This window comes from Muntiacus reevesi, chromosome 15 (assembly GCF_963930625.1).
Source record: "Muntiacus reevesi chromosome 15, mMunRee1.1, whole genome shotgun sequence".
Classification (NCBI taxonomy): domain Eukaryota; kingdom Metazoa; phylum Chordata; class Mammalia; order Artiodactyla; family Cervidae; genus Muntiacus; species Muntiacus reevesi.
The window spans coordinates 32382331-32450379 of NC_089263.1; the positions used below are offsets into that span (position 1 = coordinate 32382331).

Below are 68049 nucleotides of genomic sequence, written 5' to 3' on the forward strand. Positions count from 1 at the left end.
TTGCTCTTTTCCTTGCTAAACAACTTTGCCTTGGCAGGTTCTACCCCAGGAGAAATGAGCCAGAGAAGTCAAAAAAATATCTTCAGGGCATAGTCTGCACATCTTTACCCAGGACCTGAGCCTTCACCCCACCCCAGATATTCCAGTCCCCCACCTCCTCTCTTCCCCAGACTCACTCTGTTCCTGGCTTCCAAGCCCATTCCCACAGCCACCATTCTCAAGGCAGCCCCTCTCCAGAAAGCTCTCCTCCCTGCCTACCTAAATCCTTAGGGTTCAGCTCAAGACATGTCATCCAGGAGCCCTTCCTGACCCCCTTCTGTCCTGCTCTATACAGTTCTCTGTTCACGGTAACACCTGCCTGCATAAACCTGAGGTCAAGTCCCCGCCCCCCCGAGTTACTGACAATTGTCAGCCAAGGCAGTTCCCTAAGAGGATTTCTGAGCTCCAAATGCCACTTCCCCTGAGCCCTAACGGCATGTGCAACAGGTGCTCACTTGTTGTCGGAAGACTGGCAGACTCCAGGAGGGCCCCCTCCTCCAATTACAGTGGTGAATCCACAGCCGCTCTGACCTCACATCAGCTGAGGCTCAACCTGGAAGTTTCTAGAGAGATTTGGGGGTGAGTAGCGGAGACTGGCTCTGCCTTGTGCTTCAATTATAATTCCCACTGGGGCACCTGGGGCCCGGTTCACATCCTACCCCTCAAGGTGCTGGGCCGAGTTTGAGCTTCAGTCACTGAAGCCAGAGATCCGCTGGGGGCAACCGGAACCCCTCGGTCTGTGGTTCGCTCCAGCCTGTCCCCATTCCTGTTCTTAGCCCCTCCTACACCAAAGAAGCAGCGCAAGGCCTGGGCCATCGGCTTCTTCTGAGAGTTCCAACTGGAGAGCTGGTGAGCATGGCTGGAGGATGCAGCTGAGTCTCCTCTCCCGTCACCTACAGCGCTGGGTGTCTCCCGTTCTCCCGCGTCTCCACCCTGCCCTGTGCCCAGGAGGCTATCTGTGTCACTACTTCACTGGGTTCTGGTTGGGCTGGGTATATGGGAGGGTCATCAGGGAGCTTGGAAGATCCTCCTGGCTGGTTCTCTAGGTAGGTCGGTCCCCTCCCCAGGGCCACCTGGCCTGACAGGCAGCACTCTCCTATAGCTGCCCCGCCAGTTCATCATTCCCTCTCTTGCCTGTTAAGGCTAAGGGGCAGTAAGGGGTCCTCTGACTTACTAGCCCCCAGGGGACTACACTGTCCCTTTTATTTTTCCTAAACATCAACCTCAACTTTGCAAACCACCCCTCTGATTAATTCCCCTCAAATGACTGAATTTGAATGCCTTGCTTTTCCCACAAGGCCCCTGACGGAGGCACCTGCTGTGTGAGCCCCTCTCTGTGGGCCCGAGCACCCATCTGATACCCTGGTATCACTGCCATCCTCGTCACCTCCGCATCTTCACACCCTTCACTCCCTGCTCATGAGGGAGCTCTTACTATGTGCCAGGTGCGGTGCCCAGCACTTAGTCACTGACTCATTCCATCCTCACACTCACAGTCCCCAGGAGGTATTGCTGCTACTCCACTTTAAGACAAGGAAACAGATGCTCTGCAACACTAAGGGACTTGTCCAAACTTCAAAGCAGCAGAGTTGGGATTCGAATGCAGACCTGCTGGCTCCAAAGCCTGTGGTCATAACCACGAAAGCATATTGACTTTTCCTTTACTCCATCCCTCACTCCTAAAACTGGGACAACATGAAGAAGATCAAATTCACAAGGAAACAGCCTAAATGTCCATCAACAGGTGAATGAATAAAGAAGATGTGATACATGTATACAACAGAATATTACTCAGCCATAAAAAAGAAGGAAATAATGCCATTTGCAGCAACATGGATGCAACTAGAGATTATCATCCTAAGTAAATCAGAATGAGGAAGACAAATTCCATATGATATCACTTATATGTGGAATCTAATATACAACACAGATGAACCTGTAATATCTCTGAAACAGAATCAGAGACATAGAGAACAGACTGGGAGTTGCCAAGGGGGAGAGGGGTGGGAGAGAGTTGAATTGGGAGTGTGGGACTGCAGATGCAAAATGGTATCTATAAAATGGATAAGCAACAAGGTCCTACTGAGTAATTGTTGTTGAGTTGCTGTTGTGTCCGACTCTTTTGCGACCCCATGGACTGTAGCCTGCTAGGCTCCTCTGGATTTCCCAGGCAAGAATATAGTATAGTACAAGGAATTATATTCAATATCCTGTGATAAACCATAACAAAAAAGAATATGGAAAAGAATGTGTGTGTGTATGTGTGTATACATATATATATATATATATATGAGATAACTGATTCACTTTGTTATACAGAAGTAATTAACACAGCATTGTAATTCAATTATACTTCAGTAAAAAATAAATTAGAAAAAGAAACTGGTGAAGTTCAGAGATGGAAACACCTGACTTTTTGAATGGGTCCAGAGAGATGCTCTGTGACACTGTGCCACCGGCAGACACCAGAGTCAAAGGAGAGAGAGGTGGAGCACCCTGGAGGCTTGGCTGGGCAAGGTGGGCCAGGCCCCTGTAAGCCAGGGCAGAAGCCGGATGAGCCCATTCTATCCCACACAAACGGGTGGCAGGGCTGTCTGACAGGGTCCCAGTGCCCAGAGGCCGAGCCTGGGATCACAGATGGAAGCTTGCTCCCAGCTCCAGCCATGCCCCTTCAGTGTAGGCCCGCTGCTGACGGGGTGGTGGATCCTGGAGGCACTGGGGGGCTCTCCTGACATTCCTCTGGTGCTCCACTGTGCAGAGGTGACCTGGATCTGCTCTGTCAATGGCTGCTGGGTATAACGCATGTGCCTCCACATTTTGTCACGGAGTACTTGACAATCTCAATCCTGTCCTACACCCTGTTTCCATCCTTCAGGCCTGACCAGACTGGCCCAGCACCACCACACTGGGCAGCAAAGAGCACCACCAGTGGGCTTGAAATCTGCCAGGTGAGGCTTTAACCCTGCCTCCTCCAGGCAAGCACTTGGGCAAGTCCTCTGACTGCCTTATCAGGCTTCCCTGGTGGCTCAGATGGTAAAGACTCTGCCTGCAATGTAGGAGACCCGGCTTCAATCCCTGGATCAGGAAGATCCCTTGGAGAAGGGAATGGCTACCTGATCCAGTATTCTTGCCTGGGAAATCCCATGGATGGAGGAGCCTGGTGGGGTGCAGTTCATGGGGTTGCGTAGCACTGGACACAACTGAATGACTAACACTTCACTTCACTTCTGACTCCCTTGGGCCTCCATTCCTCATCTGCGAAACAGCAAGGATAATCTACCTTGTAGGGGTGCGGTGAGGATCAGGTGCGAGAATGGACACCTGGCATGTGGCAGACAGCCCAGAAACAAGCTTCCCTCAAGTTTATGCCAATCTGGAGCCCCTGCAGCCGCAAGTCTGCAATGGGAGACTTGCAATGGTTGTTATGGGTGTGCTGCTCTCCTTGTTGTCTGACATCGATACCACATCCCTGAGCTCAGCGGGCACGTTTATTGATTGTCACACTGAAGGAGTCCTCTCAGCACTTGGTAACCAGAGCTCTTGTTTGGGGCAGCCCCGGTCCCATCATCACGCTGTGAATCACTTTGTTAAAGATGCAATGTGGCTTTTGGGCATTTTTCTTGGGAAAAATCAATAACTTGTTAACAAAGGACTGAATAGAGGGGTAAGCAGGAAAGGCCACCTGCCATTCCCTTCTGTCAGGAGGGGGTGGAAGAAGGACCCTGACAAGGGGTTCACTCAGGAGAGAGCAGTGGGCGGAGGTGGCAGTAGGCTCACCCAGTTCCCTCACCCCTACTCTTCCCACCCACAAATCTGACCATGTCCCTCCTCTGCTTCGATAAACACTTCCCCATTGCTCCCAGGAGAGGTGCTGACTCAGGAGTCTCCCGGTCTGCTCGTCCCAGCCCCTCCAGCTTCATTGCAACCGATCCCTGCCTCACACCCACGCTCCTGCCACACTACATGCCTGCGGTCCCCTGAGCAGACTCTGGTCTCTCCAGCCTTCTGGCTTTCACCTAAGCCCTGGCTGGAGTGTCCTCCCTCTACCAGTTTGAATAACTCATGATATTTCTTCAAGACACAAATGCAATGACCTCCAGCAAATCTTCCCCGACACTTTCCCCCACCGTCCCCACCTCCACCCAGAGGCATCAGACCCACAGTCCCTGGGCCTCCCCCTGGCCTGGCTTGTGACCCACTATTGACTTTTCTGTCTCTGAGGGCAGAAACTGTACCTGGTAATGCCCTGTCCCCAAGGCCCAGGCTGTTGCCTGGTACAGTATGCGTGCCAGGTGGGTGCTCATCGAATTAGTGAGGGAAGATGTTAAGGTTAGATGCTTCCTTCCTCCCTGCCAGTTCTCCAGATGTCCCCACTTCAGCTGGGATAGTGATGCCTGCTTCCCAAATGGCCCTGCCTCTTCCAGAGAGCAAGCCCTCAGGGGCCTTTTTCCCCTACTAGAGCATGAATATTTGGAGTGAGCCTCATAAGCAGGCTTTCCATGTGGCACTAGTGGTAAAGAACCCACCTCCAGGAGACATAAGATCAATCCCTGGGTTGGGAAGATCCCCTGGAGGAGGAAATGATAATCCACTCCAATATTCTTGCCTGCAGAATTCCATGGACAGAGGATCCTGGTGGGCTACAGCCCATGGGGTCGCAAAGAGTCAAACACAACTGAAGCGACTCAGCACACACCTCATAAGGTGTGTGTGCCAGGCACTTGTCTATACATTTCATATATGTTCACTTAGTGCTCACAGCTGCGTGTGAGGTCAGTACAACTGTAAACCCCTTTTACAGATTAAAAAAACAGGCAGTAGCAGGTACTGAAGAGCCAAGCTTAGACACAAGTCATATGGCTGTAGAGTCAGCATTTGCCATCATAGCCCTCTACCTTAATAAGGCGCTGTGGAGAGTTTGGGGGAGACAGCCCAGAGCACCCCACTCCCAGGACAGGGCCTCAGGGCCTCCTCTGCAGCTGGAATGAGCCAGTAAGTCTGGGGAGCTCCACTTACAAGAAACTGCTTATTCAGGCCTCAATTGCTGGGATCCCTTGGTTCCCTCCACCTCATTCCATGCTCAACACCAGCCCCTGGCCCACACCGCCCGCCCACCATCTCTACCAGAGAGCAGAGACTCTGGCCCTAATCTCATTTGCGGCCATGAAATCGCATTTGCAGCATATTAAAGTAGCGCAGAGCTGGCCCAGCCCTGCCTGTCTCCTGGAGGAGAGGAGCCTAGAAAGCAATCTTGTGGGGAGGCGCCTCCCTGAACACCCACCGACAGAAAGCAATTATGCTTTAAGAGGAAGATTAAAATAATATCCACCCCCCCCAGCCCCACCCGAGGGTCTCATGTCTACCCAGCCTCCACCACCTCCCAACAGTGACAGGGGCAGGCTTGCTGCTAGGGTGCGGGGTGGGGCCGACTCAGTTCGCTCCCTCCTACGTGTGCTCCCAAGGCCTGGTCCCTTACCTGTCCCCATCCACCACCACTTACCTCCCTGAGATCCTCAAAGAAACCACGCCCTCTCAAGCCTCTGGGCCTTTGCAGAGGCTGTTCCCTCTGCCTAGAATGTAGCCCTCCAACCCCTGCTTACCTGGCAAGCTGCCATTCACTTGACATAATAATCATCACTTAAGTTTTCCAAGCATTTAGTATATTTATTTTTTTGTCCATAATTTTAAAAATTGGAGTATCATTATTTACAATGCTGTGTTAGTTTCTGCTGTACACTGAAGTGAATCAGCTGTACACAAACATAGGTGTATACACATCTCCCCTCCCTCTTGGACCTCGCGTCCCCTATCCCGCCCCTCTAGGTCATCACAGAGCACTGAGCTGAGCTCCCTGTGCTATACGCAGCTTCCCACTAACTAGTTCACACATGGTAGTGTTATCCATGTTCAACCTAATCTCCCAGTTAAATTTACTACTTATTCAATTCAATGATTCTGTCCGGGAACTATCGTCATTATTCCCATTTTATAGATGTAGAAAAGAGGGGGCAGCTTCCCATAGCTGGAAAGGGGCAATGCAGGGATTAAAGAACATTCACCCCACACCCAGGGTAGGCCCAGCAGCTTCCCCTCCCAGCCCCATGATTGCTGTGATCTCTGTGGGCTCTCATCTCCCTGAGAGCTCTGAGAGGCCAGGCCTAGAGCAGAATCAGGGTTTAACAGATCATTCTTGCATGGGAGTTGATGCACCTCCCTGCAGGGACAATAGGGGTGCTGAAGTGTGGCCCACTCCTGCCTCCGAGGCTGTATCCTTCCAGGGGTGTATTCCAGTTTATCTGTATTGGAACTGGAATCTATTTGGAATACCCCTCTCCTCCAGGGAGGACTCCGGGACTGCAGTCAGGCTAACATATTATTTAATCTTCATAGTCACACTGCAAATTAGACATTATTATTCCCGTATTACAGAGGAGAAAACAGAGAGTCAGAGAAGCGAAGTGACTTCATCAGGAACACGTAATACAAGGCAGAGCAGGGATCTGAATTCATACGTGAATCCAAAGTTGATGTTTATCCACAGCATCTTCTTGGCTGTAACTCAATCTCACTCCTCAGACAGGGTGGGTAAGGGCTTAATTCTGCGCTGGGGCTATTTATGCAACACTTTTTTCTAAGTGTCCTCAGCCAACTCCAGCGGTCTAGGGAGTTTGCCTGGGGACTCTGAGTCACTGACCGCCCCAACCTCCTCCCCAGTTCTGCTCCCAAACCATCAGGCACAATGAGCACTTGCTGTTAGGGTCAGAATAACCATGACTAATCTATCTTGGCTGGATGTGGTAGGATATGGGGTGACAGGGAAGAAATCTCTTCCTCCAAATGCTTGCCCATGATCCCGTCACGTTGTCTAGAAAGCCCACTGAAGAATGAGTCTCCCTGGGAAAGAGCACAACAAGTCATTCCCACCTCTGCGCTGATTACTGTATCAGAAAAAAGCAAAATAGATCGTGGAGACTGGGATTCCAGCCTGACTTTGCTATTGAATCAGTAGGAAGCCTTGAGTAAGCGGTTTATTTCCTAAGGACTCAGTTTCTTGCTCCAGAAAATGAACATTATCAAGGTTACCCTGCCCACCTCCCAAGATCCATGCAATGCTCTAATGGACTTTGAGCCCTTTGCATGCGCCAGCCTGGCTCCAAGCAGCCTGGGCAAATGTGACAGCAGAGGGCTCAGAGGCCTGGAGTTGGCACCAACCCTCCCTTGCTTCAGCATTCCCTGCAACTCCCCATTCCCACAAGCATGTTCGCTCCACTCCATCCTTTCTCCCTGCTTGCTGTTCCTTCACACACCTCCATGTTCTGGCTCCCACGCCTTTGCGCACCCTGTCCCTTCCACTTGAAAACCACTTTCCTCAATCCCTACTGGAATCACACCCATTCTTTGAGGCAGGGATTAGATGCCCCACCCCCTGACATTTGTGATGTGGATTATAATGAACCAAGAAATTTCCCACCCTTTTCCTCATCTAAGCCTCACAACCTCCCTGTCAGTGGATACTGCTCTGCCCATTGTACAGATGAAGAACTTGAGGCCCAGAGAAGTAAGTGATTTGCTTGAAGTCATACAGCTCTTATAGATATGGTTTTTCCAGTAGTCATGTAGAGATATGAGAGTTGCACCATAAAGAAGACTGAGTGACGAAGAATTGAGCTTTCAAACTGTGGTGCTGGAGAAGACTCTTGAGAGTCCCTTGGACAGCAAGGAGATCAAACCAGTCAATCCTAAAGGAAATCAACCATGAATATTCATTGGAAGGAGTGATGCTGAAGCTGAAGCTCCAATACTTTGGGCACCTGATGTGAAAAGCCGACTCACTGGAAGAGACCCTGATGCTGGGAAAGATTGAGGGCAGGAAAAGAAGGGGTGACAGAGGATGAGATGGTTGGATGGCATCACTGACTCAATGGACCTGAGTCTGAGCAAGCTCTGAAAGATGGTGAAGGACAGGAAAGCCTGGCATGCCTGCAATCCATGGGGTCGCAAAGAGTCAGACACAACTTAGCGACAGAACAACAATACAGCTCTTAAGCAACCTCAAAATGGAATACTAAACCGAGGTCTTTTGATTCCCAGTCAGAACTGGCTTTCCTACAGCAGACTGAGTCCATGATGACCACCCAACTCAAGCCCATCCCTTCCTCCGCAAGCTCCAGCAGCCCTCAGAGTGTGCTTGTTAGGTCATGATCTTTCAAGTTCTCCTGTCTCTTCTCCCCACCTAGCCTGACAGCTCCCTAAGGGCTGAGAGATCAGTTACCTTGCTTACTGCTGGGGGAGTGGATGGATGACTGACTGGATGGACAGAGGACCACTGTGGGCTAAAGAAGGTTGGACCATTGGATCCAAGGACAAGCTGTCAGATCCAGGTGGGAGAAAGGATGTCCTCAACTCATCCTCCATCCATACTGCTGGCCTCAGCTGCTCCTAGCCCAGGGACTCTGCAGTAACAGCTCAGAATCCAGGTTGGGGTGTCTTGGCTGACTCCTGACGGGCCAAGTCCTCACCAGGGCCAGGGTAGGCCAACTGGGCACTGTCAACTTTCTTTCTCTCCTGCCCTCCTCAACCCGCTGTTTCATTAAAGACCAGTTATTAAAGATTGTTTCACACAGGGTTTTAATTTCACCTCTTACATCACACATGTTGTGTCCCCAAAGCCTCTTTCTCATCTGGTAGAGGCTGCACTTGGAGAATTCCTACAGAGATAGAGCCAGAAGGTCCCCAAGGAGGTGTGGGCCTGTGTTTGTGTGGGAGGGGGTGTACCCCAAGTACGTCCATCATTGAGCTGGTGTGAGTCTATCATTGTGACGTCGGGGTGGATGTGGTAGGTCCGTGTATATTCAACATGTGCATGTCCTTATGTGTCTGCACGTCTGTGAGAGTGGCTGTGTTCCAGAGTGTCTGTTGGGGGAGCCTCCACTTTCCAAGGGCGTGAGTGAAGGAGAAAAGAGGAAGATGACCTTAAAAGGTCAAGACAACTGCGCCCTCCTGCCCCTCCTTCCTCCTTTCCCATGAAGGTAACTTCTGGAGATGAGAAGGCAATCACAGCCCCCCTCACTCCCACCCTGAAACCCATCAGCTGCTGGGCCTGGGCTGGCTGGGAGGACATCAGAGCCAGGTACCCCCTTCCTCTCCATCTCCCCCTCACCCCACATATATCACACATTCACACACACACACACACAGCTTCTAAGAGGTGTGAGTCAGCGACAGCCCCTGGCTGGGGTGAGGGAAGGCAGCAATGGGGGTTGGGCAGCAGGGCCATCTGGTGTGCTCGGATACAGCAGTCTGCTAATGGAGTTTCTTCCCAGACCAGCACCCCAGGCTGATCCAGCCTCCTCCACCCGGAAACCTGGTACCCAGGTCCCAGAGACAGTGGAATTCACAAGATTCCAATGCCCTCCCCTTGGGAGACCAGTTAGGCATGAAGGACCTACCCTCTTTCCTAGATGCAGAAACTGAGGCCATTTCAGACCTATCTGCTTTGCCCAGACATCTCAACTCGTGACTAAGACAGCATTTATTAAACCCTGCCTGCAGGGCAGAGCTAACCATATACTAGGTCATTTAATTTCCCCAGCAATAGAGGGCATAGGAATGGCCCTACCCCATTTTACAGACGTGAAAATGGAGGCTGAGGGAAGTTATACAACCTGCACAGGGTCACCCAGCTACTACATAAATGCCAGAGACTGACCTGAACCCAGATCCAATTGAGCCCACTATGACTGCCTCTCACTGCGAGGTGGTTGGACCCCAAACCTCTCCTATACCCTACTCTTCTGAGCTTCAGGCACCGACTCCAGAGACATATACAGAGACATGGAAACCAGCCGTGGGAGGGAAGAGACCAGCTTGGGCAAGGACCTAAATATGGGACACCCCCCCAAATAACATATTTTTAGGTCTTACTCAGGGACTTTTGAGGCCCTTCAGAGACCCCCACGGGCAGAAAATCTTTCAGTGCCATTCAGGAGCATGAGGGGACAGAAGGCAACTGGCAGGGTCATCGTGGTACAAATAGCCAAGAGCCTTTCTATTCCTGAGGGGGGACTGGCCATATCCCTCACCCCTGCCCGCCCTGGGGCCGGCCTGGGCCAGCCCCTCCTCTCCTACCAGCCTGGCCTCTCCACCTGGGTGACTGGTGACGGGTCTACACCCTTCCCTGCATGGGTGACAGCACATGGGGAACGCCTTGACAGCGTCTTTGTTCCCCAGAAATAAAAGAAAATCGAGCTACAAAGGGAAACCTCGGGTAGCTTTTAACGGAGCTCGGCTGCCTGGGGCAGAGTGTGTTTAAGCTGGAGGCAGTTGTCACAGGAGCAGAAGGGGGAGCTGCCCACATTCCCCTCCCACCCCCCTCGGCCCCCTGACCAACTTTACACAAGGAAAAGATTCTTCCAAATAGCGGCAAAGGAGAAAATCAATACGAATTGAGAGAGAGATGTAAAGCAGCCACGTGTGTCCGTGTATGAGTGTGTGTGTGTACGTCTATGAGTGTGTGCATGTGTGAGTGTGCACACATGTGCACACGTGTGTGTGTGTGTTAGGCACAGCAGAAGTATGTTGCCTGGACCCAGGCTGACCTGCTCAGGGGCCCAGGCCAGGGGAGCGGGGACTGGGAGTCACTCCGTGGCACGTGCCCGTGAAGGGATGCTGGTGGCTGGGGGAGGGGCAGCAGCCGAGTCTCTCACTCCAGTTAAGAGAGAGATTAATATATTCAATCCGCTCAGGGTAATTGAGGGAACAATTGGAGTGTTTTTCTAAAGCCCATAAAACTGCCTCATTTGCAAGGAGGGGCTGACCTGCTCTCAGCCTCTGTCACGTGATGGAGGACAGGAAGGGAGAGGGGAGGTTGACATGGGGCCCCCAATACCGAGGAACTGGGGCATTAGCTGGGGAGGGGGCTGGCAGCCCTGATCTAACCTGGTCTCACCCTTCCCATCTTGTTAGTAGCAGTCGGAGCCTCGGTCTCCCCACCTGTGAAATGGGCTATGGGCCCTCCCCTTCCACCACTAGACTGGGTACGGTTGGGCAGCGGACCCCGACCCTAAAGGTCTGGCAGCGAGGTGTGGGGGTGGGAGCAAAGAGGCACCCCGCTGCCCCGCCGGGCCAGCTCCCCGCCCCCACCCCAGAGGCACCGGGCAGGAATGTTAATGAAATCCACCGAGTGAGCGCTTCCCTACGAGAACCAGTCCTGTCTCCAGGGCAATAGTCTATGCAATAGCGAGCAATAAAAGGCAAAATAAATTGAAAAGCGGAGCAGAAAGGGGAAGAGAGTGAAGGCCTGGAGTGCGCTGGCCCGAAGGCAGAAGGATGCCTGGGGCTGGAAGTGTTGGGGCTGGAGAGCCAGCCGAACGCGATCCGAGAGGAAGGAAAGAATCCGAGAGGGGGTGGGGGAGGGGAGGAAGGAGGGAACAAAGGGAGACAGACGCCCAGACGGACGGCCGGCGGCAGGGATGCGGGTAGAGCCACTGACTGCTCGTTCCCCTCCACTTCTTTTTAATGAAAGCCCCCCAGCCTGTTGGTGCCAAAGCTACAACCAGAATCCGCAGGCTTAGAGCCAGGTGCTCAGTATTTGGTGATTGCTTTATTAGCTTTTACTCTGCTCTTTTTTTTCCCCTCCAGGGCAAAAAAAAAAAAAAAAAAAAAAATGTTTTAAATGGAAAGAATTAAAAAAAAAAAAAGACCCTTGAAAGCATCATTTAAAAGGCTTCTCGGGAACAGAATCATTTCCTTGAAACAAAACTGCGATTGTTTGCAAGAGGTAAATGTGAGGGGAGGGAGCCCACCTCCCCAGCCTCCCGCTCCCATTCTCGCTCCCACCCCTGCGTGGGAGGAAGCTCCAGGGCCTAGCGTGCAGGAGCCCCCAGGATGGCTCACAGAGCCGCAGCAAGGAATTTTCAAGTTCATGTTTCCAGAAATTTCATCACTGGGAATTTCCAGGCCACAGTTTCCCTCTTAAATAGCTCCGCCTGGCTCGCAGGAGGTTGTCCTTACACCTTCAGGATCTCTTAAAGAGGTGAGTGAGGTGGGAGGAGGGGCTGCGGCCGGCGCCTCGGGGCCCAGTAGCTCCCGCCCCAAAGCTGCGGTGGCCTCCTCCCCACCCCCCACCCCGTCCCCACCACCCATTCCTCCCACCCCTTATTTCCCAAGAGGCCTCATATGCCCTTAAAGGAGTTGAGCAGGAGCCCCACACAGGGGCTCAGCAGCCAGATTTGGCCTGCACCTTGCTCCTCCGTCTGTCCTTCCCTGGTGGCTCAGACGGTAAAGAATCTGCCTGCAATGCAGGAGATCCAGGTTCGATCCCTGGGTTGGGAAGATCCCCTGGAGAAGGGAATGGCTGCCCACTCCAGTATTCTTGCCTGGAGAATTCTCTGGACAGGGGAGCCTGGCAGGCTACAGTCCATGGAGTTGCAAAGAGTGAGACACCAACTGAGCGACCCTCATCCTTGGGTACCTTACCCTGTCCTGCACTGGACAGGCCACCCTTATTCTGCCCAGATCAACCCTTGCCCTGGGGAGAAAGGGCCTTGGGAGTGCTGGGGTGGTGCAGCCTCATGGTCTCAAACCAGCCAAGAGGTGAAGGAGGCAGGGGGGACAGTATGAGTCTGGCGGAGCTCTGCCTGGAAAGGAAACCGCCGGAGCACCCCTTGCATCTGGCAGGAAGCCTGGAGCTGGTTCCCTCCTGTGCGCGGTAATCTTCCCTCTGCAGCCAATGCCCCCAATTTGTGGGTCAGGTCCCGAGGGTCTGGGGTCTGTGGCCTGGCCGTACACACTGGAAATACTCAGGGGAGTAAGCCCTCCCTGCCACCAACCCCTACTCCCCCTACCCCCCTCCCAGCTCCCCAGACACAGAGGAGGTAACTTGAGACCTGAAGAGAAGATGTTAGTTTAGGGGAATTGATTTTCCCAGCAGAGCCTCCAGTATTTCTGGAAACCTGTGACTAGCCAGCATGGCCATTTAGGGCTATGTAACCTGTGGACCATGGCTGAGAAGCAGAGTGATTCAAAGTCAGTCACTGCAGCTTAACACTGAGCCCTGCCTCCTGCCCCTTACTCTCTCTTGATCATGGTATTCCTAATCCCCTGCCCTCTGCCCCATCTCTCAAAACATGACCATCATCAGTTCTGGCTTAAAAACCTGACACACAAGTTGGAGAACAACTTGTGAGTTTACAATAAAGTTCACAATTGAATAGATTGAATGACTGAAATAACTGATGCAGACAGGACAGAGGCTAGTTTGGAAGGAACAAAATTAATGCACGGAAGGCTTCCTGTCAGAGGTGGCCTTGGGTCTATCCATGAGCATCTGGAGCCTAGAAATCCATTCCTGGCCTTGAACTGAATATTGCTGACATTGGGCTGAATTTGAGAATGCAATTCCTTCCTCTCCTCTCCTTCCCCGCTGCTCACTGTCTTCTCTTCTCGCCACCCTCAACCCCTCTAGATTGCTTTCTCCTCCTCTTCATCTGAGAATCAAAGAGAACTGGGTTAAGTCCTTCCTTCCTGGGCTTCATTTTCCCTATCTGCAATGAGGGAAAAGAGGGTGGTTTCCCTCCCTGTGGTTATAGGCCAGATCCACCTCCCCGAGGAGCTACCCAGAGATCCAGAGGACCGCCTGCAAGCCCACCCCTCCCTGAGTGCCTGGTCATGCTCTGTCCCACCAGTTGTGTCTCTGAGCCTCCAAAGATGCCAGAAAGGTACCCCCTTTCCTCATGCTGAACTGCTGGGTGAGTTTGCCTGAGCTGAGACAGCCCTTCTATCCTCTGGAAGACGCCTCTCCATGGTCTGTTCCCCCCACTGGCTTCCTGGCCCTGTTGTCAGGGTTGTGATGGCTGACCCCTCCCCTAGGAGGGAAGTGATTTTCCTCTCCCTTGAAAGCCATTTTCTTGTCTTGGTAGAAGCAGACATCTGACACTTTAAGAGGGAGAACGGCAGGGAGATGATGGCATTAAATAACAGAAATTAGAGCTGCAGTGGCTGGCTCAGCCATCTCCCAGCCCCCCTTCCCTGCAGGAGTCCCACCCTCCCTCAGAGGCATTCAGAGGAGCAGCCTGCACAAAAACTGTCCGCGTGGCCCCTGGAACAGGTGGTCAGGGCACACAGGGACCTAGACAGCCCAGGACTGCTTCTCCCTGAGCTAGAACACGTAGGAATCCAGGCCTTATCTGTTTTATTCACAAACTCACCACAGTACCCTCAGCACCCAGCTCAGAGCTAGGCATACAGTAGGTGATCCACAGTATTTGCTGATTGACTGATTAATGACCAAACAAAGGCCAGAGTAGTCCAGGTCGCAAACTGAGACCTGGGCAAGAGAAGTTGGTCCCTGGTCCCTGGTCCATTCTTCCAGTTGTCCCGGCACATTCTGCCAGATTACTCTGTCTAAACCACAGATCAGATTGTCTTTCTTCTGCACAAACCCTTCTGGTGGCTCCCCATTGCCTCCTGACCTAAATATCTATTTAGCTCTTTTGTCCCTGTTCCTTCCACTTTCTCCCATCCATCTATCGGCCATCTCCCAGCCCAGCTGAGCGCACCCCCTGGGCTCCATTTCAGACCAATGCATCATGGGACGGAGGCACTGCAGGAAAGCCACGCACCTTTGGTTGTAAACTTTTGGTTTCACCCTCAGCTCATTTCTTCTGCCAGCCAAACCCTTTCTTTCTCAGTCAGCTTATTCTGTTCACTCCTCCTTGGAATATTCTCCTCAAAGCCCACAATTATCATTCCTAAATCTTACTCACCTAGCATGGAATCTGATGTTTGATGGATGAATGAATGGATCAATGAGGGAATGAATGAATGAATGAATGAAAGTCAAAGTGGCTCAGTTGTGTCCAACTCTTTGCGACCTCCATGTACTGTACAGTCCATGGAATTCTCCAGGCCAGAATACTGGAGTGCGTAGCCTTTCCCTTCACCAGGGTATCTTCCCAACCCAGGGACTGAACCCAGGTCTCCGGCATTGCAGGTGGATACTTTACCAACTGAGCCACAAGGGAAGCCCAAGAATACTGGAGTGGGTAGCCTCCTTCTCCAGTGGATATTCCCAACCCAGGAATCGAACGGGGGTCTCCTGCACTGCAGGTGGATTCTTTACCAACTGAGCTATCAGGGAAGCCTGAATGAATGAAGGATTCACCTCAAATGACATCTCTTTTGAAAAGCCTTTCCTAGGCTTCAAATTCAGACCTGCACACTCCCTCATCAGAGCTCTCCTCCCAGCACATAACTTCTAGGCCCATAGGATCCCCACATTGTGCCAGGCTGTCTTCAAGCCAGGTAGCATCTTGAACCCAGGATTTGACCCATCTTTGGATCCCATGCACTAATGTGCACTAAGGTCCCCAGGAAATGTGGCTGGCATTAGATGGAATCAAGCATCCTTGGGGGTGAGCCTCAGTTTCTCCACCTGTGAAATGGGCTGCTTGCTCTACTAGCTTCTACCTATACTGGCTGCGAGGCCCACCAGATACACTATCTGGTTGCAGAACACTACCTTATTGGGGAATGAATCCTCCTTAGCTTGGACAAGAGCTAGATCCTCTCACCTGGGCCTGAGGCCGCCAGGGTCCCAGTTCAGGGCTGAGTCCCTCCTGGTTGTGGTGGAAGCTAGATGGGGTTGAGGGAGGGAAAAGAAAGACTTCTGTCTCCTGGTCACTCCAGGCCTCCGTTGAAACCCGGTGAGAACATGTGAAAGTGAGTTTGAGGACTGAAGTGTCTCTGGGGCACTCACCCACTGGGCAAAGAAACCCCACCCAGTGATGTCCTTGATCTGTGTGGCCTTTGTTTGCTCCTTTGTCTCCCACTTCAGACTGGAACTCCCCGTTCCACCCTCACACTGCCTGTTCTTCAGAACCCAATGAGGCAACCTTGGGAAGTTCTGCCTTTCTGCTCAGTGAAGGACTGTGGGGCAGCCAGGCTCATCAGAGACACAGGGTTTTGTAACTAGGGGAGCAGTGATGCTAGAACCTGATGGGCACCCGGGGAATACCTCCCTGCAGCCTGGGCAGCTGGGGCTCTGGGTGCGGTGACACTGGTTCCGGCGGGCTGGCACCAGGATGGGAGTTTGTGGTAGGAGGCTGAGGGGCCGGGTGCACATGGAAGGGTCCCCTCAGTGGTGGGCCGTGGGGTCTGCACTGGCTTGGAGCAGAGCCAGATTGCAGCAGTAGTGGTACAAGTCCTCTTGTTCCTGTCCTGCGCGGAGCGATTCATCGGGGTTGGCCTGGGCACGGGTAGATGGGGAAGGTGGCCACGTCCACCCACTGGGCCGCCCTTCCTGAGGCCCTGCCCAGGCTCAGCGCCTCCACATGCAGTTATGTGTCATACTGTCCACCATTCTTGCAGAGACCTCGGTAGGGAACGTGGGTCCCAGAGATGGACTCTGGAATCTCTCTCTCTGCCTCCCCCAGGGAATGAGGATGACAGGCAGGGCCCCCTGGGAAACCCAGGTGGCTTGGCCTTTGAGTTGAAGCCAGGCTTGGCTAGGAGTTTCTTGAGGATGACCCTTTGTCAGGCACCCCCATGACCTCTTCACTTTACTCATGTGGGGAGCTGAGGGCTCCTAGCCTGTGAGATGATCCTGGGTCCTGCCACCCAGGGAGGGGTTCAACCTGACCCTGATCTCCGACCATGTGAAAGCCTGGGACTTAGTTTCCCCATTCCTTCACTGCCTCCTCCTCCAGGAAGCCTCTTTGGATGGCCTCACAAGCCAGGCATGGATTTTCTCCTCTTTCCAGATCACTTAACTATTCTTTATTTGGAATTTTTGCCTTTCTACCTGATTGCTGGAATCTTCCAGAAGGTGGGGCCCAGGTCTTCATCTCTCTGTCTACCCTGCATGCCCACAGTCCACAGTAGCCCAGTGGCTGGGCTGCCCATCACGCTGGGCATCAGCATGATGCCCAGCAGGACTGACCCCAGACCTGCTGTGTGCTCAGCTCTCACAGTTTCACAAAGCCATTCCTCACCTGTCCTTCCGTTCCCTCCTCATCTGACCCTGACCAGCATCAGCGTCCCCATGTCACCCTGAAGGAGGTGGGGGCTCACAGAGGGTCAGCTTTGCCCTCAGTCACACTGGCAGAACTGTGGGTTCAGTCTAGACCTCTGGCCCTTCCCCTCCTGTTTCCCCTGAGGCTCCCTGGAGTCCCTCACAGGGGCTGGGCAGGATTTGCAGGGTCTCTGTCTCTCCCCAGCTACCACCTTTACTTCATACCTTTAGGAAAAGTACAGACTAATTTGTTCCTGGTGAGGGTGAGGCTCTGCCCAGGGTCTTTCTGCTCAGTGACATCAGTGACAGCAGAGTTGGTGGGGAGGGGTCCCCATCAGTCACCTGCAGCTGCACCCCAGCCCCAGAGCAGCCTGCAGGGGGTTCTCAGTTGACAGCTGCAGGGCATACCTGCCCTCCTCATTAAACCCCACTCTCAAGACCTCGAACTCCAGGTCCAGTGTCTTTTCCTCAGTCTTCAGCCTCTGACTCAGCAGGGATGTAGGGACCTGGGGCTCAGGCCCCCTGAAGGCCTTGCCCGTGTTGGGGACTGACCCCTGGGCTCAACACAGCCCCCTTCCACCCACAGTCCCTACCTGGGCCCAGTCTAAAAACCTACATGCTGGGCGCTCAGGGCCACACCCCACCTTTCTCTGTTTGTGGAGAATCCAGGTAACAAGTTAGGAAGCTGGGCCAGCCCTGGGAACAAAGGCAACAGTAGATTCCTCCCATTTAGCTTTTGTTCATTCAACAAATATTTATTGAGCATGTCTTATGTGCCAGGCACTATTTTCAGCATCAAGAGTGTAGCAGTGAGCCAGACAAAGATTCTTGCCCTCCTGAAGCTTATCTTCTAGTGGAGTAGGGAGGTGGGGCAGATACAAGTAAACACTAAATGTAGAAAATAAGTAAACTGTGATGTCTGCTAGATGATGATAAGTTCTGTGGAAAAATTCGAGCAGGGTCAGGGTTAAGGAGTACTTATCCCTGTGTGGGGAGCATGTGGGTATGGGGTAATCAGGACTTCCCATTTCCAGGAAAGCCTGTTTCCACATGCCTATTCATTCCCTGGAGATCTTGAGTTAGGGAACTGTCTGTTCCCTGGGAACATACCCTTAACACCTGTTTCTAGAACCAGTTTGTTAACCTTCTGAATCAAAACATAGAATATGGGGCACAGCTTCTCTTTACAGAGAGCCCAGAGCTTGCCACAATTCTTGACCAAAGAATTGTCAAGCTGGAACCCATCCTTCCTCACCCTGGGTCTTGCTGATACTCAGTGGGAGAAGGGGGATTCTGAACACTCCTCAGTAAGAACCATCTCTACCATCACCACCAATACAACCATCGTCAACACCATTATCATCATTCTCATCCTTAGCCAATATCATCACCATCATTTCTGATACTCTTCATCGAGCAGCTACTGGGTACCAGACACTATATGGCTCTTCATTGAGCAGCTACAGGTACCAGACATTATATGGCTCTGTGAGATAGATATAATTATCCTCATCTTACAGATGAAGAATCTGAGGCTGAGAGAATCTCAGATAATGTGGCTAGTAAGAAGCAGAGTTGAGATCTGAACCTAGAGATTCTAAATCTATCTACATTTCCTCCTGCTAAACATATCCTGGGACTGGCTCATGGGTTTTAATCATACCATTCAGGACTTCTGTACCTTAAAACTCTAGAAGTAAAGTTCTGAGACTAAAGAGTGGTTTTTTGGACAGCATAGATTTCATCCAAAAGCATTCGTTTGCAGTCATCTTGAATAGAAGACATCATTCTCAAAAAATAAGAGAACCAGTCTACGGGTGGGCTTTCCTGGTGGCTGAGACCTTAAAGAATCTGCCTGCAATGCAGGAGACCTGGGTTTGATCCCTGGTTGGGAAAATCCCCTGGAGAAGTGAATGGCAGCCCACTCCAGTATTCTTGCCTGAAGAATTCCATGGACAGAGAAGCCTGGTGGACTGCAGTACATGGGGGTCACAAAGAGTCAGACATGACCAACACACACAGTCTAAAGATGGTTTGGCCAGTCCAGCTAAGGGCCCTGGGATATGTGGTAGGCTTCCTCTGCAATGATTAAAATTCAGTTTCTTCAGCTCCTCCAAGGAGAAACTGAGACAGAGAGGGTTCATAAGACCAGAGTTATAGTTACTTGACTTGTAGGTGATCTTGGGCAGATTCCTTTCCCGCTCTGGGTATCAGTGGACCAATCTGGATAATGGGTAGGAGTCAGATGGATAAGTCTTCCCGGATGAACTCTGGTGATCTAAAACTCTGTAAGTCATATTGGGAAAGGCCGCAGTCTGGCCATTTTGGCTGGCAGATATTATCTAGAAACTTTTGACTCCACAACTGGGCCTGGCCAACCAGCCTGGGTCCAGAAGCCATGGTATGCCTCTTCTAGGTCTGAAGTCTTAGAGGTTCAGTGATCCTCTTCTCTTGCATGTTTGAAGTGACCCTCAGAGCTGTTAAAAGATGTGAACCAGTCCCTTCTGCCCTCGGACCAACCTCTGTACACTGCACCCAGACACTTACCCCTGCAGGCCAGCCCCTTGCCTCTGCACACCACTGTCCTTTGGTTGATCCTGAGTCCCTTCCTCAACGCTTCCCTCTTTCCCCTTCCTTTCTTCTTTCCCTCCCTCCAACTTTCCACAGAGGATCTGGGGTGACTATGTCAGCGATAGTGTGGTTTGAGGGCCCTCTGCATCTGACACCCTACTCCTCCCATTGCTAGCCTCCTCTCCCCTCCTTAGTCTCTGGGTAAAACTCATGTGTTGGTGTGTATGTGTGGCTGGTTTTTGTTTTTAACTTGTGATAAAATATGTGCAATATAAGGACTTTCCTGATGGCTCAGACAGTAAAGAATCTGTCTGCAATGCAGGAGACCTGGGTTGATCCCTGGGTTGGGAATATTCCCTGCAGGAGGGCATGGCAACCCTCTGCAGTATTCTTGCCTGGGGAATCCCATGGACAGAGGAGCCTGGTTGGCTACAGTCCATAGGGTTGCAAAGAGTTGGACTGACCGAAGTGACTTAGCACGCACGCACGCACACACACATAAGATAAAACCAACCATCTTGACCATTTTTAAGTGTGCAAGTTCAGTAGTGTTAAGGATATTTACATTGTTGTGCAACCAAGCTCCAGAGCTTTTTTCATCTTGTAAAACTGAAACTCTACACCATTACACAACATCTTTCCGCTTCCCTTCCCCTAGCCTCTGGCAAGCACCAGGCTACTTTCTGTCTCTATGAATGAAATTACTCTAGGCACCTCAGGTAAGTGGAATCACATGGTACTTGTTCTTTGGTGGCTGACTTATTTCATTCAGCGTAGTGTCCTGGGGAGGGCTCACTCTTGCCCCAGGCTAAGCCTGCCCTGTCTCCGCTTCTTGTCTTTGCTGGGGCTGTTTTCTCTGCCCAAACTGCACAGCCTCCCCTGATGTCACCCTACTCACCCTCCAGTCTGGCTAATAACCTCCTCCTCTGGAATCAGGTTGTTGACTCCACCTGATTGCCACACACTGCATATGCCTCTCCTGTCTCAAATGATGTCTTGCCCATGCTCAACCGAAGGTTTTTCAGGAATCATGTCTGTGTGCCCAGGACAGGGCTGGGCAAAGGATAGGTGACTGGGGGAACTTAAAGCCTTGTAGAAAGAAAGGAAGGAAGATAGGAAGGGAGAGTGGGAGGGGGAGAGGGAGGGAGGGAGGAAAGAAGGAAGAATTGAAGGATAGACCCAACGCAGCTTTTGCTTGTGCATGCAAGCATGTGTGCGTACTCAGTCGCGTGTGACTCTTTACGACTCCATGACTGTAGCCTGCCAGGCTTCTCTGTCCATGGAATTTGCCAGGCAAGAATACTGGATTGGCTTGCCATTTCCCATTCCAGGGGATCTTCCCAACCCAGGGATCGAATCCATGTCTCCTACTCTGGCAAGGGGATTCTTTACCACGGAGCCATCTGGGAAGCCCGCGGGCACATGAAAGAATAGGAAATAGTTCTTTTGGCCATTTCATCTGGAACCCATCTGTGATAATGAAGACCGTTCTGGGCTTTTGACCCGCACTTGGGACTTGGAGATGCATCCTGGTGTCTCAGGGGACAGGCTGGTGCCAGGAGCGAGGGCAGCAAGTGGTAGGGCAAGTAGGCCTGTTCCTAATTCTCAGGTTTCTCTGAGCCTAGCCTCTGTTCCACCAAGAAAGTCTGGACACCTCATGAATTTTAGCAGGTCAGTACAGGATAGTACCCCCATTTTACAGATGGAAAAACTGAGCCCAGGATAGTAGAGCAGGACCAGATCTTGACTCCCTTCCTAGTATTTTCTCTATTCCCAGCTGCCTCCCTGATTCAGCATTCAGCCTCCTGTGGTTTTTCAAAAGCTTTAAACTCTAGGAAAAAGCCTGACTCCCACAGAAGGAGCCAAGAAGGGGCAGGGGGTGTGGGGTGAGGAGAGGAGGCAACGGGGCTGACTTCCAGGCTGCTTTCCACAGTCCCAGCATGCAAGGCCTCAATGGGGCCCTCAAGTGTTCTTTCTTCTCCAGAAGAGTGGCCATTCAGAGGCTGCTGGCTTTGTCTGGAAAGCTGCGGCCTGTGATTAGCCTACTCTAGAGAGCCCCCTTCCTGCTTCCCACAATAGCCCCCCTGCTGACAGCCCCCATGGCTCCTGTAGGTCTGCAGACTCCTACCTCCCAAGACCCACCTCCAGTTCCCCCCTTCCTCACCCCTCACCTCCACACTCTGAGCTGAGTCCTCCTGGCAGGGACCGGGAGGAGTTCACTGGGTCCTCCTGAGGCCTGGGGGCTGGGACTATTATCCCCTTCTATAGGAGGGAAAACGGAGACACAGAGAGACCAGGCGGATGAGTGAAGGGATAGATCCAGACCTCAGACTTCCTGATTCCCAGGTCAGTGGGATCATGTGATCATCACTGCTTCACACTGGAATTTCAGCCCCCAGCCCCTCTCCAGTTAGCCTCCCCTCCCCAACAGGGAAACCGTCTGAGCCCCACACCCTACTCCCTTCAAATCCACAGTGCCAGAGTTTCATGGGGTGATAGAATCACAGACCCAGACCAACAAAGTGAAACACTGCAGCCTGTTTCTCTCCATTGCACAGATGGGAAAACTGAGGCCCAGGGCTGGAAAGGGCCTTATTTGTGGTCACTCAGCTAGTGAATGATAAAGGCAAAATTAGAAGCCTGGTTTCTTCCTTCCATTGATTGTGTTGGTCAGGATTGGGGTATGGCTACCTTGAAACTCTCCTCTCTGAGTGGTGACTGATCCAGTCCCCACTCCTTCGACCCCATCAGTTTACATACTCTTCCCCTGGTGGCTTTTTGCTTTAGGCTCCAGCATGGAACACTGGAGGGTCTTAGGTCATTCCTGAAGCCCTCTGGCTCTGGCCTTCAGCCAAGCTTGACCTGGAGTCATACCCATGGTCCCTGGGCTCACCCCAACATCCCCCTCTGCCAGCCTTTGTCAGAAGGGATAAAGTTCTGGGGTCGCAGGAGGGAGCAGTTGCTAGCCTTTCCACCAGCATCTGCAGCACTGAGCTTTGCTTTCTACATGCCCAGCTGCCTAGCTGCCCCACTGGCTTCAAGGACTCAAACCCCCAAGAGGGCGTGCAGCCTGCCTGGGGGCCAACGGCAGGCAGAGCAGATAGAGGGGGAGAGAGGAGGCAGGAGCTGGCAGGGGCGGCACACAGCGTGACCGAAGGAAAGGTACTGCCCGAAATGTTGAGAGGAGAGGTGTGCTTCACAGTCAGGCTCAGAGAGAGGGAGATGGAAAGAGAAGAATACGGGAGAGAGAGACAATAACTGGGATGAAAAGAGGTGCTAATGAACGGGGACAGACAAGAAGACAGAAGGACAGAGAGAGAGAGAAACCAAACCGGAGACACTGACAGACAGCCCCACTGGTGGTATGTCCCAGGCCAGTCACGTAAGCAACTGTGGGGGCCTTCACTCAACCCTAAGACTGGGTCCCAGAGGGGATCTCCTAGTCACCGAACAGAGCAGCATTCAAGCTCTGGGGGAGGTTTCTGGGGAAAGAACCATGAGCTCTGTGTATATGTGTGGGTGGGGGATCTCTGGCAAAGCTTCTGCTAGCTCAGTGGCTGCCCCTGACACATCACGTGTCCTCTCTGGTCCTCAGTTTCCTCTGGATGTGGGTTCAGGCAGGGGTCTCTGAGGTCTCCTCCAGCCCTAGGATGTGGTCTTAACTCAGACTCTGTTTTTGCCGCTGACTTATTGCTCTTTCCTACTTAACTCATGACCTTTACCTTATAGTCCAAGACGGCTGCTTGCGGGCCAGCTGTCACAGCACATTTCAACCAATTGGAAGAAGGAAGGGCTAAAGAAACCACCCCTCTTTAAAAGAACACCTCTTTGGAAGTCACGCTCAGCGTTTCTTTTTCCATCTTATTGGCTAATACTTAGAACACAGGGTTGCATCTAACTTCAAGGAATACTGTGAAATGTACAGTACTAGGTTGGGCACAGAATCCATTTCACACAGTTCAGTGATGGTGTCACAGCTCCTCACAGCAGCTTCAACACAGCCTTGCAATGTTTTCCTTTGTTTACTAAAGACAGATAATAGTTTTTGTTAGTGAAAATCGCCCTTCATTTCCCTAAACTCATCCTTCCCTTGAGTGTGATCACTGTGGACAGTTTGCTATGTGTCTGTCCATTTCATTTTTTATGTGTTTATAGACACACAAACAACACACACACAAAATGTGTACCTCGTTTAAAGGAACATATGTATATATCGTTCTGAAACTTGCCTTTTTGGTCATTACATGGCATTCTGTCTTGGAGGTTCTACCTTGTTTCTTCACAAGGAGGTACCTCATTCTTTGTGACAGTGGAACAGTACCTTACCATACAGACTTATCAAAGTTTATTGATGGATATTGGGCTTGTTGACAAATTTTTACATTACTAACAGTCTTCGGCATCTTCTCTGCATATATTTACAAGTGGTCCTTGAGAACAGATTCCTAGAAATGAGCCAAAGTTGAATTCTCTCCTAGTGTTGGGGGTTTAACCCTTTCTGTGAAAATCCCTCTTCCTCATGGGGAAGAGAACAGTCAGGTCAGAGACCCCTTCCCTCCTGGCTTGGACGGCTCGCTCCCCCTCCTGCCCTCCTTCCCTCCTTCCGTTTGGCAGGCACAGCTGTGGCACCATCCTCATCTCTGTGCCCGCTGTTCTGGGTTTTGTTCTTTTGGTTTTTTTTGGCCGTGCTGGGTCTTCGTTGCTGTGCGTGGCCTTTCTCTCGTTGCGGCGAGCAGGGGCTACTCTCTTGCTGCAGAGCCCAGGCTCAGTACGTGGGCTTCAGTAGTTGTGGTGACAGGCTTAATTGCTTCATGGCATGTGGGATCTTCCCTCACCCGGGATCAAACTCGCATGCCCTGCATTGGCAGGTGGATTCTTAACCACTGGACCCCCAGGGAAGTCCTGTTCTGGGGTCTGTGCCATCACCAGAAGCCAGTCTCACATCCTACTTGTTGCCTAGGCTGCCCCATCTTTTCATTGACTTGATCCCTTTCCCAGGTTGAGGAGGCAGAAGACACCTCCCCTGGTATCCTTCTCTTGGGAATCGAGGGCCTTACTTCTGGTCCCCACCTTCATTCCTTCCCTCCCTGACTACCATAGCACCATATGTTTGCACCTTCTGAGCCCTGTTTTCCTTCCCTATCTGGTTCACACCCTTCCAGGTCACCCCTGCTGGGGGAGGGGGAGGGGAGAGGATGGGAAAATCTGATCCAAACACCTCCCCTTCCCAACTCAGGGACAGAGATGGGGCGACTGTCCCTGCAGCCTTGGGGGCTGTGCTTGGGGTGAATAGCAGCCCCCAGAACCCCAGCCTTCTTCTAGAATAGAGAGAAGGCTCTTCAAGAGATGCTTTAGGCTCTCCCCCTGGAATGGATCCTACCTGAAATTTGAGCCCCAAGGCCCCATGAAAGTGTGACAGATTCCCCTCTTCCCAGGGTCAGGGCCCTCAGCCCAGCTGGGCAGCAGCAGGACGCTGATCAGGTTATTAAAAGATTAGCTGGTGGTTCCCCTCCGGCCTGGTGCAATTCATCAGGCAATGGCCCCCCAGGAGTGATGGATGGTGACAAACGGAGGTAGGTAGGGGGTTCCTGAACCCTCCCAGGGCCACAGCTGGGGAAACTCAGCCATCAAAGAAAGCCCCGTGCAGGCTTCTCCACCGAGGTGACTGAGGGCCAAGGAGATCAAGTTTCGGGCAAATGGTTTGGGGGTTGGAGAGTCTCCGCCAAAAACAAGCCGCCCTGTGTGTTGTGTGGGGCCCCAGCCGGGCTGTGGGCCTGAGCTGAAGAGATGGGGGTGGGGTGGGCTTCTCTGATCCCCGGAATCACAGGCAGGAGGCCTGGGGGGTGGGGGAGGCCTGGGGGGTGGGAGAAGGGGCAGGGCCAGAACTGGTAGGAAGGAGGGAACTGCCTTTCCTGGAGAGAGGGAGGAGATCAAACACCTTTTAAAGCAGGTGCTGGGGACTCTGCTCGGGGCCAAGTGCTGAGACAGCAGTACAGCCAGTCATCCCTCCGGGATCCCAGCCAGAGCTGGGGCTGGTGCTCAGAGGAGGAGGAGGTCCCAGGTGGTGGGGAGCACTCTGCCGGGAGGCACAGGACTCCCCAGGGTGATCACTAAGGAGAAGGAAGAGATACAGAAGGCAGAGGTCAAGAGAACGCTGTGGCAGTGGGGCGGAGCCAAGCCTGCGGGCCAGGTAGGATTGCGACAAGTTGGGGAGCCAGGAAAAGGTATGGTGGGGGGCAGAGTACAAATGAAGGCGTGGGGCGGGAAGGTGGCAGGGATGGTAGGGTCGAGCAATTCTGGGGTATGAGGTTGGAGGCCTGCAGATGGCTGGACTTGGGGTACTCTGGGGAGCTAGTGCAAGCTCCAAAAGGCAGGGGGACATCAGAACAGTTGTGTCTGCATACGGTCTTCGTTGGCTTCCCAGATAGCTCAGTGGATAAAGAATCTGCCTGTAATGCAGGAGACACCAGAGACGCAGGTTTGATCCTTGGGTTGGGATCCCTGGAGGAGGGCATGGCAACCTACTCTAGTATTCTTGCCTGGAGAATCTCGTGGACAGAGAAGCCTGGGGGCTATAGTCCATAGGATCACGAAGAGTCGGACACAACTAAAGCGACTAAGCACATAGGGTTTGCAAGTGGGCAAGAGATTGATGGAGAGCCCTGTCCTGTAGTCAGCAGGGAACGAGGAAGGAGAACTTGGGATCTGCCCAGTAGTCAGTGTCCTGAGTGAGGAAGGAGCGTAGCACAAAGCCCACATCTCAAGACCAGACCGCGGTGGTACCATCCTAGGGAGGATGTGCTAGGTAGGGAGAATCCAGGCCTCTAGAGCTGGGGGAATTCTCATGGCCTTTTGACCAGTCCTCCTCTGAAGGCAGGGAGCCCTCTGCAGCATCTTGATGTTACTAGCCAATTCTTGATTGCCTCCTCTAGTTGTGGGCTCACTACTCTGTGAGATTGAGAAACCTACCTTTGTCTTGAGCTGAAATCTGCCTCCCTGCCTTCCCTCCTCTGAACCAGTTCTAGCCTAGCACTCTGGGAGGGGAAGAACACCTGCTCCCCTGCAAGAACTGGCTGCCCGCCTTCCCACCGGTGCCCACACTCATGCCAGAGGACTCTGGTTTCAACCCCTCATGCTGTGTTGATGCTATTGGTGAAGGGGCAAGAGAATTCCAAGAAAGGCATTTCAGATGATGCTACTGATGCTCCCATGTGTCAAGGGAGGTAGGAGTAGAGAGCTATCCACGCTTTCCCATCATGAGCTGAGCAGCCAGTAACCCTGCCTTCCAACCACTGAATGGGGTCAGGCTAGGTCTGGAGCCAGGATTAGGCACCTGCGTGTGCCAGGGGCAGTTCAATATGTGTGTGTGTGTGAGTGAGGGCACTGTGTAGATGGGGACAGACCCAGAGCTCATAGATCCACATGGGGCTGCTTATCCACACGGTCATAGTGGGCTGGGCTGCACAGGCAGGGACATGGGCCGTCTCCCTACTCCTGGACTGAAGCACTCCTTGGCCATTGTCTGCTGTGCTGCCAGAGACTGGGGTGTTGCTGAGGCTCTGGGGTGTTACTGAGGTTTGGGTGCTGCAGAAATTTTGGGGGTGCAGTTGGACTTCCAAGGCAAAAGCTGGGAGGGATGGGAGTGTGGTGAGCAGTGAGGGGGTCTCTGGGCCTTTAGAACCTATCCACCATGGTTTTGACCATCTTGCCCCACCCATGCCTGATTTGCCAGAGTTTGAGGGTCCTCGGAAAGTGGCTGGGGTTCTCGAGTGTTTTAGATGTTCTGGTGTGTTACTGACGTTCTGGGGACTCATAGAGGGTTGACACTGGGTTCTGGGAGTTCTTGTGGTGTTACTAAAGTTCTGGGGATATTGCTAAGATGCTGAGTGGGGGGCTCTGGAGGAACTGCAGGTCCTTGGGGGTGTGTCTGAGGTTCTTCCTCATGCCTTCCGCCCCACTGTCAGTTCCTTTTAAGCGTAGCACTTTGCCTTTTAAGGATTTTGATAACCATGGACTGCTGAAGGCACACACGTGGGCCTCTATTCCTGGACGCAAAAATTCCTCAGATTTAATCAACTTGAACAAAAACACGGAGAGGAAGGAAGCCCTGTCCTGAGACCTGCATGGGCCAACTCCAGCGCAAGGGGCAGGGCCGGGCAGTTCAGTGCCAAGCCCAGATGGCAGATGATTTTTGTCTGCTCAAGCCCAGAAGCTTTTGGTGACCCCCTCTCAGCATGAACACCCCCAGATCTGTATTCAGTTGGGAGCCCTATTGGCCTGGGCTGTTCCTTGGGTATTGGCATTGGCCTCATCTGAGTGTGCCAGGCATCTCCAAACCCTGCTCTGCACTGTCCTTGCCTCTCAAATTCCCCTTCTCAACTCTCCTATGACACAACTCATCTTTGCTGCCAATGCTGACCCTGTCTGACCTCAAGACCTCACTCCAGGCCCCCTCCTCCAGGAAGCCTCCAAGACTGCTCAAGTGTTAGTCGCTCAGTCACATCCAACTGTTTGCAACCTCATGGACTACAGCCTGCTAGGCTTCATCTATGGGATTCTCCATGCAAGAATACTGGAGTGGGTTGCCATTTCCCCCTCCAAGGCATCTTCCTGACCCAGGGCTGAACCCAGGTCTCCTGCATTGCAGGCTGATTCTTTACTGTCTGTGCCTCTGGGCTTCTGGGCCTCACTCCAGGCCCCCTCCTCCAGGAAGCCTCCAAAGCTGCTCAAACCATCTCTTTATTCTTCCTCCCCTCTTCTCCCTTCTCCAGGATTTCACTGTCTGTCTTCCAACTACCTCCACTCAACATCCCTTCCTCTCCTGAGGGCAGGTGCTGGTCTCTGACTCTTCTGGATAGAGTTCCCCTATACAGCCAACCCCAGAGGGCCTGCTCTCTCCTCTGCCTCCAGGCCTTTGGGAGAATTCAGGAGCATGTCATTGCCACCTTTCTCTTCTCACCAGCTCGCAATCTGACTGGGTGGCATCCTTCCTAACACCTCAGTGATAACCTTCCATTTCACAGATGTGAGTTCTCCTACCTTCAAGCTGGGGTGGTGCTTTGGGCTTAAGAAGTGGGGTCCCCTTCCCAGCCTGAGCTCCGCAACCACCCGGTAGCCATGGATCTTCAACCCAGCCTGCTCCCCTGCCCCCACCAGCGTGGAGGCCACTCCACTGGGGGGCCAAGAGGGTGGGTGGGTGGAAGACAATGGGGGACCCTGGGCAATCGCAGCCGCTCTCTGTGGCTTTGACCTTCTTACTACAACCAGTGCTTGGTGTGCTGGCTCCACATTCCTGGGCCATGAAGTCATTGAGGGCAGGGAGCGGGGGCCTTGGAGAGAGGAGAGAGCCCACAATCAAAGAATCTCCTGGCTGGATAACCTGCCCCATCCTGGGAGAGAGGCAGGGTTGAGACTCAGAGAAGCCAAGGGAATCACTCACGGTCACACAGCCCATCCCAGGGCTCAAATCCAGGTAGGTTGCCTGCCCAACCAGGGCACTTCTCCCTGCCATGTAGAAACCCAGCTCTTTTCTTCTGAACCTACTTCCTACCATTTTCAGCCTGGCCCTGAATAGGGGAACTGGGCAGAAGGCTGACCTGTCTCCACTGTGCCCGGACCTGGGGAGAGAGGCAAAGCTCATCATTTCCTTACCTCTGCTTAGGGCCTTCCTGAAAGTAGTCTCCGCATTCTCTGCATGGGCACCGGGCTAGCCCTGGGAGAAGGCACGGTCTCCACTTGAGGTCTCTTTGGAAGCAGAGCAGGCTTTGGGTCAGGGAAGGGTGCTATGGGGAAGGGGCTAAACCTGGACCTTGTAGCTTGGGCCCCTCCCTGCTGTTCTGGCTACAGCCCCCAAGGCTGATGGAGGCCCCTCCAGGCAGCGTGAATGCCTTTCCTCAGTGCCCATCTGGGTGCCCACCTTCGTTCAGGTGTCTGCTCAAACATCACCTTCTCACCTGGGCCTGTCCTCAGCATCCTGCCGAAAATAGCCTGCTTCTGTCTGTCTGTCTCTCCTCTCTCTCCTCACTTTATTTTCCCTTTCAGCACACCTGACACATGTTCTCTCTCCCTGCCCCCACTACACATGAGGGTCCCTGGGGTGTAGGACTTTCTCTGTCTTGCTCGCTGCTCTATTCTCAGTGTGGAGAACCTTGCCTGGCACGTAGTTGGCCTGCAGTCAGAGCTGTTGAATGAAGGAGGGGATGAACAAACCAGACTGGGAAGGCAGATTCAGGCTCCCTGTAGGGTAGGAGGCAGTTTCTGATGGGCATTTATCCAGCTCCGAACTTCTCTACCTGGTAGAGCAAGTGAGCTCCCCAGCACAGACTGGAATCCAGTTGTTGGAGGAATCAGGAGGGGGATTTAACATCAGAGAGTTAGTTGTTCCCTAAAAGATCCCCTGGAGAAGGGCATGGCAACCCAGTCTGGTATTCTTACCTGGAGAATCCCATAGACAGGGGGCAGACAGTGGGAGAATCCCAGACAGTCCATAGGGTCGCAAAGAGTCGGATACTACTGAAGCAGCCTAGTGGGTATGCATACAAGCTAAGGGTCTAAGACCTCTGGGCAGTGAAGGGAAGGTGGGCTCAGTCCTGGAGCATGGGGCTCTGGAAACCTGCCTGGGGAAACAGCAGCCTGGTCGAGATAGGCCCATGGAGGAGTCACGGTCACCAGAACAGGCAGCGAGCCAAACCCAGTTTAGATAGTCTGTGTGGCCCCAGTGTACTGTGCATCAGAGGAAGAAGGGCAGAGGAACAGAGACCCAGCTCAGTCCTTAGGAGATCGTAGTGGGGCCTGGGAGGCAGGATTCACCCCAAAATGCCTGGAATCAGATGGGCAGTGTGGGCTCCTGTGTTGCATCATAGTTCAGGTTCATCTCTGAGTCAGCAAGATTCTGACATCTCTGTGGGGGAGGGGAGGGGTGGCCAGAGCCCTCTTCCTGGAAGAGGGGCCATCGGAAAGGAGAGGGAGGAGCCAAGGCCAACAGAGAAAAATCATGTCCTAATTCTGGAAGGCTTGGTGGGCCTGGCTACAGAATTTGGAAGGAGGGCTTTTAGGATCTCAAGCTCTGACCCTTCTGAGCATCACTGTTCCCTCTATCAGGAACACGCTTCCCTCCAGCCCACCCAACCCGTCCTTTCAGATTAAATTCAGTTTCTTGCGGTGTACGTCAGGGCAATCTGTGTTCTCTTTGTAACCTTCAGATTCGAGCTTATTTACCACCTCCTCCTAAACTGCTGTGTCCTCCTGAACTGTAGATTCTCCTGTCACAGGGCCCCAAACAGTTCTGGCACTTCGTAGATGTTCAGTGAATGTGTGTTAATAAGTAGATAAATGTCCTTTTCCGAAGCTTGCTGAATGAATGCCTTAGCTGGGTAAGGCAGTGGGGGCCCAGGCACCTGTGAGGTATTGAAAGGACAGGGACCCTCAGAAGTTCAGGGAGGGGGTCTGACTCCCACCCAGGAGGAGGGTCCTGAGAACCCCTCTCTGCCTCGTCTGCATCTTGCTGTACTCCCACCCACGCCTGGGAACCAGGAAGGGGAGAGGAACCCCCACTCCTGCCTTCCTCACCCACATCCCACACTCCGGGAGGAACAGGAGGCAGGCAGGGCTCTTGCCTACCCGTGGGTCTGGTTTGAGTTTAAAGGACTAATTTCTGCCTTGTGGGGGTGAGTTATCTCCTTGTGAAATCAAGTTGGAGAAACAAAAAGGTTTTACCCGCGAGGGACACATGTTCCTCCAGGAGAAGGAACGGACGGGCTCCCTCCCCTGCCTCCACCCCTGGCTCAGCCCCAGCAGTCTCCCTGGGTTGCCGGAATGCCTGACTTATAAGCAGGGGCCCAGGAGATGTGCTGGGCAAAGGTGTGAGCGATTTGGGGCAGGCGCGGAAGGCAGGTATGTGGGTGCAGTCAGGTGCCGGCTCCCCAGATCGTGCTCCTTCCAGGTTCGGGCCGCCGGTGGAGCCTGGCCTCCACTTCTGGGAGGGGGGCTTGCGAGGACCCCGGATCACTGGCGCCCACAGGGGCCAGCGAGGGGCAGGCTGAGGCTGGGGGGTGGTCTCCAGGGAACCTGAACAAAGAGGAGGGGATTGGGCTGGACCCCTGAGAGCGGGAGGGGACAGGAGCCCAGCTGGGAGAGTCCAGCCGGGTGTGCTGAGCCCGCCCGCTGCCCGCCCACCCTTTCATCTCCGCAGCTTCTTCCTCCCTGGACCTTCCTTGAGTGTGTGTCTGTGGGTCCATCTGGGTGGTTGGGAGGAGGGGAAGGAAGGGGGGAGGTCTCTGTGGGCAGCTTGGATTGGATAAAACTTCCTTGAAAATGGTGCTTTGAGGCAAAGCCTACCCGTGGCCAGTCACACAGAGAGACAGACAGGTGCTCTAGCAAGAGCCCAGGGACCCCGAGGGATAATAGCCTCCTGCAGGACCGCACGAGACTGGGCGGGAAGGGACAAGAGGGGACCGGAGAAGCCCTTCCCTCCTCCTGAGGCCCTCACTCCCAAACGGGCTTTTCCCAGAGAGCTAAAAGCAAGAAAGTAACCTTTAGGATTAGAGAGAAACGTTTCTTTGTTTGGGTTTTCTTTCTTTCTTCTTTTTTTCCATCCCCCAAGCCTCTTTTCACATCTGTAGTGGCTTTTTCCCTCTTGTTCTGGGTCAGAGGAGAAGGGTCGGAGGATGTCCACCCAGGCAGCAGGGAACCAGACCTCCTCCGGGGCCACTGACGACGAGGATTCCTATGACAGCTGGTACATCGACGAGCCCCAGGGTGGCCAGGAGCTCCAGCCCGAGGGGTGAGTTGGACTCTCTCTGGCTCTTCTTGGCCAGCATGAGGGGTGTGGCAAAGGTTACTGATATTGGGGGGCGGGTGGGGAAGACCCTGAGCAAGGGTTGCTAAGAGGGACTCTGTTGCTCGTTTGCTGTGTGGGCCCTCTCAAGTCACAGCCTCTCTGGGTTTCAACTCCTCCCCTGTTCTGTGAGAACAGCCCTCGCACTGGTATTAAGATACTTGAGGTGGGGGACCTCGGCCAGGCTAGGCACCTAACTATCACCTGTGTGGTGTGTTTATTTTTTGACTGTATTTGGGGGGATGGTGGTGCCATGCTGCATGGCTTGTGGGATATTAGTTCCCTGGCCAGGGATTGAATCCGGGCTCTGGCAATGAAAGCGCTGAGTCCTAACCACTAGACCACCAGGGAACTCCCTGTGGTGTGTTTCAAAAACAGACTCCTGGGGCCCTTCTTGCAAACTCAGATCCAGCTGGGCTGGGTGACTCTGGCCAGTAGCCAAGACGGAGAGTGCTGGGTGAGTGGCTGAGGGAAGTCGGGCCTGCCTTCAAGGGGTTACTGGTCTCTGTGGTGACCATCTTCGGTGCGCTGTTAATGAGCGTCAGTTTCTCCGAGCAGGCCCGGGTCAGGGGGAGGCCTGGGGGAACAGGCTGCCCTGTTGGCGCAGGCTGGTCTGAGGCTCCGTGAAGATAGGAGATCCAGTTCTCTTGAGCAGGAGTGCTCGGGCCAGGTCAGGGGAGGGAGGCGGCCTCCGCCCAAGTCTGTGTGGCCTGAGGACTCGGCCCACGGCCGCCTCTGCCCAGATCCCTCTATCTTTGTTTAGTCTGGGCACCCTGGCAGAGGAGCTGGGCCTCCCTGTGCCCCCATGCTGCCAAGGACGCCCGGCCTGCGTGGGCCCCAGAGCCCAGTTCTCCTCCTGTTGTTCCTGGCCTCGGCCCCATCCCCCACCTCCCTGCTCTGTCTGAGGGTTTGGGGAACTGGAAAGGTGAGGTGGGCCGGGGGTGGGGGGTGGGCGGCGTCGAGCCAGATGTGTGCACATCTGTTCTCCATCAGTGACCAAAACTGGAGAAGGGAAAATGCTCTGGTGCCTTCCCAGGGGCCGGGCTGCGGCCTGGCCAGGCCTGGGTCACCCGGCAGGCAGGGAGGCCCCACCCCAGCCTGGGGGAAGGAGTGTTGTTTGGAGGACTTGGGGTTCTGACCACCTGGGAAGCAGTCCTGCTGTCAGCACAATGTACCCGCCTCCCTTGCCTGAAAGCCGAGGGCTCCCCAGGTTCCTGCTGTGTGTGTGTGTGAGTGTGTGTGTGTGTGCGTGAGTTGAGAGAAGCAGAAGAATGAAGAGAGGCCCAGGAGCCCCAGGAGGACACAGACTTCCACCCAAGTTAAGGCCTTAGTTGGAAGCTGTGTCCTTAGCCACCTCAGGGCCCAGGCATTGGCTGGGGCCAGGTGCCCACCACCAGCTCCGTGGCTCCGGTATTTAGACATAGCCTTAGAATAAAATTGGAAGCGTGGCAGGGACTGAGTGACGAACAGCACTACCTCTGCAGTAGGTGACATCTCGCATTTGTAGCTCCCTTCTCCCACTGCAGGTGAGAATGAAGAGCTTTGTTTGGCTCTATGTACTTAGCCCAACCAAGTCGAGCTTCCTGCTGGAGGTGGGAGTGGGAAGCTGGGATCCCAGGGGAATCCCAAGGAGGTGAATTTGGACTCACTTCTTCCTGTGTGAGTCAGACACCCCGGTGAGGTCATGCCCCAAAACTTGGAGGAGCTCTGGACAGGGGTTCCCCCTGTGCCTCAGTGGGCTGGAGTCAGGGTCACGGGCACTGGTGACAGTGTCTGGGATGGACTCAACCTCCTGGTCACACTTACTCAAGCGTCTCCTTGGCACCAGGGCCTGGCTGGAGAGGTTGGGGGGTGGGGGTGAGTCTGATGGGGTTGGGATGCACTGGCTGGGGTCTTCTCTGGACATAGGATTGATCTATAGAAGCCAGGCTGGCTCCTTCCTCCCCCCAGAGGCTCCTCCAGCCAGGTGCTACTTGCCATGTGCTCATGTGTCATCCACCCGTCATCAATATTGAGCTCCCCAGCCAGAGCCTGGGGACACAAATACATCTGTGGCAGCTGTCCAGGATGTCAGTCACCTCCCCACCACTTCAAAGGGCTGCCTGGAAGGCGGAACTGGGAGGCTTCCTCCATGGCCTGCCCTCCTACTAAGCGAGGCTAACGCCAGGGTGATTTGCAGGTCACTCTGCTGTGGGAGGGGGGCAGGGCCAGGGAGCAGGGCTCCAGGCCCCCCTGGAACCCAGGCCTGCAGACCCCTGCCGCAGACAGTCAGCGTGTCTCTCACCCCCAGAGCTGTGCTCTGCCCTCTGCTCTGGGTGGGGCCCTCTGCAGCTTCTCGCTCAGAGTCAAACTCTTGAAACAATTTTATGGCTTCTCCTTTGTCCCACTGTCCGTACCACATGGCAGTCTGGCCTCTGTCCCCGAGGGCCTGTCACCACCTCTGAATTGCCCAGTACCAGGCCTCTGCTTCCTTGGACTCCATTTGACTCTGGTCCTCACTCTTCATCTTGGAATAAGGCCCAGGACCCTACAGCCATCCCAGAAACACCCCTTCCCTCCTGCTCCTCCACATTAAGTCATGTCAGTTCTTCCTCCTAAATACCTCTAAGACTGTTCGCGCTGAGCCATTTGAAAATGGTGATATGCAACTGTCTCTGATGTAAAGAAATGGCAGTTTCATATGGTTCAACTTAATGGCTTCCACATACTCCTTATCTTTCACATCCTGCTCACTTGCGGCTGCTGGAGTCAGACTACCTCAGTTTGAATCCTGGCTCTGGTGCTTTACTAGCTTGTGATTTGGGCAAGACACCTAGCCTCTCTGAGCCTTCTTTTCCTCGTTTACACAAGGATACTAATAGCATCCACCTCTTAGGTAATAACTGAGTTAGTATGTGGAACAAGCAGTACATGGCACTTATTCAATGCTTAATAAGTACTAGGTTGCATGTTTTAATTTTTAATGTTTATTTATTTAGCTGCATTGGGTCTGAGTTGCTACACACAGGCCCCAGAGCCCTCGGGCTCAGTTGTGGCGTGTAGGCTTAGTTGCCCCACAGCATGTGGAATCTTAGTTCCCTGACCGGGGATTGAACCCACATCCCCTGCATTGGGAGGTGGATTCCTAACCACTGAACCACCAGGGAAGTCCATGCTGTTGTATTTATTCAAATCTAGTCACAGAAATCTCCCAAAATCTAGAACACTGTCCTGCTTAAACACCCTCAGTGCCTCCCATGCCTGCTATCACCGGCTCTCAGCCTGTCCTCTGGGCTCTGATCAAGCTGAAAACCTCCTGTGGCCCCAGTTCCACTCGCTGCTGCCTGTCACTGCACTTCCTCCTGTTCTTTCCTCTACATGGAGCTCCCTTGGCCCTTGCTTGCCTGAAGAGATGCTAACCATCTTCCAAACTCAGATACCACCCGCTCTGAGGCCTTGCCCCACATGTCTCCCCCTCTTCATCCTTCAGCATCTGCTTGTGTTCCTTCGAGGATCAAGCTCCCACCCTCCCTACCACGGTGTTCTTCATGTCTGTGCCATCTTGCCTGCCCCATGGCACAAAACATGGGTTCACGCACCATCAGCCAAACATTTGCTCGGCCAAGTTTCTGTTGCCCAGACCGCAAACATTTGAGGGTTCATGAGTCTCAGCCAAATGGAGCTAAATAAAGGGTAGATGGAGGCGGGTGCCAGGTGGTACAGAAAGGCCAGTGATTCCCTCAGACAGGGCTCTGGAGAGGGTCCAGGGTGCCTCCTGGTCTAGGATGAACGGGAAAGGGTCAGGCTGCCCAGGGACAGTTTGCTGAGCCCCTGCTCTGGCTGGACCTGGGGGTGGGGGGCAGGACTGAGTAGGACTTTGTCAAGTGACGAGATGCCACCAGAAATGGCCAGGAGTGGGGGCTCTGGACTCTTGGGGCTGGCAAGCGACCCTGTCTCACCCAAACCCGACCCCACGTACTCCTGTAAGGTGCTGCAGAGTTGTAAGTGGGGCGTGTGAGGCCTGAGTGCAGACAGAAGGAACCTGATCCCCGTGGTGCCTACTCTATTCTACCACGAGCACTATTCTGCTTTGGAAAGAGGCTGGAGCTGCCTGAGCCAAGAAATTGCACAAAAAAGGCTTATTCTGCACCCTGCCACCTGAAGGACAAGCCCACGGGACTGGGTTCTTTCCTGCTCCTCACTCTCTGGGATTTCCAAGCTCGGGAAGCCTGGGCTGTTCTAGCGCAGAGTCCTCAGGCTCACCCTTGAGATTCATCTTGTCCACACAGGGGACAGAGCCCATCAGGGTGGGTGACCCCCCTGCCCCCACCCCTGGGCAGGGCAGGCCCAGCTGCAGCAGAGGCTTCCTCTGATGCCTCATCTGCCAGAACTTGGTGGCCCCGTCCACACTGGTGGCCTCCCTCTGGCACTCCCAGGCTCCAGCTGGGCAAACCCAGAGGTCTAGCCCTCCCGCAGGAACCCAATCCTATCTGCTTTTCAGGTTTAGTCCAATCCTGAGCTCAGGGCTTTCACCTGATACCTTTCTCTGCCACATGACTCAGCCCTTAGCAAAAGTAAAACAAGTAGAGACATAAATCCTGGAAGACCAAGGTAGATCATTCTGGTCACAGACAGACCAAACTCAGATGCCAGTGAGTGAAAGGCAGATCACAGAACCAAGTGCTTGATTGCTGGATCCAGGTGGTATGCTCAGCTGCAGTTCGGAGAAGGGGTCTTTGACAGCTGGAGCAGTCCGGGAGGCTTCCTGGAGGAGGGAGGAATGAAGCGAGCCTTGATGGAGAGAAAGGCTGAGTTGACCCATTCTGTTTCTCCCATGTCTTCCCCTGGAGCCCTCTGTCTCCTACAGCCCTATAACCTTAAGCCTTGGTATGGGAGTGGCACCCGTAGGGTCATGGGGCCCAGAACAGCCCTGAGAAGGTGGAACTGTGTGTGAGTGGTCAGAGGGGTCAAAGGAGATAGTGGGTAGAGACCCAGCCTAGGGAGCCTGGAACCCCAGACCTGGCTGCACACCTGGGGTTTCCCTACCTCGGCCTGACCAGCCTTCACTTTCTCTGCAGGCTGGTCCCCTCCTGCCAGCCCAGCGTGCCACCTGGCCTCTACCACGCCTGCCTGGCCGTGCTGTCGGTGAGTCCAAACTGGCCTACTGCCAGGGGGATGTAGGCTGGGGTGGTGAAGGGAGATGTTGGGACCCTAAACATGGTGGGGGGTTGGTATTGGGAGTTCTCCCACGGTGGGCACCCAAACCGGGATGCAGACGGAGTCTAACCTCTCAAACTTCTGTCACCTCCTTGCTGGTCCCCAGCATGCTGCCTGAGTGTGCACGGGGGCTAGGGGCCTCCCAGGGCCGAGGGCTCTGACTCAGCCCCTGGGGGAAGGCCTGGGCACCCTAGCCCTGCCTCTGTGTTATTCTTTCAGATCCTCGTGTTGCTGCTGCTGGCCATGCTGGTGAGGCGCCGCCAGCTCTGGCCCCACTGTGGGCATGGCAGGCCCGGGTTGCCCAGGTTGGTGCCTTGGCCTCGGCTCTCCTCTCTGGGGGGCCCAGCTGACAGGGCCACTCTGGAGGGGTGGTGAGTTGTTAGGTCCCTGGGCCTCCATGACACCCAGAACTTTCTCAGTCTGGAGGTTCTCCCATCCCGCTCCCCTTTCACTGAGATCTCCAGCTTTGATTGGAACCCCCAGAGAGAAGGGGAAGGACCCGCTCAGGGGCACCCACTCCTGTTCCAGACCCCAGGGAGATCGGGCCCAAGAGGGCCCACCTCCAGGACACACCCCCTCAGGCAACCCATGGTCTAGACAGGCCATGATCACTCCACGCCATCTTCACCCTCTTCCCTGAGGGTATTTCCTAGACCTGACACAATTTTATGAGGGACGGACCGCCAGCCCCTCTGGCTGAAATTTCTCCCCCTGCCTCCTTCAGCCTTGCAACCCCAGAGCCTGGGATGGGGATGCCCCTGAGAAGTTGGGACTAGACAGGTGTGTGTGGGAGAGACTGAAGAATCGGGGGAGGTGGTAGGTGGAGCCCCAGTGTAGACAGCCTTGCACTCGGACTGCACCCCGCACACCGGAGTGTGGCCTGCCATGCTAGTTTTGACAGGAAAGAGCCGGGGGTTTCTACTGCACTGGCTGGCCAGGAAAAAGAGCTTGCCCTGCCTAGGGGAGGGCCCAGGGGTGAACGAAGCAGGATGGAGCCTTTTGGGCATGGAGGCAAGCTGGAGCACCGAAGCAGAGGGTCTCAGAGGCTTGCTCTGAGCTCAGAGGGGCAGTGCCTGGGATAGCCGTGCCCGCTGTCTGCCCTCTGCCCTGGGGCCACTCCCAGGCCAGGGCGGCGGCCGTTGCATAAGGATGTTGTGACTCTCCAGCTCTCTGAAGGTCTGCCAGCCCAGACAGACCGATTAGTGTGGAGGCGGCCGTTTCCTGAAGCTTCCAGAGTGGGCGGGGGGAGCAGTGCTTAGGCTTGCTCCTTCTGCATCTGTGTGTTGGGGGGAGGGGGGCGTGTTCCTGAGTCACTTGCCATAGGGCCCAGGTCTGGATCTGTAGGAGGCACTCCACAGATATTTGTGGAATGAATACATGAAGGGGCCTCGGTTTCCCCATTTAGAAGGGGAAGGATTCCACCTCCCCAGTGTGTGGAACACGGGGTGGTAGCGGGCATGCAGGGCCTGAGTGATGGCCTCTTGTCCTGCCCCTGCTCTGTACCAGCCCTGTGGATTTCCTGGCTGGGGACAGGCCCTGGACCGTGCCTGCCGCCGTCTTCATGGTCCTCTTCAGCTCCCTGTGTCTGCTGCTCCCCACCGAGGACCCGCTGCCTTTCCTGAGCCTCACCTCACCACCCGGCCGAGGTACCCAGCATGGCTAAGGCCCTGGGCCGGATGGATGGTAGGGGGCTGGTGGGAATCCAGAGCACTGGGGCTCCTGATCCCAGCTGTGCGCCATCGCCCAGAAGACACTGTCCCATCACCCTCGCCAACTGTCCCACCCCAGTGTCTGAAATCTTGTTGCTCCATCCTTGGGTCAATGCTGCTGCCCTCTCTGCTCCTGTACAAACTCCACCCCCCTGGGTGAGGGGGCACAGACTGAGTCCCCCAGACCTCAGACAGCCTAGTCCCATGTGAACATGAAGGAGCAGGGGACGGAATTAGGGAGGGGTCCTGGAGATTTGATCTGGGCTTAAGGAAGTGGTGGTAGAAAGCACAGCCACCATCCAGAGGAGCCACCGCCCTCCTACATGGCCAACTTAGGTCATCTGATCCTCACAATAACTCCGCAAAGTGCAGATATCAGCTCCATTGTACAGTGGTAGAGGCCGAGGGTCAGAGATGGGAACAGTAATAAAATAGTAGCTGAATTTATTTAGTACTAACTCAGGCACGGTGCTAGGCACCCTACACATACCTTTCCTTTAATCTTTGCTAATATGCTATGTTACTCCATTTTACAGATGGGGAAGCTGAGACTTCAAGAGGTAACTCACCCAATATCACAGAGCTGATACTAGTCAAGAGTCTGGCTTGAATGCAGGGCTCTTGCCTATTGAATCAGTCGAGGGGCTGGGAAGATGGAGACAGGAGAGAAGTGGGGATGGGCGGGACCCAGGCCCCACCTCTGCTCCTCCATCATGTGTCTCTCTGCCTGTCTTGCCTTCCAGGGCCGTGGAAGATACTGGCTCTGCTCTATTACCCTGCCCTCTACTATCCGCTGGCTGCCTGTGCCACAGTCAGGCATGGAGCCGCCCACCTGCTAGGCAGTGTGCTGTCCTGGGCTCATTTGGGGGTCCAGGTCTGGCAAAGGGCAGAGTGTCCCGAATCACCCAAGGTAACCACGGGCTCGGGACGGCCTGGGACAGCGCGGTATGGGGCAGCTGCGTCAGCCGGCGAGGCTCCTTTCGTCTCTGTCTACATGCTTCCCTGCTACCTTCTACTGGGCATGGGATTCATGCCTTTAGCCATGTGCTGGTTTCAAGCTTGGCCCTTCTGTGGGAGAGACAGCCGGGCCTGCCCTCAGGAGTTTCCTGTCTGGGAGGGGGAGGGGAGGGAAGGGGCAGAGAAGGAGGGAGGGGAACCCTGAAATCTCCCCAGTATTAATTGCCCAGACTTTCCTTGGCCAGGCTGGAGAGTGAAGAAAGTTGCAGAACGCAAGCGCTGAGTTGGGGGTCAGAGGGCTAAAAAGAGAAGTCCAGAACCTCAGAACCAGGTTCACTGGGCCTGGTTGGGGTGTGAAGCTGCCTGGTTCGGAGCCCAAAGGGTGTAGAGTCAAACAACCCAAGTTTGAATCCAGCTTTATCCCTTCCTTCCTTAGTTCATTCCACAAACATATTTGAGCATATTCTCTGTACCAGGGGCATTTCCAGTCACTGAGTAGCACTGTGACTAAGATCGATGAAGTCCCTGGCATCCCAGGGGGTGCCTTTTCTGGAAGGGGACACACAGTCAAACAAGCAAATGCATGCAATAATGCCAGGTGGTGCCAGGTTCTTTGAGAACACCTTATCACCTTTCTGAGGCTCAGGTTCCCCCACCTACCCTACCCCGGTCCCATCAATGGAGCTGATAACACAGATCCCTCAGGGTAGAGTTGGAGCTCAGGTGGTTTCCGTTAGAGCGAGGACTTGGTTGGTCTTTTTCACCAGCCAGGACCTGGCACTTATTAAGCTCTCAGTGAAAACATACAGAATTAACAAATAAATGAATCCATGTTCAACCCTAGGAGGGCCTCAGCCCCAGGAGGCAGGGCATGTTCTTTGTAGTTGCTTAGGTTGCAAACTGTAATAGGAAAAAAACAAAAACAGGCCATTGTCAAAGCACCAGGACCTAGAAGGTGGCTGTCTCCTGTTTCAGGTCCCATGGCAGTCCCCTGGGGTGGGTGGGAGGGGCTCGCAAAACATCCTCCCTTTGGCTTCTGAAAGGGCCCTGGGAGTCTAGGGGCCTGGGAGAGGGGCAAGCACCTCTATGGGGCCAGAGAAGGAGAAGTAGGAGTCGGTGCCAAGTGGCCTAGGTTGTAGGGTAGTGATAGAACCAGAAGCCTTCCCACGCACCCTCGATCACCTTCAGGGGCCCCTGTGAGCTGGGAAGGGAAATGAATCTCAGTCTTTGATTGGGAAAAGGAGACAGAAGGTAGATGTGTCTTGGTGTTTGTCCGTCCCTCCAGATCTACAAGTACTACTCCCTGTTGGCCTCGCTGCCTCTCCTTCTGGGCCTCGGATTCCTGAGCCTCTGGTACCCAGTGCAGCTGGTGAGAAGCTTCAGTCATGGGGCAGCCACGGGTTCCAAGGTAAAGGCGCAGGGCTGGGGTGGGCTTGTACTCAGCACTCAAGATACCTTGGACTCGCCCAGGTCTTTTGGTCTCCTACATGTGGTCATACTTGATGTAGGGCCTAGAACATAAAAGGTGCTCAGAAAACATTTGCTGAGTCGCTGTGGGACTGGTGAGTCCTCCCTCCCCAAGCAAAGGCCAAGCCAGGCCCTTGGCTGGCACCCAGGATGCCTAGGGCATCAAACTGTTTGCAGAGTGGGGACTCAACAAAGGAGAAGTGGGCTGGAAGACAGGGAACTCATAGCTCTATTTCTGGAACATGGAGGATCTAGCTGGAAAAATGAGACAGGCCAGGGCCTTGTGCCTAATATAAGCTCTGCAGATGCTGACATGATTCAGGGAGCACCGGGGGCAGAATTGCATTATGAATCAACACTAGGTTGGATAATGCTGGAAGAACTAAGTAATGCTTGGAGGGCTTCCTGGAGGAAGTAGATATTGCAGGGACTGAAGGACAGGGAAGATCTGGAGTAGGGAGAGAAAAAGAAAGGCATTGCAGGCTTAGCAAAGAGTGTGAGGTGCAGAAATGGGCTGCATCTCTTTCATTCTTGCATGATTTGCAGCATCGGGCAGGTCTTAGCACATGAGTTACTATTCAGTCGTTCAGTCATGTCCGACTCTCTGTGACTCCATGGGCTGCCGCTCCCCAGACTTCCCTGTCCTTCACCATTTCCCAGAGTTTGCTCAAACTCATGTCCATTGACACAGTGATGCTATCCAACTGTCTCATCCTCTGTCACCTCCTTCTCCTGCCTTCAAACTTTCCCAGCATCATGGTGGAGATGGTAGACATGGTAGACACTCAACAAATATTTCTGAAGTTTTGGGTAGGTGGGTGTGTGGATGAATATGTCATGGCAAGGGAGAATTCTTACAGGATATGGCAATCATATTCACCATTCTCCAAGCACCTATCTTATGCAGGTCCTGGGCTGGGGCTATGGACTCAGCCAGGTGACCTGAGTTGGACTTCCAGGGCTCCCAGCATGCTGGGGGTGATGGATACAGAGACATATATTTACAGTGCAGTGTGAGAATTGCAACCCCAGAGCATGGGTGGAGGAGGGGTCGAGTCTTTTCCTGGTGAGAGAGTGGGAGGAGGGAAACTACCCCACAGAGATGCAAAAGGCTGGTTGCTCTGCAGATGGGGAGGTTGAAGGAAACGCTTGAAGGGTGACATCCAGGACAGACAGCGGGTGGGTGGTGGCGCCAGTTCCTGGCGACATGCAGAGCCCTGGATGAGAGCAGGTGTGCGGGGGACGACGTACAGCTGTGCGTGTGTGGTGCCGAGGGGTCTGGCGGGCAGCTGGACCCTGGGCCTGGAGCGCAACAGAGGGGCTGAGACTGAAACCAGAGAAGGAGTGAGGTCCCCATGGAGGGGAGAAGAGGCAGGTGGGCTCAGCATCTCCAGGGTGGCTCTGGATCCCCCGCTGACCCACTTGACTGCAGGTTTCAGCTCACAGGGTAGCAGTAGGGTCCTCGGTACTTGTCACTACTGCCCTCCAGACGCTCAGAGGAGGGGAGCGGCTCCCCAGGATACACCAGGCACGTCTCTGCCTTGCTCAGGCCCTTCCCTCCTCTCCTGGGGATCTTCTCAGCCTCTCCTTCCATTTCACGCCTTTCCTCTTGGGAAGTCTTAGGAGAAATAAAATCCTCTTTGGCCCTTGGTCAAAGAGTTTTAATCCTCAAAGGACACAGTCATTCTTTGAGCTGATCCACACCTGCCCTGGATCCCAGGGTTCCCATGGCAATGGGTGACTTGGCCTATATTTTCCAAATGATCAGGGGCCAGGGGCTCACCGCATCTTACTGTGGGCCTCTGCCACTTGGCAGGCAGCTTAAGGCCTGGAATGTGGCTTAGACAAATCAGGTCACCCTTGTGATCTCCTAGGAGTAGGAGAGGCCTGGGGCATCTGACCCAAAATGGCCCAGCCTGTGTCCTGGTCAAGGGATAAACTCGTGGGACATAGTCTCCCTTTAACCCCCGTCTCAGCTAGCAAAGGCCCGAGGGCCAGGGGAAAGCAGTGATATGAAGAGACTGAGTAAAACCGGGGATGGTTGGAAATAGCCCTTAGGAAAAACTTGCCAGTACTGGGAGTTCTTAGCTAGGAGACGGATTAGTCTTTTATTTAAGGAGGAGGGGAGGGCAGCTTTGGGGGGCATGGCCCTTATCCCCACAAGGTGCCCTTTCTCTGTACTCTACCACAGCCAAGAGGTCTGTATGGAGCCCCTAGAAGGTGCCCACCATGGTACCCTGAGCCAGGGCCCCAGGGATGGCTCAAGACAGGTCCCATCTTCTTGCTCTTCTGTCCCCACAGGGGCTGCAGAGCAGCTACTCTGAGGAATATCTCAGGACCCTCCTTTGCCAGAAGAAGCTGAAAAGCAGGTGAGGTTCCAGGCACATCCTTTGGGCTGGGGGACTGGCCTGGGCAGGCAGGTTTGTTTGGGAGGTTGGCACCGGGCCACATGTTGGGGCAGAGATGAAGAATCAACCAGACCCTGGGGCCCAGGCTCGGGGCAGGAGCTTCTCCTGCGAGCTCCCTCCTGCCTGGGTCTTTCCTCAGCTCCCACACCTGCAAGCGTGGCTTCGTGTCCCGCGCCTGGATCTACTTCAGACACTCCATCTACATTCCACAGCGAGGTATGGAGTGGGGAGCTGAGGTCAAGAGTGACAGGTGACCTCAACCCTCCTTTGCACAGAACAGGTGCTGTAGAAAGCCAGCTCTGACCTTTAGTACCATTGTCATCAGGAGCAACAACCCCAGCTTGGGACAAGGGGAAGCCCCTGACTGGCCTGGGTGGTCCAGGATCCTGTGACCTGTGGTCCTATTCCTGGGTCCTTTGGGCGGGGGGGGCTCTGGGGCCTGGGTGGTGCTTGGGTTCACCATGCCCATCCTTTTGGGAACTGCAGGATTCCGACTCCCCCTGAAGCTGGTGCTTTCAGTCACCCTGACAGGGACGGCCATCTACCAGGTATGTCCTGCCTCTGTCATGCCGTTTGCCTCTGGATCCCTGCTCCCAACCCCCAACCCTGAGATGACTCAGGCTCCCCTGCTCAGCTCCCCAAGAGCCCCACCCACAATCCTATCTTGTTGCTTCTGGCCATCTTGGGAATGCTGGCCTACCGAGAAGGGAGGGGATGCTAACCCTTGTTGGGCTCACACAGGGTCAGAGCATGAGTTTTGGAGTCATGTAAACACAGATTTAAATCCTCACTCCTTTATTTACCTCCTGAGTGATGTTGGACGAGTTACTCAACATCCCTGAACCCACTAGCTCAGCTGTGAAATGGAGGAAATAGAATTATCTTCCTTTCAGTCGAGAAGATTTAGTGAGATAATGTATATATGATAAATCCCCACCACCACCACCCCCCAAAAAAAAGACAAAAAATTGAAGATCCTGGGAGGTAGGTATGAGTCTTTTCCCTTTCACAGATGGAGGAAATTAAGACTGAAAGATGAATTTGACTTGGCCTTGTTCCTACAGCTGATATCTCAGGGTAGCCAAAATTCGAATCCGGGTCCAGCTAGCTTCAATGCCTGTGCTCACTTATGGGATACCTTGCTTTCTCCAACATGGAAAATTTGGAAATTTCATACTAAATTTAGATAGATGATTCAGAGATGCACACATGCACTTGTGTTGCTTGAAAGCATGTCTGGGATAGACGAGGCTAAAGTCGTATCTGTAACATGCTGATTAGAGGCCCGAGGATGCTGCTTTAAGAGACAGATAAGAGCACTGTGATGAGTGATGGGCACGTGGCTGCAGCCCAGGGCTGCTGGAGTTTATCTCCTGAAGTCTCAGAAAACACTTCTCCTGGGATGGGAGTGCCTGGTGTGAGCACAGCCAGGCCCTGCCGCCCTGATTTCGGGGTTCTTCCAGGTGGCCCTGCTGCTGCTAGTGGGCGTGGTACCCACCATCCAGAAGGTGAGGGCGGGGATCACCACAGACGTCTCCTACCTCCTGGCCGGCTTTGGGATCGTGCTGTCAGAGGACAGGCAGGAGGTGGTGGAGCTGGTGAAGCACCACCTGTGGGCTCTAGAAGGTGAGGCCTCCCAGGAGCCCCCGAGGTGCCACAGTGGGGACCCAAGCTGGGATGCCTGAGCTCTGTCCCAGGAGCCACGGACATGTGGGGTGCCTTGGGCATCCCCTGAATCTCGGCTGTCTCATCTACAAATTGGGACAGCTAGAGCTTCCAGTTCTGAGTCTCTGAGACCTGAAAGGGTCATCTCACTGGCCCCTTGTCAGCTTGTGTGGGATCTCTCACCCCCACCACCACCCCTACCCCCAGCGACTTTGCCCCTCTCTATAGGTGTGGAGGTCGAGGAGGGCATGGTGTGTGTGAACTGAGGGGACAGCCGTAGGCTCTGAGGGAAGCAGGAAAGGAGGCACTGTGGTGGGATGGCGGGCCAGGATTCTGAGCTAATCCTATGGCAGGTGGGTGGGGTCAGGAAGGGCAAATGCTTTCTCTTCCCAATCCCTGTCCTCAAGGCACCTCCTTTCTCCTTCCTTCCCTTGACAATGAGCTCCTGGGCTCTGAAACTATACCAGCTGCCCCCCTTCCTCCCAGTTCTTTGGTCTGATGCCTCCACTAGCCCTTAGCCCTGTTACCCACCTGCCTCACCTCCACAGCCCTGTGCAGGAGACTGAGACACATCCTCACTTGACACAAGGGGAAGAACTGGTCTGAGGTTGTACAGCCAGACAGAAATAGAGCCAAGAGAAGAACAAAGTGTCCTAACCCAGGCTGGGACTATCCACCACTTTGACTCAGGGCCTGGTGGTCAGATGTCAAGGGGCCTACACCCTCTTCTGGCTAGGGAGTCTCTGGCTGGCACAGGCACCCTAGCTCCTGAGGAGTAACATGTGATGGTTGGAGCTTAGGCTGCCATTATTGCGGGTGGAGGTATGACTGCCCTGCAGCTCTTCCTTACCAAGACCATCAGCGAGGGCGTAGGGGTGGGCAGAGGTGTGTGCAGTGACTGCTTCCTTCCCTGACCGTCACTTTCCTGAGTGCATCTGCTCCCCTACCAGAATCTGTCCTGGAACTGTGGCTAAAGCCCACAGGTGACAAGCTCTGGATGGGCTGAAAATGACATCTCCAAGATTTTCCAAGCAGGTCACAATCTAAGCCACGAACAGGAGCAGACATGACCCTTATCAGTCCATATCCAAGCTCAGACCTTGCTCACAGCAGCCCTGTTGGGTCAGCATCATTGATCTCCTCTCACAGAGCAGGAACTCAAGAGGCAGACATGTCTAGGACAGGGGATTTGGTTTCTACTCAACACACCTGACACTTATAAGGTACCCTGTTTGCTCACCTTGGCAGGCTCAGCAGGCAAACTCCTTGCCTCCTGGCTGAGACAGTCCAGGGTGTATCTTTGCTGGCACCGTATTGGCTCTGGAGAGAGTGGAGCAGAGCTGCACATGCCCAGGGCCTTCTCCTGGCCTTCTGTTCAGTAAAGGGCCCACCTCTGCCTCTTTGCACGACTGAACCAGGGGCAGGCACAGTGGCCCCAGGTTTCTGTAGTGGTTGTCCTCACTCCTGTCTGTGCCTGAGAATCACCTGGTAACCTTGAAGAAATTCCAAGGCTCTAGTCCGACCTCAGAAATCTGGAGGGTGGGGCCCAGCCTCTGTGATTGGACAAGCCTTCTCCATGATTCAAATACAAGACTGAGACTGAGAACCACTTGCAGCTGGGGCTCTACATGTGCTGGTTGGCCTGATGGATTTCAATCAACTGCTGACTAAAATAGATCATTAAGGCTCTGACTTTGGGGGAAAAAACCCAGTTCAGTGGTTCTCAACCCTGAGTGCACGTTGGAATTACTGGGGTTGCTTTCCAAAAAGCTAAGGTCTGGGTCCTATGCCCAGAAATTCTGACTTAATTGCTCTGGGGTGCAGCTTGGGCTATGGGAATTTTTAAAATTATTTATTTTTTTTAGCTGCATGGGGTCTTAGTTGCAGTATTCAGGATCGTCCCTTGTGGCACTCCGGCTTTCCAGCTGTGATGCACAGGCTCAGTAGCTGTGGCACATGAAGCATGTGGGATCCTAGTTCCCCGACCAGGAATCAAACCCATGTCCCCTGCATTGCAAGGCAGATTCTTAACCACTGGGCCACTGGAAGTCCCTGGGCCATGGAAAACAGCTCCAGGTGATCCTAATATACTGTCAGTGGTAAGACCCACATCGCCAGTACCTGTGGCTGCAAGGACCCAGTGCTTGCCTCTCCCATGTGTGTTTGCTCCCCTCCTGAGTCTCTGATGGGAACCAGGAACACTTCCCTCAGATGACTAATGGGATCAGGGTACAGACCTCCCTGATCTAGGTTTATCCTAGATCAGAAGATTGCACAACGTGCTCCATAACTTCCAAGCAGTGTGGCTGGTGGGTCAAGCCCACCAGCTCTGAGTCTCAGCTTCTTTGTGGGTCCCACGTCTCCCTGGGCCTCTCCTGTGGGGTTGTTCTGAGGGTACTGTGTGAGACTGGCTGTGGATATAGGGTGGAAGGGTTGCAGCCCTGCTATGCTTAAAGACCAGGCTTGTCCACAACACACCATGCATTCTCTCCCACTTACTGCTGATACACGGAACTCCTGGCCAGGATGGATGGGGAGTTGGGGAGGAGATGGGTAGCAGCGGTCACGTCCCTCATTCTGATGGACTCAGGTCACACTGATGGTTGCTCGCATCTTCTGTGCTCTGAACCAAGGCCACTGATGCTGGCCCTGATGGGATTTTAGGGCTCACAACATGCTGGGAGATGGGCAGCCCAGTGGTGTGCCTGGTATGGACAAGTTGAGGCTGGGCGATGGCATGATCTCCTGACGCCTCACAGCCAGGAGGTCATGAAGCTGGAGGCACACGCCAGGCAAACCCCCATGGAGTCCCTCACTGGGGGCCACACAGCAGCGGAAGCAGCAAGACCAGGGTGAGGGCCAGGTCTGCAACCTCAGAGCTGGCCTCTCCGATCCTGGCCGCCAGACATCACCTGGCAGGATGGGCCAACCGAAGTTGTTGACTTACACTGGATCTGAGAACAGGGAAAGTGACGAGAGGCCTCCGCTCAGTGTGGGCGTGGGGTGGGGGTAACTCCCACCCAGCCACCCCCTCGACAGCAGTTCAGAGGTTCCCAGGAGACCTGCCCCAGGCCCTGACCTCCCGCTTTGCTCCTTTTTGGCCTTCCAGTTTGCTACATCTCGGCCTTGGTCCTGTCTTGCTTGCTCACCTTCCTCATGCTGGTCCACTCGCTGATAATGCACAGGTCAGTGGCAGGCTCTGACACCCCCTGATACAGATGCGGGGGACAGGTCGGGCCTGCAGGACCCCTGACCCAGGAGGGGAAATCGGGACTAGAGGGAGGGCGAATACCTGCAGGACCAAGCTGTCCCTGAGGCCAGCTGCCCTGCGGTGGGTGGAGGTGGGGTCTCCCTGTCTGGTTGGAGAAACGTCCGTGAGTAATGCAGGGCATGGCTGATAAAGGGCTGAAGTGTGGGGTTTGCCTTCTGAGGAGGGGTCGCCTGGGAGAGCTGGAATCCTACCGGGAGACGAGGGAGGCAGGGTGCCATGGGCGGGAGGAGCTGCATGGGCAAGAGCAAGTGTGAGTGTGGGTGAGGGGGTGGGCTGGCTGGCGCCTGGGGCACCGGAGAGATTCTTGTGGGATATTGAATGCCAAGCCGCCTACCTCGCCCTTTCATGGTGAATGGTAAGGAGCACTGAAAAAGTGTGAGCAGAGAAGGAGAGAAGGTTCTGGTTGGGAGTAGGGTGGGTGGGGAGGGGAGGGCCAGGGACTTAGCAGGAAGCTGGTCTGTATGCTTTACATTGATCAGGCCTCATGGTTCCTGCTCCAGAATCTTTTCTTACTGGGTTGGCACTATTTGTTGTCGTTGTTCAGTTGCTAAGTTGTGTCTGACTTTTTGCAACCCCAGGGACTGCAGCACGTCAGGCTTTCCTGTCCTTCATCAACTCCCAGAGCTTCCTCAAACTCATGCCCATTGAGTCAATGATGCCTTCCAGCCATCTCATCCTCTGTCACCTCCTCCTCCTCCTGCCTTCAATCTTTCCCAGCATCAGAGTCTTTTCTAATGCGTCGACTCTTCGCGTCAGGTGGCTCAGGCTCTCAAGCCTCTGCCCACCTGGAACCTGGCCTCCCGCCCTGGTGGCTGAGCTGCAAGTCACTTTCCATCCCTACTGTTGTGTCTCACTTTCCTGACTTGGCTCAGGTTGAGTCTTCTGTTTTGATTTGTCTCCTTTGATCCCTGCCCCACCCGCTACCAGCTTACTCTCATTCATTTTTTTTAAGACTCCACTCAGGCATCAACTCCTCTGGGAAGCCCTCCCTGACCTCCCAGGCTGGGTTAGTAGGCTCCACTGGGCTCCCACAGCCCTGGGCTTCCCTGCCCGTGGCTGTGGGTTAGACTGGGGGTTCAGCCAGAGGCCGGCCCAGAGCTGAGAATAAGGCAGCATGTGTGCTCCCTGAGATCCCTGCCTTCCTCACTCCCACCCTAGGACCAACCTGCAAGCTCTGCACAGAGGGGGCGCCCTGGACATGGGCCCCCTGACCCAGAGCCCCCGCCCCTCCCGCCAGGCCATATTCTGTTGGATGAGCTTCACTGCCTACCAGACTGCTTTTACCTGCCTTGGTGAGCCCCCCCTCGTCCACTCCACCTGACCTCAGCACTGACCTCCATCTGACCCCAGACACTGACCCGAGTTGGGGGTGGGGAGGGTGGAGAATGTGCTGCAGGTCTTGGCTGCCCCTACGGGTCTGCCTGCCTGTGCTGGAGCTGGCTCTGGGGTAAAAGCAAAAGGAAAGAACCATCTTGCCTCCCCTGCCCTCAGGGAGTCCACACAGATGGGATGAGCGGGAGGGGCTAAGTGCAGGAGCCTTTGGTGAAAGAACATCCATCACTAGATTGGCTCCTGGGTGCCATCAGGTGTTAGCACAGAGGGTGATCCAGGGCTGGAAAGATGAAGGAGGCACATTCTTGCTTTTGTAAGAGAGGGCTATATCATGATGGGCTGTCAGTAGGTAATGAGATCTCTGTCACTGGGAGTATTCAAGCATGACTGTTATTATTATCCAGTCGCTAAGTCACCTCCGACTCTGCAACCCCGTGGACTGTATCATGCCAGGCTTCCCTATCCTCCACTAGCATGGTTATGTGGCCATTACTGGGGGCTGCAAAGGGGGTCCTACTCTGAGAGAACTGGACTAGATGGACTTCAAGGACCCTTCCATGCTCCGAATTTCTGATTCTTTCCTTGGGCACTGCAGTGAGTAAAGTCCTCTCAAATGTGAGCGGGCCGAAGCCAGCAAGGGTCTGATTTCCCTTCCTGCTGGTTCTTTCAGCTCTCACCTCTCTGGGTAAGGTGGGAAAAGATGATAAAAAGGGGTAGAGGGACTTTTAGCACTAAAAGTCATAATTCCTTGAATTAGTAAACTTTAAGCCTCCGAAGCCCTTTTGTACACATCCTAGGTAAACAGTTAGCCCATCATTTCAATAGACAGTTTTCAGGTACCTACCATGGGCCAGGCTCTGGCCAGTAGGAATGTAAACATTTTCAAATACTGTCTTGTCCTCAAGGATATAGGAGCAATTGGGGGGGAAAATAACATTTGCAAAGCACTTTGTGGTTTTCCAAGAGTGGCCACAGATTTTGTCTCACTGCCTCCTCAGCACGGTACTCCTGGGTAGGGGAGCCCTCTCCCCTTTTTACAGAGGAAGAAACCAAGGCTCAGAGAGGTTAAGTAACTTGCTCAAGGTGGCACAGCTAAACAGCAGCAGAGCAGGGATCTGAAACCTGGTCTACCCGATTCCAAAGCTTTGAGTGGGAGTGGCGGGGGTGGGCTGATGGCTGCGCCCCTCCTCCCGATGCTGGCAGGGCTCCTGGTACAGCAGATCCTCTTCTTCCTGGGGACCTTGACCCTGGCCTTCCTGGTGTTCATGCCCATGCTCCACGGCAGGAACCTCCTGCTCCTCCATTACCTGAAGTCCTCATGGTGAGTGAGGAAGGGGCTGAGGCTTCTGGGACCCCTTCCCTAAGGGCCACTAACAGTGACACCCTCCCCATCCCCTCACCTCCCACAGGCCCTTCTGGCTGACCTTGGTCCTGGCTGTGACCCTGCAGAACGTGGCGGCCCACTGGGTCTTCCTGGACACTCACCATGGACGCCCGGGGCTGACCAACCGGTGAGGTGGCTCCTGGTCTTGTGGCTCCCGCAGGCCCTTGACCGCTTCTTCCCTTCTTCCTTTCTGTGCCTTTCTCCCTCCACTGCTGTCTTTCCCCTTTCTCTAACAGGGGGCCCCAGTGGGTGGTAAAAAGAGCTCGCCTTATCCACAGAGAGAGGCGGCCGTGGCCCAGATTAGTTCACAACGCCTCTGTTTACCTGTCACAGGGCCAGAAATACCCGCTGAGCTTTCCCTATCTTGGGGATCAGCCCTGCTCTCCCCTTTGCAGGAGGAGGTTAACAGCCATGTCATTTCTCTGCTAGGCTGTGGGAGGATCCTGGCCCCAGGAGAGGCTTAGAGTTTTAAACAAGGGACCCAGAGAAGGGAGGTGGGAGACACCAGGATCATAGGAAGATCCAGGTGGACCTGGAGTGAAACCCCATATCTGCCACTGACCAGCTAGGCAGCCTTAGCTAAGTCACCCCATCTCTCCGGGCCTCCCAGATTGGGGGAATGGGTGAGCTGGGTTACATAAGGCACAAGGGGGGTGCACAGAGGTGTACCTAGTAAATACGCGGCAGCGGTGGTCCTCTCAGTCTGACACTGACCCCGAGGAAGGGCCTCTGTGTGGGGAACTGCTTCAGCCCTCCTCTCCCCGACCCCAGGCGAGTGCTCTATGCAGCCACCTTCCTTCTTTTCCCCGTCAACGTGCTGGTGGGCACCATGGTGGCCGCCTGGAGAGTGCTCCTGTCTGCGCTCTACAACGCCGTCCACCTTGGCCGGATGGACCTCAGCCTGCTGCCTCCTAGAGCCGCCACTCTTGACCCCGGTAAGGTCACTGGACAGGAGTCGAGGGTAGGGGATGCTCAGGCTGGCCAATCAGGGAGGGCGGGTCTGCCGTGACCTAATCTCCTTGGAGGGTGTCCGTAACCCTGAGCAGGGGGCCACTCTCAGTGCACGTGCTCAGGTGTCCACGTGGGCATGCGGGACACTCCCTGTATCTGTGTTACGGGCCGCTTGGGTCCTCCCGGACTAGCACTGCCTCCTCCACCCACCCAGGCTACCACACATACTGCAACTTCTTGAAGATGGAGGTCAGCCAGTCACACCCAGTCGTGGTGGCCTTCTGCGCCCTGCTCCTGCGAACTCAGAGGCCCCAGCCCCGCGCCACCCCCCAGGATGGCCTCAGACTGGGGGAGGAAGAGGAAGGTGCGCCTTTCCACTGGGGATGGTGGGGGGGAGTTGAACCCACCTGGCTTCTCCCAAGAGGAAGGCATGCCCCCCTCTCCAACACGGGCAAGGGAGAGAGGGCCAGGAAAATGCTTACTTCCTCTCTGGGCTGCCTGTGGGAGAGAAGAAGTGAGAATTTTCCTGGCCCGTCTCAGGATAACTTTTTCCTTGATACTAACATATACACACTGTCACATGTGTGCACACACACTTAGTTCTTACTTGGGGAGTGAGTCCTCTGTCTTGCTAAGGGGCTCAGTCACCCCCACCACCCAGGCCACCCCCTACTCGCCTTCTAAGCAGTCTGTCTTTCCCCTGCCCTTCTGCCTGGGTGTGGTAGGGAGCGGGACACGGAGCTGGCTCCAGCCCCTTGTCCCATCCCTGCCCTCCGCAGAGCTCCTCCTCTCCTACCAGCTACCCGGAGGATGACCCCTTGAGCTTGAACAAAGCCCTTCTGCAGCCCCACACTTCTCCCGGCTTCCCACCCTGTGAAATCGCACCCGGAGCCCCTGTCTCATCAATCTCCCCTACTCTACACGTGGGATTTTCAGATTCTGCCCTCATCTTGGGGTTGGTAGGGGGGAGGCGGGGTTTGGCTGGGTGTTTGTTGAGTGACTCACAGAACGCCTCTTCTCAGGGATTCAGCTGCTACAGACCAAGGACCTGGTGGCCAAGGGAGCGGGGCCCAGGGCCCATCAAGGCAGGGCTCGCTGGGGTCTGGCGTACACGCTGCTGCACAACCCAGCTCTGCAGGCCTTCCGGAAGACAGCCCCGCCGGGTGCCCGGGCCAATGGCTCCCAGCCCTGAGGCGGGGGAAGCCCACACCTCCGTGTCCTTGCCTCCCAGCCCGTCCCTCCCCGGCTCTCCCAGTGTCATCACCACGGCCATGGCAGCCCTCTGCTTGGCCCCAGCTCTGCCCGCAGGTCCCGGGGATTTAGCAGGACCAGCCGGGGGGGTCACTCTGGTTGGATGGATGTTATGAGCCTCGAGTCTCGGGAAGGGTCTGGTCTGCCCCTCTTGACCTTGGGAAGCCAATGAGGGCTCTGGAGAAGGTGAGCGGTGGTTTTGCCTCTTGGTCCAGGAAGCAGGTCCAGGCCCCTCCCGACGCCCGGCCCTGCCGCCAGCCTCCAGGCTTCCCTGAAGCCTTCTCCTGACCGGGGTTGGCGATTCAGGCCAGGGCAGCCTAGCCTTCCAGCTTGGCCCCCTCAGCTGCAGACGGACCTCCCCACCGTGACGAGACGCAGTGCCTCCTGTCTCCTAAAGCTTCCCCCTCTCTTTCTGGCTTGCAAGGCAGCCCAGGGGGAAGCCATGGGCTCCTTCCCCACAGCAAAGTCATGGCTCAACCAGGCCCCACACCAAGCTGGCCACACTTGAGAGCCTGATATTTTTGTAGTTGGTATGCCCTTAGAGATTATGAAAGAGGTTAGTGTGCTCTCTGTAATAAACTTGTGCTTGAGAAGCAGTCCTCCTGAGGTGAGGGGTGCAGGGGGAGGGGGATATGTGGGGAAAACCACGCGGACTCTCAGTGAATCAACACTGTGTTTGTGGGGCTTGGGTGGGGTTGGGGTATTCTGGTCACATGCTGGGTTGGGTAGAGAGGGCAGAGGGGGAACCCGTGGTCACATCCTTTTGGGTGGTGGAGAGCCTGGGGACCCAGGGTGCCACCCCTGAGCTGTGTGAGTGTGGGCTTTGGGTGTAGGACTGATTCTGGGTCTTCAAGAATGTGCAGGATTTGGGGAGGAGGAGAGATTTCAGGAGAAAGCAATATGAATAAGAGTATGGAGGTTGGGGTGGGGGGGTTTCTCTAGTGACTCAGAGGGTAAAGAAACTGCCTACAATGCAGAAGACGGGGTTGCAACCCCTGGGTCAGGAAGATCCCCTGGAGAAGAAAATGGCAACCCACTCTAGTATTCTTGCCTGGAGAATTCCATGGACAGAGGAGGTTCGTGGGCTATAGTCCATGGGGTGGCAAAGAGCTGGACAAGACTGACTCTCTCACACACACACACACACACACACAGGGGGGAGGAGACTGGCCTGCAAAGGGAAGGGCCACTGAGGGGGTCCCCCACTCCTGCGGGGGGTTGGCTAAGGTGGGGGCTACTGTGGGGCTGGGGCGACCGAGAGTGGGGCAAATGTGGCCACCCCACATACCTGGATCAGTGGGGCCTCAAGAGATGCCTGTACAGCTAGTGAAGACCACCCCCCACCCCACCACATTCCCAAACCCAAACTACAGCCTCAAACTGGCAGGAAGCCAGGGAGCTCTGATCCACCTTCAAGGGTGCCCAGGAAGAGGGCAAGGAAGGCAGTGATCCCTCTGAAGCCCATTGAAAAATGTATTCCTAGCCCTGTGTCTGTGATTGACAGGGTCTGTCCTTAATATGGAAACAGAGTCACAAGAGAGTGATCAGACGGGGACACTGGACACGCAGGGCTATGTGAGCCAGAGGAGGGGGCCTAGTCCCGTTTGAGGGGGTGAGGGGAAAGCATCCCGGAAAGATTCCTGGAGGAGGTGGTACCTAAGCCAAGTCTCAAAAGCTGACTTAGTCGAGTGACAAGCAGGAGGATGTCCAGAGAGATGGAACAGGGTAAGTAAATATACAGAGGATGACACATCTCAGAGCGTTCAAGGAACAATTAATTAGCTGTTCCCAGAGGGGTGGGGAGGGGTGGCTTCAGAGAGCCAGTCAGAGGGGCCAGGAATGTCTGACCAGAGACTTGGGCTTCACCCTGAGGGCACGGGGGCCACAGGTGACTTTAAAACAAGCGAGTAGCTAGTTCATTCGGGCACAAATGTTCCCCAGCCGCCCCCGGCTCAGGTCTTAGGCCCATATCCTATTGCAAGAAGCTAAGCCTGCTCAGCTGTGAACAGAGCCAGGGATGTCGAGGGGTCCACGTTCGGTTAGGATTAGAAGGCCTTAGATACTCAGAGTTAACGGAACCCGTGACTTTACCATGTCCTACCCCATCCTTTGTTTTCTGAGGAAACCGCTAAGTCCAGAGATGGGCAATGACTCACCCAAGGTAACACAGTGCAGGGGACTTGGCTCCATCCCGCTGTTTTCCATCAGAGGTGCAGTCATCCCCGCCATGTGCTCTGGTGACAGCAGCTCAGCGGGAGCTGCAAGCTGACGGGGGGATGGGGAGATACTGCATGTGGAAGGAGGGGGAAGCGGGGCTGGCCAGACTACAAGTCTCACAGCTGCTACCCTACATTCCTGGGCCTTCCTGTCTCCACTTTGCTGGTCTCAGCAGTTCTGGGGGCTCTGGTCAGAGGCTTCAGAGCTTCTCTCACAGGCTCTTGTCCCTAAGCATTGCACACGTTGATCTGGAAAGGGGCGGGGTTGGAGGCAGCAGGGCTCCCAGATCCAGACAAAACTCCAGGCAGACGCAGGGGAGCATCAGAAATGCTATTTATTTCTCTGCCGCCCCCAGGCTGGCTAGCCTCTCCCAAGGTGGGGGGGGGGGGGGAGGCAGGCTATAGATGTGTACCTGGAGAGGAAGGCAGGGCAGGAATCCAGGATGGAGGGGCACACCAAGGGAGGAAGAGTTGGAGATGAGCACCATCCTGGGTCTTCTAGTCCTGTCTGAGGGCAGAGACTCCCAAGCCCTCAAGTCGTTAGAGAACACCAAAGGTCAGCAGGAGCTCAAGTAGGTCAGGGAGCCTCAAAGCCACGCCAGTCAGTTGCTCTGTGTCCTAATTCTACATCTCCCGTGCCCATCTGCTTCAGGCTACTTCCCCGCCCAGCTCCAGGCCCCAGGCCCTGACCATAGCCTTTGACAGCTTGTCAGTCCCAGTGCCTGGAATTCCATCAGTGAGGCTCCCCCTAGGTGGTTAGGGCATCGCCTGGTCAGCATGCTGCCCCCGAGACAGAGGAGCATGTGCAGTGTGGTTAGCAGCAATTGGTGAGTTAGGGGATCCAATTCCGTCCTAGTCACTAGCTTTGAGCAAGTCTAGAAGTTGGGGTGCTGAGTGTCCTAGAAGGGATGAGAAGGGGAGGTAGGAAGGTGGGAAGTCCCTGATGCAGGCTCCAAGAATTGCTACCCCCAGGCCCCTGCACCCCTGTGAGGGACAGCCAGCGGTCAGGGCAAGAGTCAGCAAGCCTTCAGGTGGGGGTGGGGTTAGAAGGAAGCAAGGAAGAGGAGGAGGAGGCTCTGGCCCAGCAGAAGCAGGCCAGGGGGCTGCTTCCCAGAGACCCCTTCTGCTGCTGCTGCAGCCTCGGGGCCCCTGGGGCGGCTGAGGTAGATGATGACCACGTTGTCCTCTGGACCCGACGGCTGCACCTCATTGTCGACCGTGTAGCAGACCTTCCCCTCGGCTGCTTTGCCCTGGAACCTGCGCCCCAGCGCGTCCTCACCACCCTCACCTGGTGTGGCCAGGGCCACATTTACCGAGCTCTCCGCACTGCCCAGCTCGTTGGTGGCCAGGCAGCTGTAGGTGCCCTCCTCCAGCTTGCTGAAGTCAGGGATGAGCAGGCTGCCATTGGCAAAGGCTTGGAAGCGCGGGCGGCTGCTGGCTGCCAGGACACTAGGCAGGGCACGCCCATCGGCACCCACGTTGGGGCTAGCGATCTCCACGGTGCCACCGGGCGTCTGGATGTGCCAGTGGAGTTGGGGGGCCGGCTGCCCATCCACGTCACAGTGCAGTGCCAGCACGAAGCCCGGGCGCAGCTCAGCCCCATCTTGGCTGGGCTGGTAGGTGAGCTGTACCGAGGGAGCGGAGCAGGGCAGCGGCAGCAGGCGGTTCAGCCGCGTGCCCTTGAGCATGTGGGGCGAAGTGCAGGTGATGTTGTCCTGCTCTGGGATGGACACGGCCGTGGTCAGGGCCCACGTCTTGAACCACACAATGCCACAGGTACAGTCAAAGGGGTTATCGTTGATCTGCAGGTGAGATAGTGCAGTGAGTGGGGCAAAAGTGCCCTCGGCCAGCGTGTGCAGGCGGTTATGGTTGAGCTGCAGCGAGCGCAGGGCGCGAAGGCTGCGGAAGGCGTCGCGGGGGATGAAGGTCAGCTCATTGCTGTCCATCTTGAGCAATTGAAGGGCGCTGAGGCTGTGCAGGTCGCTCCAGGCAAAGTCGGAGATGAGATTGTGGCTGAGATCCAGGCTCTTGAGTTGGCTCAGAGAGGCCAGGGCACCCGCGGCCACGCTGCGGATCTCATTGTGGGCCAGCCACAGCGACTGCAGCCGGGGCACCTCCCTGAAGGCGCCCCCCGGCAGGCTTGGCAGCTGGTTGGCTGACAGGCTCAGCGTGGTCACATTGGCCGGGAAGCCGGATGGCACGGCCTGCAGGTCACGGTAGGCACAGTCAGCGATGTGGAAACCGTACTTCTCCCCGCATTCACAGGTCTCCGGACAGGCCTGCACCAGGCCCGCGAGGACCACCAGGCACAGCAGACGCAGCTCCTGCATCCTGCGGAGAAGGACATGCCTCCAAGGTGACCCCCAGAGACCCACAGAAGGCACCCCGACACAGAGCTCTTCCCCATCAGAAGGCCCTGCCCACATAATCCAGATAAGACACCCCCCACAGCACCTAGCCTACCACCCCCATTCTACAGAAGGGGAAACTGAGGCCCACAGAAGGTCCAAGACTTGCCCGAGGTCACGCAGTCAGGAGGGGGTGAAGACAGGACGGAAGAGGACCCCAGCTCCTTCTCTGAGCCGAGAGCTCTCCCTGCCTCGGCCGGCTCCTAGCTGACTTTGTGACTTGAAATCTGTTTTCCAGCCGCCTCCTCCCCCAGCATTTGGCAGAGCCTCCCTCCTGCCCTCCCACATCCTGGCCACAGCCCCTCCCCCTGGAGCCCCCCAAAGGTACGCTCTGCCCCCTGGCCTAGACAAGGCCCCTTGTGCAGTGCACACCACCCCCGTCTGCCCCACCCACCCCTCTCCTGCTCCTACCAGCCGTGACCACAGCACACACCAGACCCTTTCTACGGACTCACACCCTTGGCTTTTTCAGTTCAAACTACACCAGGCAGCTGCCTAAATAAACCCCTGCCAGGACCTCTCAGCTGGCTTGGATGAGGCCAGTGGCTCAACCCAAATACTGCTGGGGTTTCCAGAGCTGTGGTTGTTAGAGGGATCCATGACCCCTGGACAGATCCAAGCAAGGGATTGTCTGAGCACTCCAAACCAACAGGAAAGTGCCCAGTCCCCATGCCCAGTAGACTGCTTTCTCCTCCCACTGGCCCCTGGAGCCCTTTTGCCGCTGACTTACCTTCAAACTACTCTTTCTTAGTCAAGCAGAGCTTCTTCTAAGATGGAACCAACAAGCAACAAAGAAAGAGTTAGTCCTGGACAGTCTGCAGGGCCAAGGGAAGATGGCGATGCTGGAGGAAGGGGCAGCCTGGTCCCTGTCCCACCTTCAGTCTGCACACCCTGGATAAGGGCCTGCCCTTATCCAGACAGGGTGCCTGAGACCATCTGTTGAGACGAGGCTGCAGGAAGGGAACCCAGGCAGTCTGTATACTCCCTCCTTCCAGCAAAACGACTGCCTTTCTGCAGCAACAAGGACCCGTGTTTCATAAGTGACACCAGAAACTTGAGGGGGAAAAGATGCCAAATTTTTTGTTTTTTTTTCCCCTCTCTCTCTCTCTCACTCACTTTTAGCAGCTTCAACTTCCTTAAAGACACAGCACTAGCTGGACAAGACCCAAGAAAAGATGGGGCCAGAAGGATTTTATGGGAGGGAGGGGTGAGAAATTGAATCCCATGGAAGGTGGGGGACTTTTAACCTCACTTTGAACAGGAGAAAAAGGAGAGGGCATTCTCCAAGTTGGGACCATGTGAGGGACTGTGTGTGCATGTCTGAGTGTGGGTGTGACATCTCTGTGTGTGGATGAGTTTGTGTGTGTGTGTGGGGGGGGGTGTGGGTGTGGGTGTGAGATCATGTATGTATGACTTTCTGTGTTTGGAAATGTTTGAGTGTGTGTATTTGTGCAGGTTGTGAGGCTAAGTCTTCGTGTGTTTGTGTGGATATGCGTGAGTCTAATTCATATATTTGGGCATGTGTGTGTGTGTTTATGTGTAGTAATGAATGTGCGTCTCTGTGACCATGTGTCTGTGTGGGTGGTGGGTGTGTTCCAGTGAAAAGCTGAGGCCAGAGCGTGGAAAACACCCACCGTGATCCAGAGTCTCGGGGAGAAGCCAAAACTTCAGACCTGTTTTTGTAAGAAAACACATCCTCCTCACCAGCTCCCGCCCCAAGTCACGCCTGCCTGCTGGCTCCAGGCTGGGCTGCCCTAAACACTTGAAGTCCCAGGAGGTCTCCCTGAGGAGCCTGGAGAGGAGGGCGGGGAGGCCGGCAGGGGTGTGACTGCCCTCCAGTCGGGTAAAAAGAAGCTCCGGACAGGAATCGGCCAGGCTTCAGCTTTCTGACGGGGATTCTGAGGCACTCAGGCTCACAGAGATGGTCCTATCACCCAGGACTCTCCACCTGGCAGCCAGGTGGGACTGAGGACCTTTCTCCTTCTGTAATATTCTCTCTGGGGTCTCCCAAAGTGCCTGAAACCCCACCGTTGGTACTGCTTGTCTGGAGAGGCAGTATTGCTCTCTGAACTCCACTGTTCCAACTCTAACTGCCTCCGGGGGAGTAGACTTACACCCAGTTCTTGTTTCATGTATATATATATATATTATTTCTCTGAAGCTAATAATAGCCTTTTTAAAAAAGTGTCCCTCTATCTGCATTGTCTGTTTCTTCAAGTTGCGTTCTCCCCCCGCCCCCATTAGTTAACGTGTTTAGAACTGTCTTTCCTTTTAGAGGTTTTTCTCAGTTAATTCACTCAACATAAATTTACTCCCTTATGTTTAAAGGGAGATCCCTCATGTTTAAAGGGAGATCCCTCTACTAGGGAAGAAGCCTTTTGAAAGCAGACAACTTGTTCTCCCAGTTGTTGTTAATCCCTGGCACAGAGAAGATGCTCAATAAATAGCCCTTGACTCAATGAGTGAGTGAGCTGGGTGAGCATCAGATGCCAGAAATGAAAGCACTTTGGAGGCTCCCTTCTCCACACCCTCTTTTACAGATAGGGACTCTGGGTCCATACCGGGTTCCTTAGGACAGGACGTTCTAAGGCTATCTCACACAATGTAGGGGACCCACCTCCCATGTGGCGCTAGTGGTAAAGAACCTGCCTGGCAATGCAGGAGACATAAGATATGTGGGTTCGATCCCTGGGTTGGGAGGGAGTGACCACGCATTCCAGTACTCTTACCTGGAGAGTCCCATGGATGGAGGAGCCTGGCAGGCTACAGTCCACAGGGTTGCACAGAGTCGGACACGACTGAGTGACTTAGCATGATCATGAGCATGCGTGGGGGATCCACACTCTATTGGGTGTGTGAGCATGTTACCAGCCTTCCTGGGGGTCCTTGCACCTCATTCCACATTGTCAAAGACCTTGATGATAAACCAGCACTAGGTCACCCTCAGAATCCTGTGCAGAACAGCTGGGGCGAGGGGTGGGGTGTGGTGTGGTGCGGGGACGGGTGCTATGGCAGGAGAAGCAAGAGTAACCTGCCCACCCAGGCAGAACCAAGTCTGCACGCATCAGTCACTGACAACCCTTCCCCATTTGTCCAGATCCCCATCACCTCCTGAGGGTAAAAAGGGGGCAGCATGACACATCTCTCCCAGGAAGGACAATAGGACAAGTGGGCCTCTACTAAGAAGCATCTTATGTCCTCCATGGCGCTTCACAGTGGGCCACGCGGGGCCACCACCACAGAGCCTGAGAAGCGGAGGCGCGCCTCTAAGGGTGGGACTTATCACCTCCTAGGCAGCCCCTAGGCTCTCCAGGTACCATCATCTTATCAAGTTCTTCCTGCAAAGCCCGTCCCCAAAGAGATGATGTGAGCAGGTAAGGACACAGCTGGGAGTCAGCTCCCCTTTCTCTTCCCAGGCCAGGAGCTCCCTGGGGGCCTAGAGATGGGGGTCCTCAGTGAGTGTGTGGACACCCTGACTGTCCCCAGATCACAGATGTGAGCACAAAGGCCCAGGACTAGAGAGCATCTCTCAAACCCCAAACCTCTGCACCACCCCTGGATACCTGGCAGCCCTTCAACAGTGGAAGGGAGAATTGGGAGGTGGGGAATGGGAGGGAAGGAGTCAAGTCTGAAAGCCCTTCCTGCCTGCCCCATTCTGGCTCCTGTGGGCCTCAGGGTAGAGTGCCCGGCATTCCTGGGATGTGGGGCTTTCGGTGTTAAAATCCAGACAGTCCCAGGCCAGCTGGAACGGCTGATCGCCCTAACAGAGGAGGTGGGGCTCGCCTCTTCCCAGAGTTTTTCTTCCGGCTCCCCCTTCTCCAGCCCTCCTCAGCCCTCCTCGGAAGCCCAGCCCTTTCTCCTCCCATCCCTCCAGGCTCTCCCCTCAACAGGGCGGCCAATCCCTCCCCAGCTGCAGCAGCTCAACCCGCCTGAAGCCCCCACCCCAAAGAGGCCTCACTCCTGCTGAGTGACCAGAGCCACGTCAGCTTTTGCTGGAAGGCAAAGAAAGATCCTGGAGAGAGAGAAAGAAAATAGAGTGAGAGGGATAGAGCCCAGCAGAGAGGGAACCGGAGAGAAGCTGAGAGACCAAGGAAAGAGAGACAGGGGCGGGGGGACGGGGGGACGGGTGAAAGCGCAGAATCACCAAGAGCCAGGGTTAGAGCTGAAGGTAGAGAAAGGAAGACACGAAAAAGAGGTGAAGAGAGAGGGTCTGGTGGGCCCCGAAACCAGCTTTGAGAGGAAGGAGACAGCAGGCACTCAGATGCGTGGGCAGTCGTGGTAGTAGGGCTTTGCCAATCTGCCAAGAGGGTGGGTGGGTCTTGATCCCAACCTCACTCCCTCTCCACACAGCTTGTGGGAATAACTGGGAGGGAGCTCAGCTGCTCCTGGAGGGACTTGGGTAAGCCTGTGGGTCTCCCCGGAAGGAGAGTCTGTTCTGGGCCATTGAGAATACAGTTTCTCTGTTTCAGGTGGGAGTCAGATGAGACCATCTGATGTCCTTCAGCCCTGATGTCCTAGAATTTCTAACAAACGTCTACCTTCACATGAGGAGTTTGTGTGCATGTGTGTGTTCATGCACAATCATTTCTATTTGCATGCGCTGTGCTGGTTTTCCATGTGTACTTGTTGGTACGTGCATCCTGCAGGTATGAGGGGTAGATAGCTCGAGCATCAGTTCCTTGTGGGGGCTCCCCAGGCTGTAACTGGGGGCATAGGCCAGGCCCCATCTTCTCGCCTCCTCCCAGAGGCCCCCAGCCCAGACAGAGCATGCCTGGCCCCTGGCTGACTCTGCTCTACTCCTCTTTCCTTTCCCACCCTCCACCTTCCTCTCCACACACCCCTTCCCATTGCTCAGGTGTGAGGGTCTCTCCCTTCTCTTTGGTTTCACTTCCTCAGACCCTGAAAACCAGGAAGTGTCTCCGTGATCTGCCCCAACCCCCACCCTGCTCCCTGTGTTATCTTCTCACATCACCCACTCCCACCTTGGGGCCCTGCTATTGCTCTTTTCTCAAACTGGACTCTGTAGGGCTCACTTCCTCTATCTCAGGAGACTTTCAAATACCAACTCCCCAGATCTTCCCAGCCACCATATTGTCACTCTGTCCCCTCTGTTCAGTTTAGTCAGTTCAGTCGCTCAGTTGTGTCCGACTCTTTGCGACCCCATGGACTATAGCACACCAGGCCTCCCTGTCTATCACCAGCTCCTGGAGCTTACTCAAACTCATGTCCATTGAATCAGTGATGCCATCCAAACATCTCATGCTCTGTCGTCTCCTTCTCCTCCCACCTTCAATCTTACCAGGGTCTTTTCAAATGAGTCAGTTCTTAGCATCAGGTGGCCAAAGTATTGGAGCTTCAGCTTCAACATCAGTCCTTCCAATGAACATTCAGGACTGATTTCCTTTAGGATAGACTGGTTGGATCTCCTTATAGTCCAAAGGATTCTCAAGAGTCTTCTCCAACACCACAGTTCAAAAGCATCAGTTCTTTGGTGCTCAGCTTTCTTTATAGTCCAACTCTCACATCCATACATGACTACTGGAAAAACCATAGCTCTGACCAGAAGGACCTTTGTTGGCAAAGTAATGTCTCTGCTTTTTAATATGCTGTCTAGGTTGGTCATAACTTTCCTTCCAAAGAGCAAGCGTCTTTTAATTTCAAGGCTGCAGTCACCATCTGCAGTGATTTTGGAGCCCCCCAAAATAAAGTCTGACACTGTTTCCCCACCTATTTGCCATGATGATGGGACCGGATGCCGTGATCTTAGTTTTCTGAATGTTGAGCTTTAAGCCAACTTTTTCACTCTCCTCTTTCACTTTCATCAAGAGGCTCTTTAGTTCCTCTTCACTTTCTGCCATGAGGGTGGTGTCATCTGCATATCTGAGGTTATTGATATTTCTCCCGGCAATCTTGATTCCAACTTGTGCTTCATCCAGCCCAGTGTTTCTCATGATGTACTCTGCATATAAGTTAAGTAAGCAGGGTGACAATATACAGCCTTGACATACTCCTTTCCTGATTTGAAATTAGTCTGTTGTTCCATGTCCAGTTCTAACTGTTGCTTTCTGACCTGCATACATGTTTCTCAAGAGGCAGGTCATGTGGTCTGGTATTCCCATCTCTTTCAGAATTTTCCACAGTTTATTGTGACCCACACAGTCAAAGGCTTTGGCATAGTCAATAAAGCAAAAATAGATCTTTTTCTGGAACTCTCTTGCTTTTTCAATGATCCAGTGGATGTCGGCAATTTGATCTCTGGTTTCCCTGCCTTTTCTAAAACCAGCTTGAACATCTGGAAATTCATGGTTCATGTACTGTTGAAGCTTGGCTTGGAGAATTTTGAGCATCACTTTACTAGCATGTGAGATGAGTGCAATTGTGCAGTAGTTTGAGCCTTCTTTGGCATTGCCTTTCTTTGGGTTTGGAATGAAAACTGACCTTTTCCAGTCCTGTGGCCACTGCTGAGTTTTGCAAATTTGCTGGCATATTGAATGCAGCACTTTCACAGCATTATGTTTTAGGATTTGAAATAGCTAAATTGGAATTCTATCACCTTCACTAGCTTTGTTTGTAGTAATACTTCCTAAGGCCCACTTGGCTTCGCACTCCAGGATGTCTGGTTCTAGATGAGTGATCACATCATCATGATTATCTGGGTCGTGAAGATCTTTTTTGTACAGTTCTTCTGTGTATTCTTGCCATCTCTTAATATCTTCTGCTTCTATTTGGTCCATAGCAATTCTGTCCTTTATTGAGCCCATCTTTGCATAAAATGTTGCCTTGGTATCTCTAATTTTCTTGAAGAGATCTCTAATCTTTACCATTCTATTGTTTTCCTTATTTCTTTGCACTGATCACTGAGGAAGGCTTTCTTATCCCTCCTTGCTATTCTTTGGAACTCTGCATTCAGATGCATATATGTTTCCTTTTGTCCTTTGCTTTTTGCTTCTCTTCTTTTCACAGCTGTTTGTAAGACCTCCTCAGATAGCCATTTTGCTTTTTTGCATTTCTTTTTCTTGGGGATGGTCTTGATCCCTGTCTCCTGTATATTGTCATGAACCTCCATCCATAGTTCTTCAGGCACTCTGCCTTTCAGATCTAGTCCCTTCAGTCTATTTCTCACTTCCACTGTATAATCATAAGGGATTTGATTTAGGTCACACCTGAATGATCTAGTGGTTTTCCCTACTTTCTTCAATTTAAGTCTGAATCTGTCCCCTCACCCTGCCTTATTTATCCTTCTTCTTCTTCTTCTTCTTCTTTTTTTTTTTTTTTTGCCACAAGGCTGTGGGATTTACAGGATTTTAGCTCCCTGACCACAGATTGAACCCAGGCCACGACAGTGAAAATCCTAAACCTCTGGACCACAAGGGAATTCTCTGTCCCTCTTCCTAACACCTTTGAAGTATCTGAGTATAATTCTTCTCCATCTCTCCAGTCTGAATATAAGCTCCACATGAGGGGGTACTTGGTTCTGTTCACTGCAATACACCCAGCACCTGCCAAAGGGCCAGTCACTTAGTAGGTGCGCAATAAATAGTGTTGAATGAATCAGTGAAGAAAGGCCTCTAGGCTCCTAGCAGGAAGCCTCTGCCCACAGCCCCCCTCTGTCTGCCCAGGGTCTCACCAGCCCCTCCCTTCGGTGTGGTACTGCCCTCTCTGTCGCTGGACACTCTCTAGCTGGCCTTTCTGGTCCCTACCTCCTAGCACCATCCTCGCTGCCCTTTCCTGACTTTTCCCTTAGTTCACAGGGACCATTTTCAGCAGCAGCGCTAACTGGGACATATCTCATTGGAATTATTTTTGTTCTTCTGTAGGCCAATCCCACAATTTCCAGAAATTCAGACCTTGGCCACACACCCAGGGCACATACCAGATTTCCACATTTCAGTCCCAGCCCTTCTACGAGGCTAGAGGTGGGATTGGGGAGTGCTGTGAATGAATGAGGCTTTGAATTAATGTTCCAGACTGGAACCAGAGTTATACAGTCAGGATACCTGTCCCTAGGTAGCTCCAGGGTGCCGAAACAGGCCAAAGGCTATCTGTTAGGGGTCAACTTCAAAGGCTAGGTTTGGATGAAGGTGCAGGTTTAGAGGGTGGGACAGGAGTATTTTAAAACCAGGTCTGAAGCAGGGTCTGGGATCCAGCATGGGAGAGTAGCAATGGTCCCTGTGCTATTGGAAAGTGGAATCCTTGGCAGTAGGCAGAAGACTACAGACTAATGTAAACAGACCAAAGGAGAAACAGAGAGACAAGGGCAGAGAGAGAAAGAAGAGAGGAGGGAGCAGGCAGAGCCAGAACCATGAGAGAACAAGGTGGGAAAGGCAGGGACAGCCAGGAGGAGCTGGAGCATGCTTCCAGCAGCAGAAAGCCCTCTGGGTACCTGCTTCCCATTAACAGGCCAGGCTGCAACACTGTAATTGCTGTAATGTAATCCTGCTCCACACAAACCTGCAGAAAGAGGTTGCAGGCAGGGTAGCAGGCTTCCCCCAACCTTGAGAGGCTGCCTGGAGGGTACCAGTGAGAGCACCACCCGGAGATGGAGGGAAGGCAGCAGTTCCTGCTGAGGCCGCTGACCATGGGGAAGCAGGGCCACAGGGCTGTGCTGACCTCAGCCTAAGGCTGCCTCTCAGGGGAAGACAAGAAGAGGAGGCAGGTGGTTGGCCAAGCTGGGGAGGTGGCCTCGGTTGCAGAGAACTCTGGGAGAGAGCCAGGCAGGACAGAATGCCACACCACGTAGGGGTGTAGGGGTTGGGAGGAGAGGGTGTGAGCTGGGGGTCAGGAAGATTTGAGGGAGGAGCTTGGAACTTGAGTGATTTTTCATAACAAAGAATGCAAATCATATAACAGAAAATCAAATGGACAGAGAGGCTTAATATAAAATATTACGGTTCTCTGCCTCCCATCCTTCCCTCCCCCATCCTCCCCAGAGGCAACAAGTCGGGATGGTTTCTGTTTTTAGTTCTGCTGTGGTTACACCCATCAAGCCTGCCCAGAACATTTGCAGGGCTTGGGACAAGGGTACATTGGGGGCACACATAGCATATGTCTAAATATTTAGAAGTTGTAAATCCTGCAAACTACATAATGTGTTCCATTCTCCCACCTTGAAAAATGTACTTTCATAACCACTTGAAGGCCAAGTTCAAATTTAGAATTCTTGTACTCTTTGGAGTCCTAGAACTAGACAGGCAGGCAGGGCCCACCCACCGTCTCCCACAGCCCCCAGCTGACAGCTGTCCTGTTTCTCTTCCCACCCCAGGCTCCATCCCATACCATGAGGAGCCCTATGCAAAGAGAAGCGAACGCCCCAGTCCCCACACCCGAGCTCTGTCCACATCCCCTGCCTCCCTCAAACTGACTCAGGCCTCAGGGGAC

At 54.1% G+C, this 68049-nt stretch overlaps 2 protein-coding genes across 5 annotated transcripts; one reads left to right on the forward strand and one right to left on the reverse strand.

The window, feature by feature from the left end:
- The first annotated feature begins 28962 nt into the window (after positions 1 to 28962).
- On the forward strand, positions 28963 to 54634 carry STRA6 (signaling receptor and transporter of retinol STRA6). 3 transcript variants are annotated; one of them, XM_065906265.1, is made up of 19 exons: positions 28963 to 29093; positions 32270 to 32402; positions 37514 to 37580; positions 37872 to 37957; positions 39159 to 39298; positions 39898 to 39921; positions 40105 to 40271; positions 41604 to 41726; positions 44087 to 44154; positions 44333 to 44409; positions 44680 to 44741; positions 45657 to 45819; positions 48968 to 49043; positions 50288 to 50421; positions 51665 to 51782; positions 51871 to 51972; positions 52617 to 52780; positions 53011 to 53160; positions 53819 to 54634. In XM_065906265.1, the coding sequence occupies exons 2-19, from the start codon at positions 32287 to 32289 to the stop codon at positions 53986 to 53988; spliced, it is 2007 nt and encodes a 668-aa protein (XP_065762337.1). In that variant the 5' UTR covers positions 28963 to 29093; positions 32270 to 32286; the 3' UTR covers positions 53989 to 54634. The 3 variants fall into 3 exon arrangements, with proteins under 3 accessions (XP_065762337.1, XP_065762339.1, XP_065762338.1); XM_065906267.1 differs by having other exon boundaries at positions 29001 to 29093; positions 32242 to 32402; XM_065906266.1 differs by lacking the exon at positions 28963 to 29093 and adding an exon at positions 31433 to 31513.
- A 1966-nt stretch (positions 54635 to 56600) lies between these two features.
- ISLR (immunoglobulin superfamily containing leucine rich repeat) lies at positions 56601 to 59719 on the reverse strand. 2 transcript variants are annotated; one of them, XM_065906151.1, is made up of 2 exons: positions 59402 to 59719; positions 56601 to 58594 (listed from the first exon to the last, which is right to left on the reverse strand). In XM_065906151.1, the coding sequence occupies exon 2, from the start codon at positions 58591 to 58593 to the stop codon at positions 57307 to 57309; it is 1287 nt and encodes a 428-aa protein (XP_065762223.1). In that variant the 5' UTR covers position 58594; positions 59402 to 59719; the 3' UTR covers positions 56601 to 57306. The 2 variants fall into 2 exon arrangements, with proteins under 2 accessions (XP_065762223.1, XP_065762224.1); XM_065906152.1 differs by lacking the exon at positions 59402 to 59719 and adding an exon at positions 58781 to 58909.
- Between the last annotated feature and the right edge of the window lie 8330 nt (positions 59720 to 68049).

Excerpts from the sequence above, each read along its gene's own strand:
- STRA6 (XM_065906265.1), top strand. The coding sequence starts at position 32,287 with ATGTCCACCCAGGCAGCAGGGAACCAGACCTCCTCCGGGGCCACTGAC. Across the intron at positions 40,272-41,603 it reads AGTGTCCCGAATCACCCAAG|ATCTACAAGTACTACTCCCT; the intron begins GTAACCACGGGC and ends CCGTCCCTCCAG. Across the intron at positions 53,161-53,818 it reads ACTGGGGGAGGAAGAGGAAG|GGATTCAGCTGCTACAGACC; the intron begins GTGCGCCTTTCC and ends GCCTCTTCTCAG.
- ISLR (XM_065906151.1), bottom strand. The coding sequence starts at position 58,593 with ATGCAGGAGCTGCGTCTGCTGTGCCTGGTGGTCCTCGCGGGCCTGGTG.